The sequence below is a fragment of the Lathamus discolor genome, chromosome 1 (assembly GCF_037157495.1).
Source record: "Lathamus discolor isolate bLatDis1 chromosome 1, bLatDis1.hap1, whole genome shotgun sequence".
In the NCBI taxonomy this organism is placed as follows: Eukaryota; Metazoa; Chordata; class Aves; order Psittaciformes; family Psittacidae; genus Lathamus; species Lathamus discolor.
The window spans coordinates 123,223,312-123,274,620 of record NC_088884.1 but is presented as its reverse complement, the minus strand read 5'-3'; the positions used below and the strand labels follow the sequence as shown (position 1 = coordinate 123,274,620).

Sequence of the window (51,309 nt, the reverse complement as noted above, 5' to 3'; positions counted from 1 at the left end):
CGTGGCCCTCCTCTGGACTTGTTCCAACAGTTCCATGTCCTTTTTATGTTAGGGACACCAGAACTGCACACAATACTCCAGGTGAGGTCTCACAAGAGCAGAGTAGAGGAGCAGGATCACCTCCTTTGACCTGCTGATCACGCTCCTTTTGATGCAGCCCAGGATACGGTTGGCTTTCTGGGCTGCGAGTGCACACTGAAGCCGGCTCATGTTCAGTTTCTTATCAACCAACACCCCCAAGTCCTTCTCTGCAGGGCTGCTCTGAATCTCTTCTCTGCCCAACCTGTAGCTGTGCCTGGGATTGCTTCTACCCAGGTGTAGGACCTTGCATTTAGCATGGCTGAACTTCATGAGGTTGGCATCAGCCCACGTCACAAGCGTGTTGAGGTCCCTCTGGATGGCATCCCTTCCCTCCAGCATATCAACCGAACCACACAGATTGGTGTCATCGTCAAACTTGCTGAGGACGCACTCAATCCCACTGTCCATGTCACTAGCAAAGATGTTGAACAAGACCCGTCCCAACACTGATCCCTGAGGGACACCACTCGTTACTGGTCTCCACATGAACATTGAGCCATTGACCGCAGCTCTCTGCGTGCGGCCGTCCAGCCAGTTCTTTATCCACCAGGTGGTCCATCCATCAAATTGATGTGTCTCCAATTTAGAGACAAGGATGTCGTGTGGGACAGTGTCTAAACCAAAATAAGAAAAAAGATTTCTTTCCCAAATAAAGCAAATTCTTTGTAAAACTATTTTTTAAATAATTTTAACTCCTTTCCATTGAACATCTCTATATTAAGTAACATTACATATCAGAAAATCAGGCTCTGATGCTTATCACTCACATCAGGACTCTGAGTCCCCTTGTTCACTGATGCACAGACTTGGAAGCTATTTTGGAGGGACTCTGGAAAAAATATATCCCCTTTCCCTTACTCTCCGTTACAGCATCCATTGGCAATGTTGCCTCCAGCATTCATTTCCAGCAATGCTAAGGAAGAGGTTGCATAACAGTGTGTTTTTTGTGTTGTGTTTTTGGTTGGTTGGTTGGTGGGTTTTTTTGTTTTGTTTTTGTTTGTTGTTTGTTTTTTTTTTTTTGGGGGGGGGTATTTGTTTTGTTGTTGGGGTTTGTGTGTGTGTGTGTTGGTTTGTTTGTTTTTTTTTTTTGGGGGGGGGTGTTGTTTTTTTTTTTTTTCCTGGCTAAATGGCCTTCAGACTGCGAGCTCAGGCAAAAGCCTTCACATCAGTATTGACTTCTGCATTATACTGATTGTAATCTGCATGACTAAGCGAGGAACCCAGACGTTCTTGGTTTGACATTGATGAAAGAAAGGCAAAACATTGGAGCAGAAAGTCTCTGTTCCTAAAAACTCTGCAGCCATACCCTCAGCTTTTATAAATTGGCACTGCTGTGAGGCTGAATATGATTTAACATTACTTCTCTTTCTTCAGGGACAACAGTCATTGAAGTCAGTATTTCAAGTTAAAGCTCCTGAGGATTCAGATCTTTATTACTTATCTTGTAATATGACAGCATAGGAAACATAATTCTACTGTTTTGGCTAAAGTGAAAAGCTCTGTTATTTTTAAAACTATATATTGCTAAATAGAACTGTACAGAAATAGCCAAATAATGTCTGCAGTTTGTAGTCATTCAAAATGGCTTGGGATCTAAACCAACTAAAAGGCAGCTACTAGCAACAGTATTTTGTGAGGGAATATAATTACAGTTTTATGTTGCTAGTTCCTCTACTTTGTTTGTCTTTGACTGTCAGGAGAGGCAAAGATAATTAAAACCAAGGAGAAGAAACAACTAGAACCACAGTGACATTAGCTGAAATAACACAACAGGCACTTGCATATCTAGAAATACAAAACCATTTTTGCATGTCATTGTTTCCAGCTGTAAATGCAAATTCGTAGAATTAAATGGTATCTTTTTGACCTGTTCAAAATGATACTAACAATTACTACATTATAGCAATGATTCTATCGAGGCATGATACAGCTGGAGTTACAAGCCACTATGTAGCACTGAATCCTGACCCACCATTCAAAAAGTCTTAAAGTTTTCCATGCACGTATTCTGCTTCCCTCCTTATTTACTGCCTATCATGTAAGACCTATTCACACAGTAGCTTCTCAGTGACTGGATCACAGAGAATTGTTTTGTATGGCTAAACAAAATGCTGTTCATACATGGAAATAGAGGGCTACAAAGAAGTGAAAGGGTCAAGTTCATCTTACCAGGAAACCTTAATGCCCCACAAGGTGATAATCTGTAATGTGTTTTAAATATGACCATGCATCTTCATGAAGTTGAAATGTACCCCACAGGAAAGGGTCCTTAGGCACCATTCTTTATTCTTTGCAAGCATCCTTACATCTGGACACTATGGGAGGCTTTTTTATATCCAGAGATGCCTGCAGCTTGCCCAGGGTCTCAAAGGTCTGCTGCTAGCATGTACCAACAATCCACAGAAAAGTCCTATGGTAAGTTTGCCATGAGATTTGCAAGACATAGACTATTCATTCCCTGCAAATAACCTTTGAACCTTGCAATTACATTCATGCCTAGAAACTTGTCACTGAAATTTGTTTAAACACTTGAAACCACATTGTCTGTAAGGTTCCTGGTGTGTCAAGAGCACTGAAAACTGCATTATCTCCAAAGCATACTAAGCTTCTGTCAACTTTACTGAATAATAAACAGATTGGTAGCATGTTTTTCCTGTATCAGGAAGGAATATAACCCTTGTTCCTATAAATCTAGCTGAACCATTATGCATCACAATTACTTAATCTCAAGCTGTAGTACAAGTCTGGCTTGAAACTGTCAGCTTTAAAATTCGGCAAGAAGTTGTAAACAATATATGCATTTTAGAGTGTCCAGCATTCAGTGACAGAGTTGTATAGTCACTTAGCTCTCCTGGTGTCCTCCAGAAATCCTGAAGTACTTCATGCTGTTGGGTATCAACATTTTCTTTGCTTTACTGAGAATTGAACAGACGCAGAAGTCTTCAATTCACACAGTTTAAACTATATTTGGAATAAAATTCATTGCTCCTGAGAAAGAGAAGCATTTATTATGAAATCTGCCTTGTGTGTCTGAATGTCTCCCATACATGAAGTTTGCCACAAAACGTATTAATTGTACAACTTTTGGTGGGCTTTTTATGAAAACAACCAGATCTAGTAGTTTAACAGTATGGCCAGTGTTCTGTGTCAACTTAGGTACCTGAAGTGTACACTCAATTCACACTAATTTTAAAGAGTTGTTATTAAATCATAAATTGTGTGGGCAAGTGTAGGCATAGATAGATGGATTTGAATTTCATACTTTTTTTTTTACAAGATAGGTAAGGCCAGTCATCTGGGTTGAGTCTTGCCTCCTTTGGTTTTCAGGCAGCTACTTCTCCTAATGAGCTCCTGGAAACAATCTCATTTGTATGAGCAGACAAGCAAAACAGATCAATTCGACTGCAAGTTTCGTACTACAAAAATGAGAAGAAAAAGGCAGTTCATCTCATTCTGATTTTGCTTGAATTTTATTTTTCTTTAATTTCCCAGAGGAAATTGGAAGGATTTCAAGATGACATGTGCCATACTGCAGTCTCAATTAGTTTATAGCACAACAGTGCTGGAGTAGGAAGATAGAGTTTTACTGCATGGCATCATGTGGAATCTATGAGCTAAATTACCCTGCCATTCTTGTCTGTAATGATCTTAAAAAAACCCCCAACACAATAGAATTAGAGTGTGTTTAAAAGGAGTGTTCCTTTGCTTACTTACGCTTCAGTGTTACATCCTGCTGCATGCATTTAGAATTTAATCTCCTTTCTTTTTCAGTTACAACAAATGGCTTAATAAGATAATAAGATAACTGCCTTAATAAGACAAAATAAGAAGAGGAATATAGATAGTGAGTAAATCTTATGTCCCTTCTAATGCTGGATACCCTGTGTTCGTGCAGCATCAGACAGAGCCCAGACGGATTTTCTCATGGGATACTGCACAGAGCAGATCTTGTCCATGGAGGAAAGCTCTCTCCTTTTGTCATTCAAGGTAGTATAAAATTCCCTTATAAGAAAACCACTCTAACAGATGTCAATCTGAGAACTTTTTGTTGGAATTTCACCTAAAGGCATAGCCACCAGCATGGAGTGGGAGCTGCCTGCAGGTTCCTCTGATATAAGGAGCTGCCTGGGTTCATCCTACATCCAAGGCATTTGTGCAGCTGTGCCTGCTCAGGCTGTCAGATGGGCCACGTTGATTGATGTGCAGTGGTCTCCTGGTCACGGTGTACATTAACCCAGAACATTTCTTGGTACTTCAGCATAGGTACATTTATCATGTCATCAATCAGCTGATGTGCAAGTTCACCATGGGTAGCTACTGGAAAAAGTCAGAGCAATTGCTTATTAGCATTGTGTTCAAGATGCTTCTTAAGTGTAAAGAAAGTGCAGTGAAGAGGTATCTGGATTTATTCTACTGCTACCAGGAAATTTTGGACAATAGTGGAGAACTATTACTTAACCACAGATCATACGACTAGTTTTAGTTGGCAGGCATTCAACTTGACCCAAATTTCATTCTCAGTCAATTACTCCTAACCTAGCACTTGCTAAACAGAAATAGTTGTGGTCCACCATTGCAGTGATTGTAATATTTTGCATATATTACTGAAAGAAGTTTGTATATGTACAAAGGGTAATACTGTCTAGCGGATGGTTGTGAGGACTGTCCTAGGAAAAAGGATGGTGATATTTCTCTCTGTAGGCATGCTGTCAAGAGGAGATGGACAAAAGCTTAGGCTTTTTTTTATGACCTAGGAATACCCTTTAAAAACTCCAGTCTAACTAACTTAAAAGAGGAGAGTTTTGCACTATTTTGAGGAGAAAGTTGGTCAGATTTTGCTGTTTGTTAAACAAAATCTCGCTGAGACAACTTATGAGTACAATTTTAGGAGTTCCTGCTGGTATTAAAATCAGCATAAAGGCTCTGTTTTACTCCAAATGGAAAACATAAAATTATCTTCTTAGGGGGTATTTTTCATGTTTCACACAATGTCATGCAGCTATTATAATTGCCTAGCAATTCACTGCTTTTTCATCTTCTGCCCTCTTTTTAAATTTTGTGGTGCAAAAATAGGGATATTTGTGAAGGTTTGGGTTTTACCATACTTGACAGATCACAGTATTTTCCTTTTCAGACTTTCCAAAGAAATTGTATTCCTAAATGGGACAATTTCTATCAAGAGGAATTGATTTACTTTATGAAGTCTAATGTCTTGAAAAGCAGTTTTATACTTGGTGGGCATTTTACTGCTTTCATTATAAAATTGTTCTTTCTGTTCATCTGACCCTTCAAATAATAACCCATTTATCAACAGCTAATGCCATCCACTATTGCAACAGAAAAATTAAAGTGCTACCTAAGAACATGGCAAAAGCAGTCTCTTGAAAAGAAAAGCTTTAATGAATGCTATAACCAGCATATTACCTTTAGGGCTGCAATTTTTACGAATTAATATCTAACAGATTTTAAGCAACTTTAGAATCCAGCAAAAATTCTTTTCAGCTTTCATAGAGTGGAAGCCTGCAACTCCAAAATAAAGTGGGTTTTAAAATGGGCTCTATTGTAACTAGGAACACGAGAGGGCGGTAGCATTTCTGTATGCAACCTGAATGCTCAGGGGGGTGAAGGAAAGAAAGAGGAGGCCGGGCAGCTGGGTCGGTTTTAGCACTGCAGAATGCTGATGAGTGCAGGGAGGCAGGAGAGATTTAGGGCTTCCTTGCATTACCAAGGAATAACTGTCACAATAACTTCTTTAAGCAAATGGCATTTTCCTGCCCACTATGACTTGCCCCTGTTTGGTCCTTGGTGCTCTGTTGATGATGTATTGCTAACCAGGTGGATATATTTCAGTGAGGAAAATGGAAAGACAAGCTGAAGCTGTCTTTGATATTACTTGATCCTTCTCATGGGAGTACTATAATTGGAAAAACTGACCTGAAATGTCTGTTGATTAGGAAGTGAAAGTCTTGATATGAAGAAAAATGCCTCTGCTGAATGAGGCTCACTCTTTGGGAAACTGTTTTGGCTTTTTTTTTTCTGTTTGTGCTGTTGTTCTTCTGTAATGAAGCAATTTTTGTGAGAAAATTGAGCTGTCTTTACTCATACACACTTGATCGCTGTTGTGTCAAGTTTCACAAGCTTGTTTTTAGGCGGATGTTTGATAAGGTGTTTTTTTCCCTCTCCACTAGCATGTAGCTTTAAGTTATTCAAGATATTTAGCAGTAGTGACACATCTCAAACTTCTTAAAACACGTCTAAGGGAGCTGTTCATGTTATCTCTGTTTGACAGTCTGGACCATAGTAGCTAGTTCTTGTTAAGATAGAATTACTGAACATTAAACTTTATTCTTTCTTAATTAACAGGACAATACCTCAATCTAATTCAGAGCTATCCTCATGATAAATTTGAGGATATTTTACTAAATTTCTTTTAGCCAGTTGTTGCACTGTCACCCAGTTATACTGGTTTTTACAAGACAAACTGTTCATGACATATCTTTATGTTTTACTCTGGAACTAGGATTATTTTGGTTCTAATGTGCTACATTTTAAACCTCTGGCTAAACTAGCAGGTCTTGTTAATTAGGTATCATGAGCAGCGATTCTGTTTGTTTACTATAGTATCTACATAATTGTTAAGTGAATTGGTTCAGAGAAACTGAACTGTAAATGCAAGCAGAAATAATTCATTATCATTACAGATTTTGATTATTTGTTGTTAGTTTTCGGTAAGCGTTATATCAGAAAGAACTACAGATGGGTTTTTTCATTATTTGAGGATTATTTTGGTTGGTTGGTTTGGTTTTGTCGGGGTTTTTTTAGCATGTTGACTTAAAACTTCAACTTTTGAGAAGGAATGTTGTAAGCTAGGTGGATAGGCCAGGGACTGGTGGGGCTCAGAGCCTCGCTAGTGGCATTCAGATAATATTTTATTATACATCTGTTTTTACGAAAGGTTACAGAGAAGCCTGTGGCCTCATGATTAAGATCTTTTATCACTTAGCAGGTGTAGAAGGATGTTTCTGTTAAAGTGCTGGTTAAGTTGTTGTCAACTGATACAGTTTGTGAACACTGACCTTTCCAATAACATTGACTACAAATTTACAGATTAATTATGCATTGTGTTAATAATGTCTTTTTTGCAATCTGCAGTTTCAATCTGAGAGCCCATTTCTGTAGGTATCATTTGGGGGATTAACTGGGGCTTCCATTATCAGTGGATAAAGAACTGGCTGGATGGCCGCACACAAAGAGTTCTGGTCAATGGCTCAATGTTCATGTGGAGACCAGTAACCAGTGGTGTCCCTCAGGGATCGGTGTTGGGACCGGTCTTGTTTAACGTCTTTGTTGCTGACATGGACAGTGGGATTGAGTACGCCCTCAGCAAGTTTGCCGATGACACCAAGCTGTGTGGTCCGGTTGATACGCTGGAGGGAAGGGATGCCATCCAGAGGGATCTCGACATGCTTGTGAGGTGGGCTGATGCCAACCTCATGAAGTTCAGCCATGCTAAATGCAAGGTCCTACACCTGGGTAGAAGCAATCCCAGGCACAGCTACAGACTGGGCAGAGAAGAGATTCAGAGCAGCCCTGCAGAGAAGGACGTGGGGGTGCTGGTCAATGAGAAAATGAACATGAGCCGGCTTCAGTGTGCACTCGCAGCCCAGAAAGCCAACCGTATCCTGGGCTGCATCAAAAGGAGCGTGACCAGCAGGTCAAAAGAGGTGATCCTGCCCCTTTACTCTGCTCTTGTGAGACCTCACCTGGAGTATTGTGTGCAGTTCTGGTGTCCTCAACATAAAAAGGACATGGAACTGCTGGAACGAGTCCAGAGGAGGGCCACGAGGATGATCAGGGGACTGGAGCACCTCCTGTATGAAGACAGGCTGAGAAAGTTGGGGCTGTTCAGCCTGGAGAAGATAAGGCTGCGTGGAGACCTCATAGCAGCCTTCCAGTATCTGAAGGGGGGCCTACAAGGATGCTGGGGAGGGACTCTTCGTCAGGGACTGTAGTGACAGGACAAGGGGTAATGGGTTAAAACTTAAACAGGGGAAGTTTAGATTGGATGTAAGGAGGAAATTCTTTCCTGTTAGGGTGGTGAGGCACTGGAATGGGTTGCCCAGGGAGGTTGTGAGTGCTCCATCCCTGGCAGTGTTCAAGGCCAGGTTGGATGAAGCCTTGGGTGGGATGGTTTAGTGTGAGGTGTCCCTGCCCATGGCAGGGGGGTCGGAACTAGATGATCTTGAGGTCCTTTCCAACCCTAACTATTCTATGATTCTATTACCTTTTCATTAAAGCTGCCTTTTTATGAAGTTCACCCACTCATCTTTTCACTAGTAATGTATTTGTCAGCTGGAGGTAATCTGATTCTTTGATCATCTTCTGTTCTTCTCTATTTAGATATAGATGATCAGTATCACACATGCAATTACAGATGAAAGCATACTATTTATTTAAAGGACTGCATGACACTTAGATTATTTGCCTCACCTTAACTGATTAAATTAAATAATCATCTTGTCTAATCCCTTCTATAATTACACACCTCAGCAGTCATTAGTTTTGTGTCTGTGTGGTGGGATTTTTTTGTTGGTGTTTGTTTAATTTTTAAACCTGCTGCCTAGATGAAGTGGTGCTTCCACTGATCGACCCAAAAGAATAATCCTTTTACTAGATAAACTAGATTAGAGCTAGCATTCTTGGCTGTACTTGGAAATGGTGCAGTAGGTATCTGAGGAATCATATCTTGTGTCTTGTTCGCCTGTTAGTCTGGATCACCTTGTGTACCTGGTTCTTGCTCCAGCCTTGAATGGGGAGGTGCACAAGAAAGCACCCACAGACTTGGGAAGTGCTTCCAGGTGTTTCATCTTAGATGTATATAAGAACAGAGAGAAACAGGGAGAAGGGAAAGTTTCTAGAGCTATGTTTCTTTTGTTCAGGTCCTCAAGGTAAAAGTAGAAGTTAACATGCACACCCTGCTTTATCTGCATAGCCCCAAGAAGCAAGCAAAAGCCAATAGAACCCTCCTCAGGATGGCATCCAGCAGCTTTCTTCCCACCTCTTGAGTGGAGGTAAGCAAGAAGCATGTTCTGGTTTTGAGGCTTTTCTATGTTTTGTTTTGCTCCTGGTTATACTGGCATCTCCACTGCTGAAAACTTGCCCTAATTTAGGTCTGTTAATTTAGGATACTTAGGGCTCCTGTGATAATTAACCAATTATTCAATATTATCAGTGGTCTGCCAGTTACTTCTTTGATACCACAATGCTGGCCAATGGCTGGCAGAAAGTTCTTGGACTCACTCAGCTAGTGATACAAGTCCTCAAGCCAGTCGTTTTAGCTTTGCAGGATACATGTCCCAGTTTCCAAACTCACGAATGCTCTGAGGTGGTTTGATTTGCATATCATTCCACTGCAATTAGTGATTTCTAGACAACAAATGAGCCCTCTACCTGCTGGTGTCATTTGGACTTACCTTTAATCCACCTGACTTGAAAGATAAAAATACATTTGTTTATTTTATTTAAGTAAAAGACTGGGGTGAAATAAAAGAAGAAAAAAAGGCACTGAGGAATGAAACAAACAAGCAAAAGGTCTTGAAGTCTGTTTCATGCAGAAGTATTTTCCTAGCTGTCACTTTGAATCTTTACAGTGCATTTCAGCCATAACAGCCTTGGGATCAACTTGGCTAGCACTACTCTGCCTTCAAAGATTATTTCTCCCAGTTGGTCCCTATACCTCCTTGGTGTACTGGATTCTCGCTGGTATACCTGAAGCTGGAAATAAATAGCATTGTTGATGTGCTTTGCTGTTATAAAAAAAATAGGGGGAGGTAAGAACTTGTATTAGATCATCCGAGATGGGATTGAAGCTAGATATTTATATAAAAAACGTTTCCTTTTTAACAAGGAGGCCTCATTGTATTTCAGCTTTTTGAACTTTTTCAAGAGACAGCCGCACTAGTGCAAGCTGAACTGGGAGCTCTTGTCTTAACTCATGAAAAGGTTTTCAAAGTATTAATTGTCTGCTCATGTTTTCCTTCTTGCTGAGGAAAGCAATTGTATTCTGGCTGCAAATTAGGCCTTTGCTTTTCAGTCAGAAAAACCTTATATTGTGAAACACTTGTTTTTCTGATTGCAAATTGTGTATTGTAAAAGTTATCCGCTGAGTAATAGTTTCAGTTGTATGTAGCTTTTCTGATTCTCTAAAGTGACAACACACACCATCTTCATTAATCACATGTCAACATTAAGAGCAAAGATGTTTACTAAAGTCCTTGTTTCCTGAACACTTTTTCCCCTGGCAGTTGCTACACAGCCAGCCTCTGCTATCTCCACGCAGACCCTTCAGATAAGCCAACACAATTTGAGCTACTGCACAGAAAAACAGACCCATAAACCTCTCTAAAAAACACCCCACATCTTCAAAGTGGTGGTGCTCTTAACCTGGATAAAGTTGGGAGTCATTTGATGGAAATGAACAGTGAGTTCATTTTAGGCTACCTGGGCTAGCACCACTTCCCAGAGAAACACTTGGGGAACTGTGCTGTAGTGAGGCTCCTGCTCCCCAGGATGTGGGATCACTACCCTAATGCTTATTTTCCACTGAAATTGAAGGGTATTGGTTGCCTCTCTATATCCTGAAGCTCTCAAATTAGGAACTTAGCTTTAGGCATATATGTATTCGTATCTAGTTGACTTCTTTTAAACTTCCTCTGCTTCTGAACTGAGATGCTATCTAGTTACTAAGCTAAACAGACACATTTGGTAGTTTATCAACTCAGTATGAGTTGAACTTAATGTTTTCAGAACCTTAAAATTGATGGAATAGAGAGACACAGAATCGTTAAAGTTAATACAGTAAATCAAACTATCTTATGTATGAAGGTAGGCAGGACAACTAACGCAAGTGAAAGTTAAGTTCAGTGTTTGAACCTAAATTAAATGCTTACTACTGAGAAAGGGGAGAGCAGAGCAGGAGAATATGCCAAATTTATATTACAAGTATAGGTTTTAAGAAAAGTGCAAAATTTTATAATAGGAACAGTTGGGGAAAGGTAGATGATGGGAAAATAAATTGTGTTTAATATACTCTCTTCCTGCCCCCATTGTGAATAATGAGGGCAGTCTACATCATACATGCACTAGCAGTGAAGGGGAATGTGTAGAAAAGGATTAAGCTTTGTTAGTATTAAAGAAAAACCTGTGCACCCAGCACATTCTGCCTCTTCTTGGTTACAGAGCTAAAAAATGTGCTCCTGCCGAGAGCCTTCCTCTTCACTGCCCTTCATAGCGGATCCCAGGGCAACCTTTAGATGTGATGGGATCTTCAGACTGCACCTGCTTATTCATTCCCAGCCTGGTGAATGCCTTTGTGCATCCAACCTTTCTCAATATCTGCCACTAAAAGGACAAGTCTTCAAAGCAGCTTTATTTGAAACACTGCAATGCTCCAGTGCCAGAAGGATGTAAATTTCAACCATGCAAAATTTGCACTGGTCTGAGAATATTTTGAAGCTTGTATTTATTGGCAGATACCAGCATTTTGAGAAGTATTTTCCTTGCCTTTCTGCTTCACTTTGTAAGGTATTTGGAAAATACAGCCTCTGTTTTGCTTTGGTATTTTTGTTGTTGTTTTAACTTAAGGGAAGTATTAATAATTTTTTAAAAATACTTAAGAGTACATTCATGGGGGAAATAACATTAAAAGCTCTAAACACTATCTATACTTTTTTACAGCTGGAGAGTCTTACCACAATCTCTGGTGAGGAAACAGCAGCTGCGAGATAAATTGCGTTCACCAGGAGAGGGCTCCCGCAGTCTTCTGATATTGCTGAATTTGGGAGCTTGAAGACCCAGTGGAGAAGCTACAGAAAAATTCATGCAAGAGCTACTCAAACCAAATTATGTTCACCAGTGTGCCATAGGTACCATACATGTAAAAAATAAATCTGATTTTACTTAAACGCTTTTTAAAAAGGTGAAAAATAAGGATGCTGATGCAACTTGGCTTGATTTTTTTCCACTGTAAAGCTGCTGTTAAATGTTGTTGCAAATCATTTAAACGATATTATAGAAATCAGATTTGTAAACAGCACCACCTCCACCGTGCAGATTAATACTACTGGGCTTGGCTTTGCCAGGGAAATTCCAGAGACTTATGAAATCCTTTCATTTTGGGGTGCTTAATATTATTTATTCATTGGTAAGGGAATAGGAATTAATGCTTAATAGGAAATAGGATTTTCTGTTTGGGTTTTTTTCATATTGTTTATGATTTCCTGTTGTCCTTCAAATAACCTTATGTATCATGAAGGATAAATTTATATCATTGTCCTGGGTTCAGCAGTAGCAGTTATTTTTCTCCTTCTTAATAGCTAGTGCAGTGCTGTGTTTTGATTTTTTGGCCTGGGAACAGTGCTGATAACGCCGATGTTTTTAGTTGCTGCTCAAATGTTTGGTCTGGCCAAGGACTTTGGGAGTCTCATGCTCTGCCAGGGAGGAGGGGAGGCCGGGAGGAAGGAGAGACAGGACACCCGACCTGAACTAGCCAAAGAGGTATTCCATACCACAGCAGGTCATGCCCGGGATGTAACGGGGAGTTACCCGGAAGGGCTGGGAGACTGCAGGGTTGGAGGAGGTATCGGTTGGTGCTTGGCTGGGGGAAGTGGGGCAAGTTATTGGTCGGCTGGTGTTGAGGTGTTGTATTCTTTCCTCTTGTTATTTCCTTTATCATTATTATTATTGATGGTAGCAGTAGTGATTTGTGTTGTACCTTAGTTACTAAACTGTTTTTATCTCAACCCGTGGGAGTTGCATTCTTTTCGATCCTCTTCTCCATCCCTCCAGGTGTAGGGGGAGGGCAAGAAGGGGGGGAGTGAGTGGACAAGCTTTGTGGTTGGGTTTAAACCATGACAATCATGATACAAACATAGAATCAGCCTGGTTTACCACCTCTTACTATATCTCTGATTTCTTAAAAATAAATGCAGTAAGATCTTTATATGAATGCTGTTGCATAAGTAGTGTAACAGATGCTGTCTTCATTTCTGCTTCAAACAAAAGAAAGCAGGGTTATTCGTATTACTGTGTAAATGAATTCTGATTTTTAGTTCTTGTTTATCATTGTTAAATTACAGGTTTAGTTCTGCTTACAGTGGACTGTAAGCATTACCCCATGAACTTCATGCATGGAAAGTAAAAATCAGTTTATTACAGTGCATACAGTCAGTACTATAAGCAAAGGAAATAAACCATTGTTAATTTATGGTGTGTTCTTTGAATGAAAGCTTTTTGTAGCTTGGTTTGGATTTTTTTTTGGGGGGGGGGTCATAAAATTCTTAGTATAGGCAAGTCTTTTATAGATATTCATAATTAACAGGAAAGTCTGAAGTTCTATGTCAGCAAAAGCAACTGCCAAACTGTGGAAAAGAAACCTTTACCTTTCACATATTTGAACAAGTGTCAGTGAAATATGCCGCAGTGTTCCAACAGCTTTGCAGGGATACATTGATCTAGTCAACCTCTCATTTGGACAGATGTGCTCCTTTTTTTAAGTGTTACTCTCTTTAATCATTCTCATGGTTGTAGTTCAGCAAAATCTTTCATCAGGATGAGACCTATTGTAGCTTGTAATGGAACAATAAAAATGGAGGGACTATCTTAACAGCAAAGGGAAGGTTAGTGCTGGAGCCTTCTCACAATATGATGTAGCTTGGGTCAGAGCATGTAACAGAGTCTACATCCAGTGAGTTAAAATAAATTTGTCCTAAAGAAAATAAACAAAACTTTGAACCAAACTATGGGGTGAGGGCTTTTGTCATGCTATTAGTAAGGCCCTAGAATCCTGGATATAGTGAATTAATCAGCCCATCTGCACTAATAAATTTCTTCATTCCACTTCACTTCTGGGAAATGATTCCTTATTCTCCCTCCAAAAAGTCTTACACAGGTGTCTTCCACAACTTTCTGGAAGGTCTCCAGTTTTAGACTCTTTCAGATCAAGAGGAAAAAGAAGTACCATAGAGTTCGCAGTCTCATTCACTGCTTTTTTTCAGCCAGCTCCCCTCTTCTGTGAAAGGAATAGCACTTAAGAGCCCCTGCTGACTGCAGGTGTGATGATGTGCAAGGGGGAGATTGGTATTATGTGCCCCTGAGAGCTCCTGGGAACTAACTGTAATTTGCCTGACATAAATGGCCTTCGAGCTGCTTTTCTGAAGAACGGACTCACACAAAGCCCGTGAAAGATTAACTGCACCTTATATGAGCTTCACTCCCCAAGTGACCTGAAGGAGTAGTCTCAAGTAGAGCATATTGCAATTTGGTTCTACAGTAGGAACAAGGTTCTGAATTTCATCCATCATGATTTGCAGTAAGGATCTGATGAGTCTAAGCTCTCTGAAATGTGCTCTCATGCTCTAGGATATTAATTGAGAGAATGCATCATTAAGGCTTCAAACAATTACCTTTATGAGATGTGTGTTGGAACTCATGGAGTCTTAAAAGGTGCATAATTGTTTTGCCTGACCGGGTCCCAGTAGTTACATAAAAATTAGCTTAATTTTGCTGCAGTAAACAGCTTGCACATTTCCAGTTCTGCTAAAACCTCAAAACCACAAAACCAGCAAAAGTAAAGATTTAGATTCTATTCTGACCTCTTGCACAGCATGTTAATTCTTAGGCCAAGAATCCAAAATCCTTATGGATACTAAATGAACCCTAATTTGGTGGTGAGGCTCATAAAGCCAAGGGAATTACTAGGAGTTAAAACAGAGTAAGATTATCATCTTGTTAAACATAAGTAAATCTGGATGTTAGGTACAAAGAGGCAGTAAGAGTAATCATAGTAGGGATGATCTTATTTATCTCCTTGCTTAGCTATTTTTCTCTTAATTAAAAAAGATGCAGATTTATAGTTAAAATTATAATTAATGGTCTTGTGGTCTGTCATTAAATGGATTTTGTGCCCTTGTGTTTCCTACTGAGTCTGAAGACATGAACAACTGTTTGCTTAACACCAAGTTACTCCTCTGGAGAAATTCTGCACCAGAAATGCCTTTGAAATCCTTTTGTACATTATTTTGTTCACAGGGACAGTAATAAATGTTTCAAATGCTCAAAAATGTCCAATTAATGTGGCATCCAGGTAATACAGACATGAGCCTTCTGCTAAGACAAAGCAAACATTTGTTAAACTGGATGTAAGAGCAGGGCCAACCTAGTTTAGTCTTGAATGTCAAATCACTATTCTGATAATCTCCCAGAGGACTATTTTTAAGCCTTATTATTAAAAGGATCATCTTAATGTGACTACAAGGGCAAAACGAAGCATTCATATTTGTTAAAAAGAACTGAATTTGGATTGTGGCAATGTTTTCTTTTAAAGTATTTCATTATGTTAGTGCGTAATGAAGTAATTTCATAACTTTCAAATATTTTGAAATATCTTCAAAAGCAAACAAGATTAGTAAAGGTCTGACTTGTATAGTTACCCTGTATAACAGCAATGCTAGCTGTTGCCCTTTCGGAAAACACTGTGACCACAACTTCCTTTCTCCAGTTACATTATTTCTGAGGAAATCAGGGTTTTGACAAATTCTTTGTCAGAAATCAATAAGACTATTTTTGCCAAGGGCATGCTGTATTAGGCTTTTAATTTTTTTACTATATATAATCAAACAAAATTTAATAAGGAGGCAAGGGGTTCATGGTAACCTTTGGAGTAGAGCAGATGTCGCAAGTGTCTCTGAGCTTGCAGGGATTTAAAAATAGGTACTGTGGTAAGACTCACTGGTGTTTGGATAGCATCATAGCCTAGTATGATGACACAGATTGTCTTAATGGCACAGAATGATGCATTATGAGTGATCAAAGACAAAGCTATCCTTATCAAAATGGTCAGAAAGAAAATGCTTTTGCTTTAAAGGAACATTTTGAGAGGGTAAGAGCACATGTATCCATACTCATTTATTAGCTGTTACTTCCTCAGACTGAAATATCTGCAATAGTCTTCCTGGTCACATGTTGGATTAGCAACATTCAATGGTACTGTCACAAACTCTTGTCCCTGGCAGATGCTTGAAAAGGGTCTGTCTCTGATGCATTCCTTAGTCACTGGCACAATGTGGTTAGCTGTTGTTAGTGTGGGTATGCTTTTATTTCTCTTTGTGTCTTTTATTTCTTTTCCTGTCAAAAGTCACTTCAACTGAATATAATAAAAATAGCTCTACTTACATTCAGTGGAAAGGCAACTTTCAACCAATTAAATATACCTACAATAAGAATATATGCTGTTGGATCAAAACCAAGTAACATCAGAAGACTTCGTGACATTTTGTATGCAAAAGGCCCTGGGAAAAAAAAAGAGGGTTTTGGATTCAACAGTATATAAAATGACATGAAATGGAAGAAGAAGAAACCTGACCTCAGAGGTTATAAACCATGTATCATGGTTAAAAATGGTTCAGAAATTTACCTAACTGTCTTTATAAAGACACTTCATGGGGATCATGATCTTATACCATCATTCCAGTCATGTGGGGGAAAAAAGAGACTTGTCTAGGATCAGAGTCCTGTCATTGCCCTAAGACAGTTCCAGACTGTACTAATATATTTTCTGGCTAGGACTTTTTACTGTAAATAGTATAGGCATAATTTGGCTTTCATCAAAATCAAAGGCTAAATTCCTGGACCCAGTGGTATTTATGAAGGACGTCTTTCTGGAGACTATGATGTTTAATACTGTTTATCTTGTATGCTGCAGACAGATATTGGGACTACTGTGAGGAAGCTATTGATTTTTTCTCAAAAGCACAATCAAATCTGACAGACCCCTATAGATTTCAGAAAGGTTTTTTAATCTGTTAATAATCTTTAAGTAATGAAGTTTTCCATGCCACCTGGCCTATACTTCTCAACAGGAGCCTATCTCACCATTATTAGGATCAAACACTTCTTCCTGACTGTGCTCCTCACATGCTTCAAATATGAATTTATTTCTTTCCACTTTCTTCAGGTGTTCACACGGCTGAGAAGAAAATATTTTGTCACAAGAACTTCCAGACTCCAGGAACAGGGCTGTATGCCTGGAAAGGCTGCAACCACCAGCAAATAGAGTAGCAATTGTGTTTTTCCTCTCCTGCTGTGTCCCTGCCTGCTCTCTGGTGCCCACAGCCCTGCCCAGGGCTGGCTCTCCCTCGCAATCCATCAGACATCTGCCTGTGATGTGATGCCCCTGGCTGGCCAAGCCCAGGCAGGGACTCTGCACTGCCTGCTGTGATTACAGCTCACTAGACCTATGAGAGCCATACACATCTGTCTCAGCCACAACTGCCACTATGGAGAACACAGAGGTTCCAACCTCATCCCCACAACCTAAATAAATGTACTCCTGTATCAGCCCATACTGAGCTCCTGGCATCCTCAGCCCCACTGGGGGCTGGCTCAGGAGTGAACTGGCCACACCAGCATTTAATGGGTATGTGTTTCTTCTCTGCTGAAAGAGAAGGGACCAATACCAGCTATTTTATTACTTCATTATATTATTATTGTAATTTATGGAGAGCAATCACTGTACCATTACAATCCTTCATTCTTCAAACTCCAGCAGATAGATAGATGGCTCTGCAGCTGGCATTTCCTGATTGCATTTAGCAGATGCTATCAAAACAAAACTCCTACCTGCACATTTATTTAGATTTTTAATTGCAGAAGGAATTGACCCAGAGTAGTTTAGCTGGCCTAAGGACTTGCTTAAATGTGCATTTTAAAAATCCATTTTAATGTGCTTTGCTTTCTAGGAAATGTATGTATCTATCTGTTTCTCTATATATACTTGTGTACATATAAGAATGATAAAGTATCATTGGATATTGCGGTGAGATTCATCTTCCCAAGACATACTGGCATACATAAGAGACAACGTCACGCTGCCACTCACTGTTGTGCATGAAGCCCATAGGAATATCTACTGCAGCTGAAACTCAGCAAGTGTGGGGTGGAAGGATCCTTGTGTTTGGAGTATTATTTTTTTAATCTTCTAGACTGGGAAAATGTTTAATGGATGGACCAGTTGTTTCCTCTCTCACTCATAGAAGCTACTTTGTTGGGAATTGCCTGCTGCCTGATTTCACTTGTTGCTGCTACTGTCTGCTTCTTATCTATTCCTTACTGGTACTAGGACCAAGTTTCATTAGCTGTTGAAGGAAGGTGGAAGATGGAAAAGTTATTTTATTTAACATTTCAGAGGAAAGACAGTGACATTTTGGAGACGTCAAAATACAATGTCGATGACTGGTCTATAAATAAGAAGAAAATACATATTCTCCTACCGTCGATCATCTTAAAAAGGAGAAGATGACAGATTTACATGGCATAGGACTGAAGAAATTCAGTAGATGTCTTAATTTAATTCTCTATTGCCAAATTATAATTTGTTGTGCTTTGATCAGTAAAGAGTAGGAGCACTATTATTGGCTTCACAAGGGAAAATGCTGTAACATCTGTAGAATTACATCATTGTGTTCTGGCTGTGGATTTAGTTTTTTTTTTTCCTAAGTTTATCTACAAAGATTAGCCATAAATATTTTTAAATTAAGCTACTTAAAACTTTTTAAAAGCTATTTTAAAATCTATTGTTCCAATATTCTGTATTCTGTACCATTTGTACTCTATAAAATGACATGCTGTAGGTTTTTAGGTGATAATAATCTGCAAAATGCAATAGTCAGTGCCCAGGAAGAAACTATTAAAGTATATCACTAGCAAAACCAAAGAACAATGGGTTACTGGGAACTAGACTTCAGGGAAATACCTTAATGATAGAAGGAAAGATATTACCCACTGGTATGTAATAACTCCTTAGCAGATGATGGCTTGGGCAGAAAAGGTCTCAGAATTGTAACATTGTAATAAAAATAATTTGATGATTCTTCAAAATAAAAGAACCACTTTCACTTTTAGAGACTAACTGGAAGGGAAATATCTCAAGGCAGAAAATGCACAATGAGCCTTCCCATCTACTCATTTATAAAAATAATAACTGTATTTCTTAGCTTTGAAAGGCTGTGTAAAAAAGACTATTGGGTTAGAAATATTAGTGGAGAAAAGGAAACAATCATCAGCTAGACCCAGGGAGAGATTTTACAGCTTAAAACTCGACGCAGAGGCTTTGTACGTTTACTGAATCCTGAGGGTGGAGATGAGTTAGTAAGTTAAAATAACGGGGGTGAGGAGGGGAAAGGGAGGGAAGGAGAGGAAGGAGGGAAATAGGGTGAGAATAGTATATACATACACCCTTTGCATTTGTGCTGTGAAAAGTAATATGACTTCCTTAGGGAATGTGATTTAAATTTGGAAGGAAAAGTACTCATCTAGTCAAAAAGGAGAGAAGGGAGGCAGATGCAGGAAGCATACGTGTGTGTGTGCACGCTTGTGTTTGTGCACACACACGCACATGCATGTGTTTATTTGAAAGCTGTTGAAGCACTCCAAAGCAAGTGGGTCAGCTATAATGAAGTGCAGTAAGCTTTTGATTTTTAGCAATAGAAATGAAAAAATCCTGCTGTCTTTCAATTTTCTTTTTCTTTCCGTTATCACTTACGTAATGAAGGCTTACTCTGATCAGAAACATGACTTATGTTCAGGGGAGTCATCACTGTAAGAACAAACGCATAACTATAGATAAGTTCAGACCCAGCTGGAAATTACATAAAATGACAAGCCAGAGTAAAAATTGGACAATGAAATCAGAGATAGGTTGTTCCAGGTAAACACAGTGAGATGGAAAAAATGTAGACAAGAACAGCTACCCACAAATCCTTTCCAAGGGATAAGGTAATCTGTGAATAAGCAGCAAAGCATCTTGCAAACATAGAATCATAAAATAATTAGGGTTGGAAAGGACCTTAAGATCATCTAGTTCCAACACCCCTGCCATAGGCAGGGACACCTCCCACTGAACCATGCCACCCAAGGCTCTGTCCAACCTGGCCAACATCTCCAGGGATGGAGCATTCACAAAACATAACAGCAATGGTTATTGATTGCACAAGCTCAATTTTGTAAACAATCATCAAGTTTTGCTGTTGGGCCAGTTCTAGGGAGTAAGATTCAGTCTTGTTATGTATTCAAAAATAATGACTCCTGAATATAAACAGCCCTAACTCATGCTACAAAATAAGAGTCAAAGTGCTACGGGAAAATATTTTTCTAATCACATCCAGAAACAGATGTTTAATTATCTTAGAAAACAGTCAAAGTGGCACTGAAATAGTCTCACCAACAGTTATTTAGGAAATGGTATGCATTTTATTATAGTTTTATGACAGTTAATATGTCCAAGTTGTCTCACATTTATTACTCATTATATATTCTGTATCATTCCAAAGTACAGACTGCCAATATTTCAGGTAATGAAAATGGTACACTGCTTTGGCACACTTGGCAGGATTTCCTATGTGTAACAGATAGAAGAATAATATAATATATATATATATTTCTGCCCAATGCAAGAAATACATGCAGCCTTAGAACTATCCTTTGGCACAAAATGCTACTAATCACAACTATGTCAGACTAACTAAACTAAACTACTACAGCTTTTACAGCTACACACATCAGCAGGCTTGAAAGCCAGACTTGTTTGATATTATCTTGGGGCACATAAAATCATGGTATTTGGCAGCACGGAATAAGGGACATTAAATCAGCCTTTATGCTGTTGTTAAGAAACCCATAGAGGATGGGATTCAAGCAGCAGGACATCATACCCAGCAAATGGCATATGCAATATACTAATTTAAAATGTCTGTTAGAAATGAGAGTGGCATTAAAATCCGTCACAATGTGGAAAAGGTGAAGAGGCATCCAACTCAAACCAAAAACTAGGATTAGCACTGTCAATCTGCAAAAAACTCTCCTAGATCTTGTCTTAATTCTGACAATGGACTGGGATACCCTAATCGTGTTCTGGATCTCTGTATTTTCTTCTGGTTTCATCTCAAAACAGATAGGTATCCCTGGGATGAATTTACTAGAGGAAGAAAGCTGGCTTTTTTCTGTGCCAGAGCTTTCTGGGATGTCTCTGGAATGAGTATCCTGATGATGCCTTGAAATAGCTGGCATCACGCTTGAAAGCTTTCTACTGTATCTTCTGTGGTGTTTTCTGCCAAAGGCCCATCTCCATCTAGAATGGCCAGAGGGCTGCTCCTGTGTGCTGGTACTCTTAGAGGAATGAAGAGTTAGGTTTATCATCTCCTTTTCTTCAAACTTGTTTTCCTTGTTTGACAGCCTGGACCCAATGCTCCTGCAGACACTGGTGTGGCTAGCAGTTAAACATGCCAGTGGCAGTATGTACTGCATGAACAATAATGCTATGGTAAAAGCTATTCTGTACGAGTCGGAAGGCCATGACTCAATACACAAAAGCCTGTTCTCCAGTGCCTCTAAATTCAGAGTTTTGCTGAGGTCCACAATTTTGTGGAATACTGGCAGAGGGGAGCAAATTGCAAAGCCGAAGGCCCAGATGGTCACTATTAAGAAATAGCCTTGTTTGTCTGTTAAATTGCTGGAAAGGGGATATTTTATCATACGGTACCTGACTGCAGCAATGGATATTAACATCAAAGTTGAAACTAGAACTGAGGCGCACTGGAGGAAAGGCATTACATGGCACATAACAGTGCCAAACATCCATTGGTCAAGCAGGACAGATGTCAGTGTGAAAGGTGAACAAAACAGCACAACCAAGATGTCAGAAAAGGCCAAGTTACCAATGAGAATATTTATTATTGTCTTCTGCTTACGCTTTAGTAGAGCTGTTAATATAAGCAGATTTCCCATAAAGCCAGCCAGACTTATAAGTGTGTACAGCCCGATAAGAAAGTACTGTATGTCATCAACACTACTCTTATAGTCTTCCCAGGCAGAAAAATTCTTTGTAGTAGCAGAGGTGTTCTTGGTAGGTGTCCTGTTGTTATGGTCTTTCAATCCTAAATCCATGTTACAGCCCTGTTTAGAATGAGAAAGGCATTAATTAGCATCTGAAGGAATGATGATACTGCTATCAGAATGTAAAGGATGATAAATTTACCTTGTATCACCTTAATGCAAATAAATTAATTAGTGATGTTATCCTACTGTGAGGCAGATCCTACACAAATTCAGGTCAACACAAATTAATTTTGTAGGTTTTATCATGGGATATTTAGCACACTTAAGCCTCCTATCTGGCTGCTTCTGACATGAGACAATGGCAATTTAAGGTTCTGCATTATGACACCGGTTTTTAACTATGCTTTGCTATAGACCATATTGTCAGCCTTTCCGTGAGGGAGCAGTTAGCTGCAAAAGCAATCCATTTAGAGTCAATGAGATTACTCATGTGAATAACAATTCATTGATATGAGTAAGGAAATTACAATCACCATCTGGACATGTGCCTAATCATTACATGACAGGAAATTATAAGAAGAGCACCTGAAAATATATGATATTTTGAAATACACTAACATCTGCACTAGTATTTCTTAACCTTGGTAGTAGAAAACTAACACAAAATAGGTGAGAGCTTTCAGAAAGGATCAGCTTATAAGGAGAGATCACTGTCAGTGATCCAAGATGTAATTCCTGGTGTGTTGAATATACAAACCATCTTCTATTAAGTGTTGAACATATTTTAACTGTTGCTCAAGCAGAAGGAAAAACTGCCTACAAAACATCCAAAGTTACTGGACATAATACAGAGAGGACTGTTAACTGGAAGCAGACCCCATGCAGCCATTTGAAAATTCAGGGGACTTCTAGTTATTCAGCACAGAAACATCTCACATTAAAACCTAGCTTATCATAAAGTTATTCCGTATACAGAATCATCATGTATTAATCTTGTGTTAGAAGAAACAGAAAGAGAATTCAGCTTAAACTCCAGTTTACCATAAACACCTGCATGTACTAAGGTTTCAAAGTCAAAATTTCTTCAGAGTGCCAACATCCTGTACAAAATTGCTTAATGTTTAGAAATCTTAGGAAAAACAAAACAAGAAGATCTAAACAAGCACAAAGAATACATAAATTGAGCAGAAGGCTAAACCTGTCAACTAAAAAAGGCAAGGCTCTTCAAGAATGTAGCTATCCTCAGTGAGCTGTATCGTGCTGACTTCTTGAATGTGCAAGAATATTACATGGTTTCCCCTACATGTGCTGATGTGCTCCTTCCTTCACATCACAACATGTCCCTTCCTATTGTCGGGTACCAAAGGGAAGATCAAGCCAAAAAACCACCTCAGAATATTCACTGACATTGAGGAGAAGGTCCCTCAGGTAAGATTAGAAATACTTAATCAAAAAAAAAAAAAAAAAAAAAAAAAGGAAAAAAAAAAAGAAATGTTTTTGTGTCTTGCATGTAATGTTTTTGGAAGAGGTGAAATGAACTAAACCTTGCCAACTTCTTACAATGTTGAGTTACAGTGGTTTTCAATAGCTAAAACAGAAGCACTGGATATGTGAATTTAGAGTATATTTATATTATATTTGTGTTCATAACAGCAGAGTGGCATTAATACAAGTTATTTGTTTTATTTTCCCCAGTCTTTAATGAAATGGTGGAAAACTATATAATAGATAAACAACATTTTCTGGGACTACCCTTGCCTCTACACCAACTTCAAAGGAGAAGACTAGAGATTCTGTAAGTGAGATTCTCTCTATTTCTCTATTATCAGTTTTCATTTTGGTGGACTTCTTTTTATAGAACTATTAGCTAAAGAAGTAAATGGTTTTTTAACTAGGTTAATTTCTCTGAGTTTCTAATAATCATCTGAAATCAGTATGCTCTGAAGACCACAATGACTTCCAAAATCAGCTGAAATGTCTTTGTGACTAACTAAATGTGACTCAACACATTTTTTTCCCTGAGAAAACCACAGCAGGCCACTGCCCTGGATAAAATACATTCTCCTACATCAGGCTTATGGAATTATGTCCCTGTTACAGCATACATGCATCATTTTTCCCTTTGTTCAGCATGGAGGAACAATGAGGTTTGCTATGACTGATGCTTTTGCAGATTTCAGTGTCCATGCATCTGAAATCTGCAGACTCTCTTGATTCATGAAAGCCATTTCAATTGTACATTATGTTTCAATATGAAATATTATCTGCCAGATATTTTCAGGATGAGCATTCTATTATCTACTCACTATCACGTTCATCTTAGCTGAGAAGTGTGTAGGAAAAACCCTTGCATATAACTGAGGAGTTAATAATGAAAAAGCTGTTAAAGTAATCCTGGACAACTTTCTTTTTGTTTGGGCACCTTCCTTTTCCATTTTGTATCTTGCATAGAGCATTGCTAGTTGAGCAGCCCATTGCCTGATAGCAGGTTTGAAAATAATCAGGAGTTATTTGAGAAACTGAAATAAAACTTGAGAGCTAGATCTGTCCAACTCTTGGTTACCAACCAAGAAAGGGGGAAGGAAATCTAGTACCATGTTGTGATTTAAAAAAGCCTCAAAAACTCTCACAATGGTCATGACTGAAGGAATGAGTTTTTCATTTATTATGTGTGCCTACATAGGTAACTGTGCTGAGGAATCATTTTGTGTAGTCTTCTATTTTAACTGATGCTAAATTGAAGGACTAATCTGTAAAGAAGAAACAAACCGCAGATGATGTTTCTTTCTCAGAAACCTGGAGATTAGGTTTTCTTTTAGAGCATCTACAGGTATTTACACAATGTACTGTAATAGTTAAATTCCCACTCATAGTCATATCTGTCCAAAGGTCATACTGAGTAGCACCAGTGCACACTGGTGCTTTATTTATAATAATAGCTACAGATATGTGAAAGTTTTGTTGAACCTATGCATGAAAACTACAGCTTCCTTATTAGATTATTTTTGTGATACTGTCTGTCATTGGAAAGATTGATTGTAGGCCATAAGTTTATCAGTGCATGAAGAAAAAGCAGGCATCCCTACTGGTAGGAAAGGCTCTCTATCTAGTTAGTCCAATCCATTTCAATTACGTGGTATGGTCTGAAGAGAAATCTGTGTATTTTCGTCCAGCTTTGCTTAGTTTTAATCAATGGATTCTATGAAGAGAACTGAAAAGTATCTGTTGGTGTTGCTGTTATTTCCTATTGCCACTTTCAGCTTTGGGTGAGCAAAAGTGAAGAGACCCTCAAGTCAGATGCACTGTAATTATTTTCTTTTCTGGAAATTCATATTCCATACAGGTAATGCTAAGACTAGGGCCAAGGAACAAAATTTTATGTGTTATTATACTGGAACATGTTTACTAAATGAAAGTTTACTGAGTTCTTAAAAATTAATTGAAAGATTGTTGCCAGGTTCTGTGGATTTCTATACCTCCAGTATGGCTTCAGTAGAGTTGTTCATCATGGCTTTAAGAGAATTCTTAAAAATTTCTTAAAAAAAAAAAAAAACCCAAACAAACAAATAAAAAAGACCAACAAAAAGTGAATATGCTGGTTTGGCTAAAGTAGACATATTCTGTTGAGACACATCAGTATTGAAGAAGCTTCCAGGAATGCCTCCGAAGTCCAGCATAGGCTCTCTGGCTCTATCCCCCCTGTGCTATGGCCACTTTCTGCCATGGGTGAGAGCTGAGAAAGTGCCATCTCCCCTGCCTCATGTCCTGATTTACATGAGGAAGGAGCACTGGAACATTAGCTACAATATGCTCTGGTTAGGCCCTGGCTGGACACTTGGAGCAGCCCAAGAGTGCAGTGCACTGCAGGCACTTCTGCACCATCTCTAGTCACAGCTGAAAGACAGAAAGGAAGGGAGGAAGACTCTAATCCGCTGGTTTCAACAGAGAACTGCTGTGCTGACAGAAGCTCCCTCTGCAGAATGTCTTAAGATAATTTTATTTTCATTTTGGATGTGTGAAATGAAAGCAGACTTTTCCCTCCAAATTTTAAAAATCGAGTGGATCTCTTGCTCTCTGAGCTTCCTCTCCTCTCAAAAGAAACTGGTTGCTCTCTTAGCCTGAGTGCCACTGGCAGTAAAGATGCAAACAGGAGTGTTTCTCCAGGATCATTGATCTTCAGTCCCCAAATTAATATTAGCATACCACTGATTTCACAGGGCTGCATGTACTTATTGGCATTTATCTTCCTGCTTTGTTTTAGCAGCTGCTTCTATTCTGGGGGATTCACTTGCTCTCCCACTTGTTGTTTGGTCAGTCTCAGTGCAGCATGTGGTCATAACTTCCAGGGAAATAAAGATTCCTGAAAATCCCACTGTGGGGAATAGAATGAAATAATACAGCCTCATTTGAAAACATTCTCATATTTGAAGTGTGTTTCAACCTGAAGGCACCACAGTGCCAAGGTGCTCTTGTGCCTGTTTTCAAGACCAAATTTAATCAACCTGAAGGAGATTTTCTAGCTGTCAGCTCCTAAAGTTGGATCACGTTCATCTCCTACATCAACCAGTCAAGTAAATGAGGTCCCTTTTCTGTATCCCTGGTCTATGAATACTCCCTGAGACTGTGTTCAGCTACATCTGTATGAGACCACCCCCTGTGAGCTTCAGGCAGGTTTGTTTAGGTCTCTTTTAATTTCGGTGGGATGCTTGAGACAGAAAGCTAGGTTGTACAAGGCAGCAGGGACTGCAGTTTTGTGGCAGGATCCCAGGTAGATTTGAACGTTTACTACAAGAACCACATGAATGCAGTTAACATTAAATACAACAAGTATCTGTGGTTACCTTTTACAGTAAAATGTATATTATGACAGCTGATGTACCTTGATCTTCAGAGATTTCAAGTAACACCTCCTTAAATCACATTCATTTATGATATACCTCAATGTAACTCTGATTACTGTGATTCTTATTTTCAGCAAAATTATGCTTCAGAGGAGTTTTCAGCTGCAGTTGATCTGATGTCTGAGAGTGACATGGATGGCTTAAACCATTATTCAGGTTTAGCCAAATTAGAGGTACCACACAACCTAAAATATGCTTTAAAATCTTACCATTAAACTCATTATTTCACTTAAACCTATAATTTAAAATACAAAATCCATAAATTGTAATTTAGGAGAGTGATTCGGCTAAATATTTCTCTTTCTTTACCTATGTAAAGGTAAAATTTGAAGAACACAAAAGTTAGGTAGGCAACCATTCTTCTCTGAAGGCAATTGTTCTTTCAGAAAATATTCCTTCTATTAGATGAGATACTAACATTAAGGTTTATTCATGGGTAAGAGTTTTTATCCTACCGTAGTAGTACCTATTAAGTTAACTCTGACTGCTGGGTCCCTGTATAGTCTAGTCAGTTCCATCTGTGTAGCAGGAGAATTAATATTTAGAGCTGTGAACAATTTACAGTCTCCAGCTCCAAGGAAATGTTATGCAATGTAATGAGGGATTTGCTGGCCAGGGCAGAAAACTTGAAACACATCACTACATTTTATGCTGGTAAGCACATTAGCTCCTGGCCGGCAAAGACAAAATCCCAAACCAAAATGGGAAAGACTGTTGTTTTCGCCCTTTTACACCTGGCTGGTGAATCACTTCGCATTGAGCGCTCCGCACCGCCCTGCATCCGAGAGACCGCACCCTGCCTTAGCCCGGAGCCCTGGGCTCCCCGCGCCCGCGGCCTGGGGGAGGACTGCGGGAATGGGACGGGGCGGAACGGGGATGGGACAGGACGGGGCCAAACCCTCCGGCGGCTGAAGCGCACCCGGACGATTTCCGCGCACACGCCGGCAGGACGCTGTTCCGCGCAAACTTGCTCCTCCGCCGCGCGATGGAAGCTTCCTGCTCTGCGGCTCCGCGCCCCGCGGAGTATTACCTGTGCGCATCTCCCGGCTGCGGGTGTCTCGGGGTTTCACGGCGGTGGTAGGCGGAAAGTCCTGCTCTGCTTAGTGCGGATGCGTAGCCCGGGGCGCGGCGCGGAGCCCCGGCGGCACTCATGGCTCCTGCCCTCTTTGGGAGAGCGCTGCTCCCCAGGAGAAGGGGGAAGAGCGCATCCCCCAGCCTGCCTGGAGGCGCATCTTACGCGACTGCGGCTGCGGGGCTCGGCTGCGGCCGAGAGCCGCGCCCCGGGACGAGGTACCGCTGCCGCTACTCGCCCGCCGCGGCCGCTCCTCGCCCGGCGCTGCCGGCTCTGGCGGGGCCACGGCTGGAGTCGCCGCGCGGGCGCATTTCGGGTGGCTGCTCCGGGCGGTATCTGGAGCCCGTTCTCCAGCGTCGCGCGTTGAGACACTTAAGAGTTTCCATGGAAATAGAGTGGGGCCGTAAACAAAGCCCCCGCTCGCCAGTTAACGGATGCGCTCGATTTCTCACCTGGGATCCAGGACACGGCGTTTTGCAAAGGTGGAACGCTCTGCGTGCTTCGGGACATTGGGGACTGCCGGGCAATGACAGGGCACTGACCTGAGAGCTCTCTAGCTAGTTCCCCTCACTTTGGCTGGAGCAGAGCTTTGGTGCTGCTCGAAAACCCTTTAATTTTTACCATTCTTTTAGAACAGGTGGGAGGTGATGGATTTCCCCCAAACAGTTTTCCCTTCTGAGCTGAGTAACTCACTTCTTACAGAGGCAAGTATCTGAAGGGTGGTTTCAATTTTATAAGTGGGAAGTCGAGACATTTTTTTAAGTAAGCACTATTTTAAAGCATAAAAATTGTTGGGTATGTTATAGCACAAAGCATGAAAAGGTACATTCTGCTGTTTTCACCAGCTGCTATCTTCCAGTGCAAGAAGAGTCATTGATCACAGCACAGTTACAGGGATGCTGGAGAACTGAGTGACATGCACGTCTCTGGGAGCACAAGTGGCAGAATTTGACACGAAGATGTAATGACTTTTCCATTTGCCAAGGCAAACTCCTTCGACAGTTGATATTAACAAAGCACCACGGAAGAGCTGTCAGTATAATTAGCCTCTAAAAGACTCTACACAACAGATGGATTGACCATGCTGTAAGACAACTTTCAGAAAGTTCAGTTAGATTCCTTATTTAACTTAGGTCGAAAAAAACCTCATTTTAGGGTAGGTGATAAGGGAACAATTAACCTTAGTCTTCAACAGATGAGGTCAGGATGGTGAGGAAAATTGAAGAGTGTGTTCCATCTTCTTGTACTCGCTTCTGTTATTATTCCCCACCCACTGCTGGTGAATCACCACATGTGCAAGTGGAGCACAGAGAGCTGCCAGGTGGAAGTGACGTGCCAATCCATCTCATCATTTTAAGACATTTCTCCTGTTAGTCACAAAGGAGAACAGAATTAATCATTTTTAGGCCTGATGTTCTTTGCATTTTTGACCATTTTCTCACCTAACAGTGATGACTGAAGATTTTCATGCAAGTATTTGACCTGGTTCTAACCTGCTGTGGGGGTGATTAAGACCATCTCCCAGGGCACCAATTTACCTGAATGTACCTTGTTCCAGTAGAGCTTCTCACTCTGTTGGCCCCACTGCTCAAAGTGGAAACTCCCTCCTGGACAGAGTGAAGTTTCAGAGACACCATACCTTTCTATGAAAACTTCTGGCTTCAGCACACTGACATTTTCTGAAAAAAATCTAAATTTGCTGGAAAAGCCCACAGGTGGGAAATTATGGTTTCTCATATTACACAGCTATGATTTATGTGGGATGCCATTGTACCTTTATAAAGGTACAAACAGCCTACCTCTTATTGACCGTTTCTAAGGTGGGCAGTCACCTACTACATTTTCCCAAAGAGCCTGCAGAAATTAGATGCTTCTTAGAATGTTCCTCCTCAAAGCAATTTTCTCTAAGAATAAAATATCATACTTGTTTTATTAGTTGTCTTATTTCAGGAGGGTTCACTAACCAGTAATGTACGGTGGCAGGTGTGGGTTTGTCTGGTTTGGTTTTTTTCCCCTGGACCTGTAAATAACACCAGATTTCTCTCAGCTGTATTTGGACGATTCATCACCGATACTTGCGCACATCAGAGGCAATTACTATTCAGACCATTATCATTTTTTCCTTTTCACTGTTTGTGTACCTCTGTCTTGCCAGTAATACTACTGAATAATAAAATAGGTGATCTAGAGATAGGAAAGGTACTGACATTAGAGGCATCTAATGCTGGGACTGACAGCAGATACTAGTACAAATTCCCTGGAAACCAGCCTCCATAGGATTGTTGAAACCATACAGGAGTCCTTGAGGAAGGTTATATGTTTCTTTTGGGAGTATTATCCCAGTATCTTAGAAAATTTAGCCTCTAAAGGCTACTAACTGTGAAAGAAAGGAAGACTCAAAGCTCCAATGGAAGTCAGTGAGAACTGACGAATGTCACAAATAACACAAGGTCTACACCACCTTATGTCCATTCAGTCAATCATCTTGAGTCAAAGCTTGCCATGGGTCAAAGTCTAAAGTTATTGTAAAATCTGCTACCAACAGAGCATCTATCCATGGGCAAGACAGTCTAAAATGTTAGGACATAGCTTCTACAGAGTTTGAGGCATTTTGTGAGATACATATAAAGCATTTCTGTTGGTCAAAATTTTTCACACATAACAACCCAGCTGTTCATTCCACTCTGAAATACTATTAAAGTATTATTTAAAAGATACCATTAAAATTACCACTAGTGTCTGGGGTTTGCGTGGCCCATCCTTTCCACAGATTCTTATGTCATGTAAAGCAGCTGGGCATGAAGTTAGCAAGCCTTGGACTACTAAAAAGTTTGCAATGCTTGAGATGTCTTTGCAATGAAAAGCAGGATATCTGACAGTTAGCTAACAAACTACTTCCAAGGGCGAGCTTGTAACCAATCATTTTTGCTGCCTATCATGTGCCATTGGCTTGTGTTATGCATACTGACTATTAATGCTTCTTCTGGATGATCATGCTGAATGAAGCACAGGGCCTATTTCTGCTTCACCTGAAGCTGGGTGAGAGCTTGTGTATCAGTGTACATGAATCTGAACCCTGAGTGGACAGAGTGGAGTAGCTGTAGCAGAAAACATAACTTAGTATTTTAGCCAGATGGACATAATTTAGGTTATATATCAAGCAGTCTTTAAGTAACATTGCATATGATCAGGATAGCTTGGCTGCATTGTTGAAAATGGAGCTGCAGCAGCAAAAATCTCAGCAGAGATTAAGCACATAATCATTTACTCAGCTTCTTTGGGTTTGTGACATTAGTAGTCAGACGAAGTGTTGTTATGTTTGGTGTCAGTTGCAGTCATTGCAGAATAAACATGCTCTTAGACAAATGAGAATTTGCTCCTATTCTCATTGTACTCAACAGCAAAATGCCAATTTAGTCTATGGTTGGCAGGCTTTTGCCCCAAGGAGCATGAGTTTCCTTATCTCTAATACAGTAATGTGAAAGGCAAGTAATTCAGTGGTACTGACATTCATTACTAGAAAAGGAAAACAATAAAAATAAAGTTAAAACATTCAGAGAGTAGTTCCTCATTTCCATAGTGGTGACTTCAGTTTGTTTTACGTACAGTAGAAACCACAAATCACTAGGTGGATTTTAAGATTTACAGAGGGATTGCATTGCCTGAACACATGACAATACATTGTAGTGAAAGTGACAGTCTTGTTGTATGACACCTCTTCCATTTTTAAGAGTTACAGTGAGAGAGAATTTTAATGGGTTGATCTCTTGGCATATTTTTCTCATGTGTTTCTTATAAAACATCTTGTTCCTTTCTTAATGCATTTGTTTCAAAGCAGTTCTGCATTCTTTTGCTCTGGCTGTTCTGTTTCCTTAGTTGAGATACGTGTGTTCTGTTTATTGTACTTATATTCTCTTTTTGCAGTGTCATGCCTTCACACAAATAAACATCTGCACACAAACAAACAGTCTTCCAGTCCAGAGTGCCTTTGATGCACTGAAAAAATTTACTCCCTGGGAGAGGATAATCTTTAACACGATGGCTATCTTCCTACTCCAGTGCTCCTGTGACCTGATAGTGGTCATCAATAGAATAAGAGTTACTGAGGAGTCATCTGACATCTTTGTGAGATAGGTGCTCGAGCTGGAGAGACAGCTTGGTGTTGAGACTGGAGATGTACAGAATAGCTCGAAACTGCTAATGCCTCAATTTCCTACAGAACGCCTGAGTTTCCTACAGAACATAACCTGATGCTATGTGGCATTTACTGAATAACATGTATTTTATATAGCTACAATGGAAAAAGATTGAAAAGAGCCTGTCTGTTTATTAGAGTGATTATTTACTGGAGTGTTTTAGTGCTAACATGTATGTGAAATACTTCAGAGCAGATTGATATAGCTTCAACAGATTCAGTCATCTAGGGTAGGCACACACAGTATGCCAGAGCAGGAAACTTGTAGTAAGGCTCAGGTTATAGCATGTGTGTATATATATTTATACACATATGTACAGTGTATATATTTGAAAGACTTGGTGACTAAGGCAAGCCCTTTCCATTGCTCCGCTGCGCTGGAAAAAGCCTGACCTTGCATCCATCTGCAGTGTGAATAGCTGTATGAATATTTGTTGCTGTCACTGTGAGTCCAGGTCACTGAGTGATATGCAGGATCTATCTTTGATCCCTTATTGTTAATAATTATATTTACACAGTATAAAAGAGGCCTTGTGAGGCTTGCTTGACCTGTGTTTATATTGTGTTTAAAGTATATGCTAACCATTAAAATGTGAGGTATTGTGAATTGCTTCATTTACTGCTGAAAGGGAGATCCTCATGACTAATGACAAAATCGAGGAGAAGGAAGATCATACCTATCTTAAACTTTGGAAATCCCAGAAATAATGGCATTTTTCTATTTGGATTTTGCTAGGTCACAGGTCTGCTCCAGCATGGCCTTCTCTCAATGGATCACAGCATTGATTGCTGCAACATGGTCCTCCACGGGCTGCAGGGGAATAAGTGTCACCATGGTTCTCACCCAGGGCTGCAGGGGAATCTCTGCTCTGCTGTCTGGAGCACCTCCTCCCCCTCCTTCTTCACTGACTTTGGTGTCTGCAGGGCTGGTTCTCTCGCATTTTTCTCACTCCTCTCTCCCACAACTCACATGCAGAATTTTTTACCCTTTCTTAAATATGTTATCAAAGGGGCACCACCAACATAGGCTTAGCTTTGGCCAACAGCAGGTCCATTTCGGAGGCAGCTGAAAATGGCTCTAACATGGGGGCACCTGCAGGTGTCTTCTAACAGAAGCTACCCCTGCAAGCCCCGCTGCTATCAAAAGTTTGTCATGTAAACCCAAGCCTTTTATTCTGAACCAGACCTAAAAATATGTCTGTGCTTTGGCTACCTGGTGGCAGAGTTCTACAGTGCTGTATCACAGAATGCTTATTTTAACTTCTAAAATGGCTATCTTGCCCATATGTGCAAGAACATTATGCGGAAGTAGTAGGATTATCCTGACATAAAAAAAGGCTCCCCCCCCCCCCCCCCTTAGAAATACATTTATTGCCCTTAAAAATCTCTATATTGGAGAATAATTTTTTTTTTTTTTTTTTTTTGTAATGTGGATGGATCATTCCACATCCATAGCAATAAGAGTCCTTAGTTCTGCATGCCCTAGAGTGTCACTGCTTCAGACAGAAATACAGTCTACCAGGGATCTTCATCTTGGATCTCTGCCTGAGTGTATCCACCTTTGCTCTGCTCAGGCAGAGACTGGTGCATGTTAATGACCCACATATGACTGAAGTTCTTGAAAGACATTATATACAGCCTGCACTTACCTTCTGGCTGCTGCTATTAAAATGTCAGCAGTGCCCCAGCTTCTGGTTTACAGCAACCTTGAGGTATGCCTGCACTTGCCTTTCTCAAATCGAGGACTGCAGTTGCAATGCAATTGAGCTGAGCCGCTGGAAATACAGTGTAAACATCAACCTCAGTGCTGGGTTCTGAAACCTTCCCATGAGGCTCATGCTGCAAAAAGTGTTACAATCTTTTATTATGTGCAACTGATTTTTTAGCTATAATTAACATGATTCCTCACTTGGAAGTTATCCATGATGTAACAGTGTTGCCGTAGAATAGGAATGTGCCTGGAGGTCATTCCTTACCTTGAAAAATTAATCTGGAGCCTTGAAAGAGTCTGGGCACTTCTGTTTTCCAAGAAATCCAGATTCCTAACACAGCCTTCAGGGTTTGTCATGGCATTGTCAAAGTGCTACTTACCTGGGTAACTTCTATCTGACTTCCAGACTCACTGGATTTTATGCTTTTTGAAGTAGATCTTCTGCAGCAGTGGTTTTAGTGGGTAAGAGAGGGAAAAGTATTTTCTGAATCGTGAAAATAGTGACTGGAAAGTAAAATTTTGCATTTTGGTTTTTATGAATTTGTTTGAGAAACAGTAAGTGGAACAGGTTGCTCAAAGAAGTTGTGAATGCTCCATCCCTGGCAGTGTTCAAGGCCAGGCGGGACAGAGCCTTGGGTGACATGGTCTAGTGTGAGGTGTCCCTGCCCATGGCAGGGGGGCTGCAACCAGATGATCTTTTAGTTCTTTTCCAACCTAAACCGTTCTATGATGCTATAGCTGGTAGCAGTTTGCAGAGCTAATCATGCCAGCTGCATAAAAAACCCCGTCCTGTTGCTGGGAACCAGAGTTTTTGAAAGAAGTGGAAGAGCTGACCAAGACAACAGCCACCACCCTTCCAGCTCTGCAGCTCACCATGGAGATTTGTTGATTTTCAGGGGTCCATTTTCCTTCCAGCTCTTTGGAATATCCCACTGCTCTGTATGAACCTGCAGAAATGCCTTTTTCCATGGGCCATACAGGATGGTGAACCAGTTGGCCAGGGTGAATCAGAAAAATACCCAAAAGGGCTACAGTGACATCTGTATTTTCTCAAGGTTTGATATTTTATTGACTTGATTTAATTTTTTAAATGGCTTTTTCTTACTTGCAGCTGAAAAAATAAATAGCAAGAATAGCAACCTGACAATTCTTATCAATCTGGTTATTTCTCTTAATGATAAATGCAGAGCAGAACCTAGTTGTACTGGTTTAAAAACCCAAACCTGAACTTTGCAACTTGCTCCTTAAAATCTCTTTCTTGTCCCCTTTCCCGCAAAGATTCTATTTCCATCTTCAGTTTGGCCACGAGATGGCAATAACTTGCAGACAAAACGTTGAAACAGCCAGGCAGATTTGAAACTCTCCCTTCCCGAGCTCTTCCCTGTGTTCTTCCCCCTCCTCTTTTGTTTCAATATTTAAATTGCATTTATTTCGGAATTACTAGGCAACCCACCCCCAGATGTGTAATTTAAAGGTGATGTGCTTGCAGTGAAATTTTCAGGATCTGCTCAGCAGAGCACCATCATGTGATGCTGGGATAAGGTGGAGTTCGGCTTTAAGGGGGAGTCTCCAGCCTTCCTCACCAATCTTTAGGATCTCAGCTGGAGGAATATCAGAGGATCTTTCCCCGTTCCTACTACATCCAGCCTCCTGAGACAGCCCCATAGCAGACCAAAGGCGGACAGAGCAGTTGCAAGGTGAGTTTCCCCTGAGGTTTCTTTCCTGTGACTGCGGGTGGCTGCGTCCGGTTTGGCTGGTGTTTGCTTGCTCTCTTAGGTGCAGATGACAAAATCCCAGGCAGGGATAGGCTCCAGGCTGGACTTGCAAGTGGCTGGGTTAACCATCGCTTTGGACAGTGTTTTGTGCTTCCTTTCGAACAGCTCCAATAGCTTTACAGTGTATTTCCAGTCACCTCACAGAATGTTGTTTCACCCTTTCTGTCTGTTGGTGATAAACTTTTGACTCCTGGAGAGTAAGAAAGGTGTGTGTGCTGGGGGAGACTGTGCAGTCCCCTGGAGGGGTCTGTGGGCTCTTCCCACACCACTCCAGCATCCAGCACGGGGAAGGACCTCCCTCCTGGCTTGGGAACTGGTGGGATAGGGGACAGGGAGCCATGCAGCTGTCCAGGAGATGCAACTTCATCCCCCTCCTGATATCTGGCCAATTTTGGAGTGGTGGGCAGGAAGGAAGGACTCCTTGCCACTTGCCAGCAGTGCTGTGTTTCTGAGCCATGCTGTTAGGTAGCATCTCTGCTATGGGGAGAGAGAAGGGAAGAAGGAGAAGTGGCATTTCCTGATTTTGAGTCTGATATTTAATAAATAAGGAAGAGCAGAGCTTGGCTCAGGGAAAAGAAAAATCAAGAGCCTGAAACATATGTCACCTCATTGCTGGGTGCAGTCCAGTCCCAGCTGGTGAGGAAACCTGCCCAGTTCTCTCCTTGCAGCACATGGCTCCTCACCCACTTTGCTCCTGCCATCACCTCATCAAGTCCAAGGGCTGGAATGTTGGCCTCGTGCTTTGTGAGTGACAGTGGAGGTCACGATGTAATTCACATGTGGATTGTCAGGCTGGGGTAAAGTCATGCTTTCAGAATTGAGGAGTCCTGGCTCTCCACATCACCCACATGCTTGCCCTTTGGGTAAAACACCTCCTTCTGCCTCTGGCTAAAGTGATGCTTCAGGAGGCTCAGGGGGTGGGAGGTTGTTTAGACTTTGTGGATTAGGGAGGCAAGATAAATGTAGTTAGCAGAGGCAGCAGGTCTCAGAGATAATGCTCAGGTGTATGCCTATACATCTTGAAAACTAGAGCAAACAAACCTTGGTAGAGATGCCTTTTGTCTGAAATCACTGCTATTAACTTTGACAGTAAAATGTCACTCAATGTCAAGCTACACTGCCTGTTGCAGTTTTGTGTAGCCATGTGGTGACTATAAGGAGCCAGCACAGTTAGCTGAGGTGAGCTCATGATGCCAGTGAGAAGACATGGCACTGGCAAGGTCATTATTTGCCTGACCCTCATGAGGAGATGCAGCTGCAAGCCCAGCCCTCACGTACTGACTCTGCCCCAGTGAGGAGGCAGACCCAGCTTTGGTCTTCAGCAAGTGGCTGATTAAAAAGGTGTCTATCTGGTGAATGCCAGGTTGGAAGGGACCTGAAGGATCACCTGGTCCAACCTTTCTAGGCAAAACATGCATTAGACTAGATGTCCCGGCACCCTGTCCAGCCGAATCGTAAGTATCCAGTGTTGGGCAATCCACCTCTTCTCTGGGGAGATTATTCCAACGTCTGATTCTTCTCATTGTGGAAAATTCCCCTTTTGTATCCAGTGGAAATCTCCCCAGTAACAGACCAAGTGACAGACAAAGATCATTCTGCTCTGGAGACTTAGAAGGCACTGAGATTTACATTGAGTATCATTTAAGACCAAAAGCTCACCCATTCAGGGTAACTTTTAATGAAGTACATTTTAGTGGGCAATGTTTTTACAGCTTCTGTGATAAGTGCCATATGGAGCTGGGTTTGAAACCCACTTGTGTGAATTTTAAGTAGCATTGCTTTCATTATTTTAACCTAGGGTTAAGTGAGCCATAAATTTGGCTCACGGGAGAGCTGGCACAGAGGGAAAATTCCAGATTCAGTGCAGCTGCCACTGATGAAGAGTTGGAGTAAAGGTGTGTCAGGTTACTTGATTTCTTTCTTTCTTTTATTTTTCTCCTTCCTGAACAGATATGCCCGAGTTTCTCTGATACTAAAATTCACGGCCTTGCAGAAAGGTTGTCATTTAGGCAAGTTTATTTGTGTTGCTTGGATTAAAAAAAAAAATTCTGCAGTGTTTAATTTTTGCTGTTTTATCTTTCATCTTGTTTTGTTCTTTCTTTGCTGCACAGCGCTGTTAGCTGAGATTAAGGTGTTCAGAGTTCCTGATTTGCCGTTGACTCAGTGCCAGTGTTGCTGTGGGCACTCGGCCGCTCAACATCAAGTGAACATTATTAGGTAAAAGGGAATGCAGCAATTCTTCGAATCATTTTTCCAATCCTCACATTAGTCAGATGGGTTTTTCCTCCTGCGTATGCGATTGCTGGTTATAATTCCTCTTAGGTAATCTTAAAAAAGCAGACCTTTGCAGATTAAACTTGTGCAAAGGAGGCATAAAATGTAAAGTAAAGGCTATGCTGCTGGAAGACTGAAATTGCTTCTCAGCTTATTTCGGGTAACTTTGCCAGTGGGAGCGGGTCTGGAACAGTTGGGGAAAGGGTCGCATCCCTGCCTGCAGACCTGCAGTTTGACCCTCCTGCCTTCCTCCCTGCGGACTGTGGTGCCCGCTCACAACTCGGACCAGACGATGCGCACGCCGCCGCCTTCCCGCGGGGGTTTCCCTCCCCACCCGCTGTCCGGGCCGTCCCCCGGCACCGGCGGGGCGAGCGGCGGTTAGCATGCCGCCGGCCACGGGCGGCTCCTCTCCCCGCGGGACCCCGGGGGCGCCGCGGCTCCACGCCGGGGGGCAAGCGTGCGTGTGTCGAGGCGGGCAACGTGCCTGGGGGTGACGGGCCCTGCTCCCTCCCTTCTCCCCAGGTGGTGCGAGGGGGATGCAGCACCGAGGAGCCGGCTCAGCCGAGGGTCCCCTGACGGGCGCGGTTTGAACGCCGGGAGCGCTTTGGATGCCGGCGGCGGCAGCAGCAGCAGCAGCAGCGGCTGTGGAGGTCGTGCAGAGTTGGAAACAACATGAATTCTTCGGTTCTCACCCCGCTGGGAAACATGACCGGTCTTCTGAATTTTTCGGAGAAGAATTCACAGTTCTTGCAGTTTGAGGATGAAGATTGCCATGTGCCTTTGGCCATGGTCTTTACTTTGGCCTTGGCTTATGGCACTGTGATAATTCTGGGAGTTTCTGGGAATCTGGCCTTGATTGTCATTATTTTAAAACAGAAGGAGATGCGCAATGTTACTAATATCCTCATAGTCAACCTGTCCTTTTCTGACCTTTTAGTGACCATCATGTGTCTTCCCTTTACTTTTGTGTATACTCTAATGGATCACTGGATTTTTGGGGAAGCCATGTGCAAATTGAATCCTTTTGTGCAATGTGCCTCAATTACAGTCTCAGTCTTTTCTTTAGTCCTCATTGCTATCGAACGCCACCAGCTGATCATTAATCCTCGTGGCTGGAGGCCAAACAACAGACATGCGTACATGGGGATTGCTGCAATATGGATTTTAGCCACAGCTTCCTCTTTGCCTTTCCTGATCTACCATGTGTTAACAGATGAACCCTTCAGAAACCTAACATTTGATGAATATAAGGACAAATATGTGTGCTTGGACCTATTCCCTTTGGACACTGCTAGGCTCTCTTACACCACAACGCTTTTAGTGATTCAATACTTCGGACCGCTTTGTTTTATATTTATTTGCTACTTGAAGGTAAGAGACAACGCTGTTGCAATATGTACTTTTTCTGTCTGATGTTTGTTTATCCTTGCAAAGTTGATGGCTGTAGGTTAAATTATTCCACATTTCTCTGTGTTGAATTTCCTGCAGATATACATACGGCTGAAAAAAAGGAACAACATGATGGACAAGATAAGAGACAGTAAGTACAGATCCTCTGAAACCAAAAGGATCAACATCATGCTGATCTCAATAGTGGTTGCCTTTGCAGTTTGCTGGCTGCCCCTCACAATCTTCAACATCGTCTTTGATTGGAATCACGAAATTTTGCCTGTTGCTACCTGCAGCCACAACCTGTTGTTCCTGATTTGCCACCTCACTGCCATGATCTCTACCTGTGTGAACCCCATCTTCTATGGGTTTCTCAATAAGAACTTCCAAAGAGACCTGCAGTTTTTATTTCACTTTTGCCATTTCCGCTCCCGTGAGGAGGATTATGAGACTATAGCCATGTCCACCATGCACACAGATGTTTCAAAAACCTCTTTAAAGCAGGCAAGCCCAGTCGCATTTAAAAAAATAAGTAGTGATGATGATGACAAAATATAAAGAAGTAATAAATATTCTACACCCAACTGCTGGAAGTGTGATTGCAGATGAAACGTGTCCAAGGACAAGCACAATTACATAACAAGAACAGAATGGGTAGTGTTTTTCTTCTTTTTCCAAGGAACTTTGATTGTTGTCACTTTGAAATTGGACGCTGTGCATTTTTGCCCCTTTTACTGCTTTAATGTTCACAGCAGTTACATCTGAATCTTATTATAAGACATAGTCGGACCTGCTACTACCTATGGTTTTCATCAGCTGTTTTTTGTTCTGTTCTCTTTGTACAGTTATGAGCTTTAGCACAAAGACATATTTATTGATTTTTATTTTTTTTTTCTTTCTTTCAAAGAAGTGCTTTTCAGGAGTGTCCGCCTAAGACCATTAGAAGCAATATGAACCCCAGGAAAGCTGTCACTACAGAGGACACCCATCCCAGCATAAAATTAGGACATTCTGATTTGAAGAGTTTTTGGTTTCTGTTTTTTGTTTTGGTTTTTTTTTTTTTTTTAAAAAAAAGCTTTTGGTTGATGTTAAAGTCCTGTAAAATCAGCCTAGCCATGCAGAAAAATGATTCTGTGAAACCTGTAGAATATGTTAAATGGGGACATGCAGTTGTCTCATTTATAGAGTCAGTTCAGGATTTAATCACTTATGTTCAAAGACAGGATTAAGAGAGAAATTTTGTTCTCAATTAAGAGAATAAAACCCTACAGTAATTCCACAGAGAATGAGATAACTCTGATGTTTCACCGCAGCCAACGAAAGCACAAACAGACCTTCGGTACCAACTGACTGCAGCTGATTGCAATATTACAGGCTCTTTAATTTAAAAAACCCAAACCCCATTTTCATCTGTTGTCACTGACAGGAATTAGTGTGGCTGGGATTATTTGTATTATCTGTCCCAATCCTATGAACCATGTATATTCTCCTTGAGATGTGTGTCCAGAATCTAAAGGGAGATGGGACTGCTCACTGTCTGGACAAGGTGCAATTCCATCCTCACAGGTGGCAGTGAAAATCAGGTATGGTATTAAAAAAAATTAAGCTTTAGCTACATGAGGCTTTTCATAATAATTAGTGCTGATCTATATAAACTATGCATAGGCTCACAATATTTTCTGTTCAGATGCAATGGTATAAACCTGGATTATCTCCAAGACAATGAATGGTTTAATCAAGATCTGCAGAATTTAAAAGGAGGATATGAATATAGTTTGGGTGTAATCAGCATGTTTAGCTTCCAAACTCAAAGTGGTTACAGTTGGTTGAAGTGCAGAAATATTTGACAAATACACAAAATGGAGCTCTGTGTGTTATTGCTTAAAGTATATATACTTTAATTACACAAAATATACACAAGTAGATCCCCACCTGAGGGAAACCCACATAACTTGATTGCTGTAAGTGAAACTACAATATCCACCAGCTGAGTTTCTGTTCATACAGTGTACTTTGCTGTATAATCAATGCCTTTTTGAATAATCAGCTTTTAAAATACAACACAGACCTTACTTTCTTTTTGCAAGGTCACTTTAAACCATTCTGGCAGAGAAGAAGGTCTTTGAAATATCTATAAATGTAAATGTAGCACAAATGACAATCTGATCTGATGTCTCTCTGAGCAAAAACCATCTCAGGATGTGATGGTAAATTTAATATGTTCTAAATTTGACAAGGATAAATGCCTAAGAAACAAAAATTATTTGTTTTTTCAGTATTTAAAAGTCAAAACCTGTGCCTTGTGCTGTCCTATGAATAGTGTAGAATATTAAAGTAGCAATGTGTTCTTGTGCACTATAATTCCATGTATTTCTCTACTGGCAGGTAATATAATTAAAAAGGAAGTTTCTGTGGTTGAGGACAGACGGGGAATGTAGAAAATGAATTATAAGACAGAACTTTCCTTCAGAGCTTTGCAATTTCGTATTTTATGAGATTTCCCTTTCTTTGTGGTTCCCTATGGAACATGTTGCTAATAATTTGACAATGGTCTCCTGAAATTATTTCCTTATTACTTTACAGTAATTGTCATATACATTTTCACAAAGAGATACAATGTAGAAAACCAACCAGGCTTTTCTATTAAGAATTTCTCAAATGGCTTTTCCCATTAGGAGTAAAAAAAAGCCCATCACAGTGAATTTTATATTTTGGTGTTTTTTTCCCCACTTTTTTTGGGGAAAAAAAAAACCCAACAAAACCCAACTAAAAAAAAAAAAACAAACCCAAGCAGAAAAACAGTCCTCTTCCAATCCAGTGGAAGAAAAAAACAGAATTATACGAGAAAGCTCCCAGCTAGTTTGCTGGAAAATATTTGATGAGGCTAAATTAGGTATTTATACAGAAAAGGCATAGGAGCAACTTTAGATACCTGCTGGTGAGCAGAGATGTGAAACTGGTGTGTCCTGAGATTCGGAGATCTCCAGTGGGTTAGCAACATAATTCCTCCTGTGTCAAACTTTCTCCTGCTTGAAGCACAGTCTCAAATCATACAGCCAAATCTGATACCATCTCACACTTTCTCCTGAGGTTTTTTTTCTCCTACATTTCTCCTGAGAATGTGTGTGAAGTGTTTTTTGCTACTAACACCTGATAAAGTGAAGTATAAACAGGAGCATTCTTTTGTGTCAGGAGACATTTTCTGCTGTCCTAGGATCAGGCTTCTCTTATACTTTCCCTTACTTCCCTGGAAGAAGCCTTTCTGAGTTTCTGCTAAAGACACAGGCTGGCACATCATACAAATAGCACAGTGGATGCTGCCTGAAATGACAATGGAAATGAAAACAGTGGAAGCAATGTTCAGCAAGAAAACGCATTTGGAGAATTTCAGAAGCAAAATCCCTGCTCTTCTGAAGAATTTGTTGTGAGGATAAAGATAAAAGTAGTCTCTCTCAGGTGCTGCCCTGGCATCTGCAGGGCATAGATGACATCTATTGAGAGCACTATTTTTGTCTTTGGTTTCATGACTTCACACTGGAGTCCTCAAAAGCCACCGGAGACTTTCACCTCCTGACACCTGGCTACAACACTAATCCTATTTTTCACTTTCAGAGCTCCAGCATGGCTTCTCATCCTCTACATACTACATTTCTTTACGGGGTAAGCTGCCAGGTTTCATTCTTCTCTATCATTTCTCAGTCATTCTGGTTTGATATTTGTCCCTCCTAGGTGCTCTTTTGTCAAACTCCCCACACTTCAGCACATGCTGATTCCTAGCTCAAAAGCCTGAAGATCCCTCTTATTCTTTCAGACTAGTAAAAAAGTTTTACTGACAGAAGAACAGAATAGTGAGGGATCTATAATCTGTCTTATTATTTATGTGCCATACATTTCGTGTCAAATTTACAGCCTTAAATTACAAATATAACTATTTAATAAACATCTGCTTCATTTGTGAGTTATTTTGTCATCTGAGATGTCACTTGCATCCACCATAGGCATTTCAAGCTTCTGCATAATCTAAATACAACTGCATATTTGTATGTCTTTTTGTCAAGTACTTCTGTATTCCCATATTGCTTTTTTTTTTTTTAATGTATTTCCTGGTTGTATCATTAAGTACAGTAATCCACAACTTTCACACCTTCCTTTAAAAAAGGGTAATAGTAAAGAAAGTAACTAATTGACAAAAATATCTGCTTTTGGTAGGCTAGGAAAAAAATGGATATTGAAAACAACAACAGCAACAATAACAAAAAAAAAAAAACAACGCCCCACCCCAAGATCCCCACCTTATAAATCGTATTTCAACCAGAAAAAGGAATTAACTTGATAGGACCCCTCAGGTCACCTGAGCTGGTGCTGACTGCATCTCAACACTGGTGAAGGTGTGCAGGGCTAAGGGTTCACATATTCTAACTCTGATATCTTGCAGTACAGTACCAGCTGTTATTAATGGATGCTAAAAGCAAAACTTGATACTGACTCATATTCAGACTGTAAATCAGCATATGTTTAAATCCAGACTTGTTCATCAAATTCTGATTCTGACCTCAGGAAAATGTTCTGAGATCAGTGAAACTGTAGAATTTGCTTAATGTCAATCATTTGCCTAAGTGCTCTGTTGAATAAAAGTACACTGCTGTCTGACAGCTCACACTCTTCCCTAAAAATCAGATTTTGGATTTCAGCTTATTAAAGAAACAAATGGCCTATAGCTTTTCTCAGATTTTTTCTCTGGATTTTCTCTGGAATCCAGTGCCTGACAATGCTTCAGTTTAAGGCTTTGCTTCCTAAATATTTCGATAAAAAAAATTACCAAACCATTGCCTAGAGAATTAAGATAATAAGGAAACTTTCTTTTCTAATTTATTTTCTTATTTTTAAAACACACTTAATAGCAGGAAATGTGAGCTTAACTAATATCTCTGTCTGCAATGGATTAAATTCATTCAGCTGAGTAGAAAGGGTGGAGAAATAATAATTGTAAAAAAATTATAACTTTTGTTGACAGCCACTTCTCAGCTGAAGGATACATACAACTCAAAGCTCTACCATTACTGTGTTCTTTAATATGTGGTATTTGCTTCCCTGAGTCATTACTAAAGACCCAAGCCATTACCAAAGTTGATGTAAAAGAAAATTCTTTTCTTCTCTCTGCGTTTTTCAGGATTTCAGTGTTTAAGGATTACACGTAAGAAACAAAAATATGACCAGCTTTAGTCTCTTACACTTTAATTACCTTTGATCAGAAATAACTTCTGTTCAGTATTTCTGCTCTTGCAAAATGGTGTTAATGGTCTAATTGAAGTTGATGTTTCAAATATTAGCGAAAACATTCACAAAGCCTAACTTCAGGATGGCAGTTTTTATAGCCTTCTCCAGTGGCAACCTGAGGACACTCACACCTGATCTGCTTCAGGTATTATACACCTACCAAAACATCTTTCCCTTACCTATGCAGGCTGCTAAGGGACGGCCAGCTTTCCAGACCTAGCACTAGGCCTAGTGACTACTGCCTTCCTTCTTCCATCCTCCATGGTGCTTCTGCAGTCACTTCATGTTTCATTCCCTTGCCAGCTGGTTTCTGAGGAAGTCATAGGAATTTATGCTGTTTGTAAAGAGAAGATGGTAAAATTCATTTCTATTCAGGACAGTGCTTTATATAGTTTCTTCCATTAAAATTATCTTCCGGCAAGTTTCTGGTAGGCAAGTTTCTCAAAATTTGCACTCCATAGAAGTATGTAATTTACAAAGCCTGCACAGGAATTATGTCTATACAGAACATCCAGCTCATTGCAGCAAAACTGGCAGCACACACTGTCTTGTGTTTTCCAAAGACCTGGGCTGATGAACTGGTTAGCTGACACAGGCCAGGCCTAGTTGCAAGAAATTTGTGCTGGATGTAAATGGGTTTGAAATTACTACACAGGAGAGGCTCTGCATGGTTAACTTGCCACAAATTATGCAAAATTTCAGCTATACAGGGGAATAGATAGACCAAATTTGGAAAAGAGCAAAAAGCAAAAGATCTAGATGAAACCTTGATGCATTCTGTAAGATACACACAAAAAGGTTTAAAGGGAGACTCAGGACATCTATTTATTTTGGGAGATAACAGACTGACACATAAATGGTTTTGGGGGTAAAGTGATGGTACAGAAACAAAAGTATAATAAATAGTTTCTCTGCTCCTGTTTTCAAAAAAAGGACATGCGTCTTTATAAATTACTCTGAATATGTATTTTAAGACTCTTTACCTTAGATTTATCTAGATCTCTTTTTGAGACAAAGGAAGCAAAATGGTTTTGGCACAATCAAAAAATAACAGCTTTTCATTGCGCCCACCCACTACACATGAATTCATTTGCTTCCAATTCTGTACAACATGGAGAATATTTGTTTGTGTCAGGAGGAGTAACCTGACCAACAAATCTCTCCTTGTCTTTCCTGATTTGTGTTCACACTGGTACTGTGCTGCTGTTTGTCACTTTTTCACAGCCCACCACACAAGCTATGACATTTTTATTATGCTATTTTTATTGTTTCTTAATAAAAGCTCTCTGTGAAAAGATGTTCTTGAAAGATTCTATTCAATGTGTGCTTGAACATATGGGTGAAAGGACATAAGGATTCGTAGAAATGTGACTGGCGATGGGATGATGTTTCAGGGGGTAGAGAAGTAGAAACTATATTTCTTGCATACTGTTATTCAGCCCTTTTCATTTCAAGCTTTTGTTATAATTTTAAATCATGTAATCTAAAGGTCAGCTGATTCTACATATCTAGTGTTTCTCTTGGTGATCAGACTCCAGAGACAGCCAGCTAGAGAGAACAGTGGGTAACACAACTTGTTTCCTTACCTATTGCCCTCATGTTTATAATACACTTGAAAATAGGTATGGAAAAGTGTTCACTTCTTTCTCTTTAAGACTAAATGTTGTACATTTAAGAGATTTAATAGAAGGACTTGATTATCTTTTCTGTTTGTTTTTTTTTTTCCCCATTTATTATGATGACTGTAACATTTGAGGCTCTTCAATTAAGCCTTCATTTATTAACATTTTGGGCACAGGGGTAGTCCCCTGAATGTCAATCACCATGTTCATGTGCTTATAATTAGACAGGTGCTAAAGTTAGAGCACTAAAGCCAGACCTAAACCACCACAAGGTTAATGGAAAGCTTTACACTGACCTCAGTGAGCTTTGTGTAAGGTACTTGTTTCAAATGACATTAAGGTGTGATACATGTCTGAATATCGGTTTCCTAGAGTGGGCAGCAGGCCATAAAAAGACACATTTTTCTATCTGTGTGGACTCAGCAGTGACACAATTCCAGTCTTCCATTTCAGTCCAAGGGACATACCAAGTCATCTTCAGCTGGTACGTACAGTGAGGTTGTCCTCTTAGGTTCTTCTGTGAGTTTTCCTTGATGGAATTCCTTGACATAGTTACAAGATAAGTGTGTCTACCAAGCTGTCTGGCTTACAGATTTAAACCCTTTTGCTTCACAGAAAATCAAAGAGGGCACTAGCAATTCAGAATGTAGTTTTGACTCTTGACGGGTATACATATTTATAAATTTCCACTGCTAAAACCATGGGGTTTGTTTATTATTATTATTATTATTACTGCTGTTTTTTTCATTTTGTCAAAAAAAAAAAACAAACAAAACTACCACTAACAGCATAGTTTACATTTAAAATTCACTCCAAGCAGTAAGGAGTCTCAGTCTACAGCAAAAGCTGTGGATTTACATGGTGCTTCTACAACACAAACATCAGCATTCATGAATAAAACGAATAGTCGCTTACAAAAAGCTATCTTCAGAATTAGGTAAGGGCACCTTCAAGTCAACATATAGAAACTTGAATTCAAATACTAATGTTTTTCTGGTGGAAATTATGCATTCAGATAACCTAATGACTTCATGAAACTATAAAGATTGAGCCTGGTCCTGCTTACATTAGCCCAATCTCTAACATTGTTCTGAAGATTATGGTGTAGATGAGGCAGGTGAAAGAGATAAGTCTGTGAAGGCTGTCAGACTGGTTTTTTAGACCCATAGATTTTATATTACCTAGGCTCAGAAGAGCATCCTGAATATTTAACCCCGCTGCTCCTTAAGGAAATGAGTTACTTTGCCCCTTTTCCATTCTTTTCTTTGGCTTTTGAATTCCTTGATAATTTCCACTTAGACATGAGAGATTTGCCAAAGCTTTTTGAGGCTGAAATGGTATTGGATAAGCTGAGTACCTGTCCTTTAAATGTTCATTCTTTTAAGCAGGACATGCACATTAAACAGTTATCATCTGAAGTATTGTATGTTTCATAATAAAATATAGATATATGTTTAATATCACCAAAAGAAACATTTTAAAATGCTGACTTTAAATGAATTTTATGTATTTATAAAACAGTGCTAAACCTTTAGCAATTCTTATGCTCAGGGTATGTTTCTGGAAGGAACAAACCAAGCTGCGCCAGCTGTGCAGATATCCTGGCTCTGCAGCTGGTGTTGGAAACAGGATTTAGGTTTCTGTGACCATGGCACCCTGTCTGAGGATCAGCATCTGCTTGGGAGAGATAGAGTCCATCTCACAAACGAGGCAAAGGTATATTTGCCAGGAGGATGGCTGACCTGATACGAAGGTCTTTAATTCGGGAGTGATGTGAGATGAAGAATATTACCAGCAGACTGTAAAGGAGAGATGGACAAGGCTGACAAGCAAAGGGCCTCAGGTGGTATGAATGAAGACAAAGACAAAGCTTAAATGGGGTTGCCTCAAGCATTTGTAGGTAAGCAAGGAAAAGCCTACAAGACACAGATTTGTGGAAAATTCCCAGACCCTTTCTGGGAAACAGGCATGCCGGAATGCCTCTCTGAACTGCGTGTACACTTAGGTGTGCAGCATGGGGGACAAATGTAAGTAGAGACCTGTTTGTGATTGCAGGGTATGGTCTTGTTGGAATCACAGCAATGTGGTGGGATGGCTCCCATGACTGGAGTGTTGCAGTGGAGGGATACAGGCCCTTTAGGAAGGACAGGACAGGATGATGTGGAGGTGGAGTTTCCCTTTTTGTGAGAGAGCGGTTGGAGCTCTTCTGAAGATGGTAAGGAGTCAGCTGAGAATTCATGTGCCCTTCTCACTATCCTGAGGATCCTGATCTACCCCATCTTGTGATCACTGCAGCCAAGGCTGCCTTGGAGTGTCACATTTCCAATGAGCCCTTCCCTGTTGGTGAGCACAAGGTCAAGCACGGCACCCCTCCTTGTCGGCTCCTGTATTACTTGCAGAAGGAAATTGTCTTCCACACAATCGAGGAACCTCCTGGATTGCTTGTGCCGGGCCGCACCATCCCTCCAACAAAATCAGGATGGTTGAAATTCCCAATGAGGACAAGGGCCTGCAAGCATGAGGCTGTTCCTATCTGTCTGTAGAGTGCTTCATCCACAGGTTCTCCTTGATCAGGCGGTCTGTAACAGATCCCCACAGTAATGTCTCCCACGGCTGTTTTCCCTTTAATCCTGACCCACAAACTCTCTGTAAACTGCTCACCTGTCCCCAGACAGAGTTCCATACTCTCCAACCTATCCCTAACATAAAGGGCAACTCCCCCTCCCCGCCTGCCAGGCCTGTCCTTTCTAAAGAGCCTGTAACCTTCCATTGCAACACTCCAGTCATAGGAGCCATCCCACCATGTTTCTGTGATGGAACAAGGAGCTCCTGGGAAACTCAGACATCAAAATTAAGTATACAGAAGGGGAGGAAGCGACAGGTAACATGAGAGGAATATAGAAACACTGCTTGAGCATGCAATGGAAGGGAATGCAATGGTTAGGGAAGCCAAAGACCAACTGCAGGTGAAGCTCCCTCTGAGAAAAGAACAAGGCAACAAGAAAGGCAGCAAGAAGAGCTTCTGTAAGTACATAAGCAGCAAAGGAAGACTAGGGAATATGTGGGTCTGCTGCTAAATGGAGCAGCGGCCTGGTGACACAGGACACTGAAAAGACTGAGGTACCAATATCTTCCTTCAATCTTTAGTAGCATGACCAGCCTTCAGAATTCCCAGGGCCTGGAAACCACGAGGAAAGGCTGGAACAGGAAGGGCATGCCCCTGATAGAAGAGGATCAGGTTAGGGAATACTTAAACAAACTGGACATGGAGTCCATAAACTGGACAGTCCATTGGCCCTGATGGGACACAGCTGTACCTCATGATGACTGAACAACTCATGCTGAAAACCATTTTCAGGCTCATGAATGACAGGAAGGTGATCAGGAGTAGTCAGCATGGGTTCTCAAAGAGGAAGTCATGCTTAACCAACCTGATAACCTTCTATAACGAAGGTTATCTTACTAAGCCATCTACTGACTTGGTAGATGAAGGGAAACCAGTGGATGTTGTCTTTCTTGACTTCAGGAAGGCTGTCGATACTATCTCCCATAACATGCTTATAGAGAGGCTGATGGAGTATGGACTGGATAAATAAGCAGTAAGATGGATTGAAAACTGGCTAAATGATCAGGCCCTGCGGGTGGTGATCAGTGGCTCCTTTCAGTGGTGCCCAGTGGCAGAACCAGAGGCAATAGGCCTGAAACACAGGAGTTTCCCTCTGAACATCAGGAAACATTTTTTTACTATGAGGGTGACTGAGCACTGGCATGGATTGCCCAGAGAGGTTGTGGAGCCTCCATCCCTGGACACATTAAAAACCTAAATATGGTTGTGAGCAGCCCACTCTAGGTGGCCCTGCTTGAGCAGGCGGTTTGGTCTAGATGACCTCCAGAAGCCCCTTCTAGCTTTAGCCATTCTGTCTGTGAATGACAGCATCAGAAATTTATCCACACAATAGAGCTTCTTTTTCTCTTCTAGTACAACTTTCAGAAAAGCTGAGTTTGTCTCCAAGCTGTGAATTATTGTGTGTTTCTAAACCATATCTTTTTGCAATTTTATTTACTATGCTTCAGTTAGTTAGATTTCCATTTATTTTACTCCAGTGTCATAACAGACAAAATGTTCTCAAATATCGGTTCTGTAACCACCTTGAAAACCACAGTCTGATTTCATTAATCTCTTAAAAGACACTGGACACTGAAAAAGCCCTTTTACTTTGTAAAATACATCACTAACACATTAAGTGATGTATTGCTTTTACTAATCCATTAAGCTTGATCCAACTAACCTTTCATACAGAAATATTGCCACTTACTTCACTCTGATGTCCAAATTCGGTATAATAAACTCTTAGACAGACCTGTTAAACAATATTTGCTTTATATAAGCAGTGTTAGAAAAGCACTGAATACAAAAGTAACTGGGTACAGTTGCGCTTTTACAAATTTAGGGAAGATTGGCAGCTGCACAGATAAAAGCATTTATATCAATGCCTGAGTAAGGAAAATAATAGAAATCTCACTCTTGCCTGCTATGTTTGGCAGCAGCCATCCAGCCAGAATTATCTGGGCAATGAATATGCTCTTATGTCTGAGCCAGGCAGGACAATATGGGAAGCAGGACCGTGGGATCCAAGGGTTATGGACCACAACCAAGGGTTGTGGTAATGCAGCATCAGTCTACATGGGAATAAAAGGGAAGACCTGAGGCAAATGTAGTGGGCTGAGGAGCAGATATAGAGAATGGAGACATGGAATGCAAATCTTAGTAATTTTGTTGTCTAGATAACCTGTGGTAGGAAATATATGACAATTATCAGTTTCTGGGCAAAACTATAGTACATGTGTTTGTCAAAGTCTGGGTTTTGTTAGTAAAGCTCACAGTTATTTGAATAGTAAAATCCAGTTTAGTATGGTTCCTGTGTTAGAGAATTTGTCAGTGAAGGTGCTGAGAGTACAAATTATCCTTTTGCAACTGTAAAACTAATTGAATTTGAAAGAGTTCTGATTGCTCTAATATACTTTGCTTACTTATATATATATTAAATATATATATTTAAAAGCTGCAGATAAAGCAGTGTTTCTGATGCATATATATGAATATATATGCAATACTAGTAGCTG

The 51,309-nt window shown here is 40.5% G+C and overlaps 2 protein-coding genes across 4 annotated transcripts; one reads left to right on the top strand and one right to left on the bottom strand.

The window, feature by feature from the left end:
• Positions 1-20,745: 20,745 nt before the first annotated feature.
• On the bottom strand, positions 20,746-28,200 carry NPY5R (neuropeptide Y receptor Y5). The gene is made up of 2 exons (XM_065665239.1): positions 27,901-28,200; positions 20,746-22,086 (listed from the first exon to the last, which is right to left on the bottom strand). Exon 2 carries the CDS (start codon positions 22,075-22,077, stop codon positions 20,746-20,748), a length of 1,332 nt encoding a protein of 443 aa, XP_065521311.1. The 5' UTR covers positions 22,078-22,086; positions 27,901-28,200.
• A 7,218-nt stretch (positions 28,201-35,418) lies between these two features.
• NPY1R (neuropeptide Y receptor Y1) lies at positions 35,419-40,346 on the top strand. 3 transcript variants are annotated; one of them, XM_065693857.1, is made up of 5 exons: positions 35,419-35,545; positions 37,735-37,840; positions 38,420-39,268; positions 39,386-39,437; positions 40,194-40,346. In XM_065693857.1, exons 3-5 carry the CDS (start codon positions 38,570-38,572, stop codon positions 40,238-40,240), a joined length of 798 nt encoding a protein of 265 aa, XP_065549929.1. In that variant the 5' UTR covers positions 35,419-35,545; positions 37,735-37,840; positions 38,420-38,569; the 3' UTR covers positions 40,241-40,346. The 3 variants fall into 3 exon arrangements, with proteins under 3 accessions (XP_065549929.1, XP_065549914.1, XP_065549922.1); XM_065693842.1 differs by having other exon boundaries at positions 39,386-40,346; XM_065693850.1 differs by lacking the exon at positions 35,419-35,545 and adding an exon at positions 37,457-37,518 and having other exon boundaries at positions 39,386-40,346.
• Positions 40,347-51,309: the final 10,963 nt, after the last annotated feature.

Excerpts from the sequence above, each read along its gene's own strand:
- NPY1R (XM_065693842.1), top strand. The coding sequence starts at position 38,570 with ATGAATTCTTCGGTTCTCACCCCGCTGGGAAACATGACCGGTCTTCTG. Across the intron at positions 39,269-39,385 it reads TATTTATTTGCTACTTGAAG|ATATACATACGGCTGAAAAA; the intron begins GTAAGAGACAAC and ends AATTTCCTGCAG.
- NPY5R (XM_065665239.1), bottom strand. The coding sequence starts at position 22,077 with ATGGATTTAGGATTGAAAGACCATAACAACAGGACACCTACCAAGAAC.